At 37.6% G+C, this 72089-nt stretch overlaps 2 protein-coding genes across 2 annotated transcripts; both read right to left on the bottom strand.

Moving 5' to 3' along the window:
- Positions 1-14375: 14375 nt before the first annotated feature.
- Positions 14376-49945, bottom strand: rfx6.L (regulatory factor X6 L homeolog). The gene is given in 19 exon segments (NM_001202422.2): positions 14376-15264; positions 16442-16666; positions 18074-18574; positions 19039-19248; positions 21291-21413; positions 22383-22500; positions 28300-28394; positions 28916-29060; positions 29146-29305; positions 29551-29600; positions 29688-29801; positions 29877-29954; positions 31782-31889; positions 35511-35538; positions 37039-37116; positions 43724-43785; positions 44185-44308; positions 48607-48763; positions 49488-49945. Coding segments are annotated over 19 exon segments (2781 nt in total). The 5' UTR covers positions 49711-49945; the 3' UTR covers positions 14376-15082.
- A 7920-nt stretch (positions 49946-57865) lies between these two features.
- Positions 57866-68972, bottom strand: LOC108716806 (G-protein coupled receptor family C group 6 member A). The gene is made up of 6 exons (XM_018263270.2): positions 68280-68972; positions 65065-65353; positions 62699-63553; positions 61807-62019; positions 60824-60941; positions 57866-59079 (listed from the first exon to the last, which is right to left on the bottom strand). The coding sequence occupies exons 1-6, from the start codon at positions 68471-68473 to the stop codon at positions 58034-58036; spliced, it is 2715 nt and encodes a 904-aa protein (XP_018118759.1). The 5' UTR covers positions 68474-68972; the 3' UTR covers positions 57866-58033.
- Positions 68973-72089: the final 3117 nt, after the last annotated feature.

Below are 72089 nucleotides of genomic sequence, written 5' to 3' on the forward strand. Positions count from 1 at the left end.
CGGACAGGAATACTCTATTGCATAGTTCAAGCTGTCACCCGCCCACACTGAAACGATCACTACCAGTCTCACAGTTTTGTCGCGTGTTGCGTAATAACTCGGATGGTGAGAGGTGTGAACTTCAGGTTAAAGAAATGTGGGATAGGTTTAAGGCTCGTGGCTATGAGGTGAAAGTTTTACAAAGTGCTCTGGATCGGGCTCGTGAGAGAGTACGAACACCATATAAGAAATCCGGAGAGGGGAGAATGACCTTTGTCACGAGATTTAATACAGCCTCTGGACACATTAGTCGACTAGTTAGAGAGAGATGGCCTATTATCACAGCGGACAAAGGATTAGCTAAATTATGCCCTGAACCCCCCATGATGGCCTATACTAGGGGACAAAATCTGAGGGACAAATTAGTCATTACTGATCCAGTGAAGAGTTACCAACGTCAACAGTCGACGTGGCTACCATCAGGTAAATTAGGATGCTTTAGGTGCCCAAGTTGTATATCTTGTAGACATATGGCACCTAGTGAATTTTTTCATCACCCACAAACTGGCCAAAAAATAAAGATTAAACATCGGATTACTTGTACCACCACACATGTGGTATATATGGTCACCTGTCCCTGTGGGCTATCCTATATAGGTAAGACAGACTTAACTTTGAGAATCCGTATGGATGGTCACAGGTCAGCCATAAGTACGGCATTTAGGGACGGGAAAACTGTAAAACCTGTGGCAAAACATTTTCTAGAGAAGGGCCACAGACTACCCACGTTTAAATTTATAGGTATTGACCATATACCGGAGCCAAGAAGAGGTGGCAACAGATCACAATTGCTTCTCCAAAGAGAAGCATATTGGATCAAAAGGTTGGACACGCTTGTACCTAAGGGCTTGAATGAACAATGTTCTTTGAGCTGTTTTTTGAATCCTAGATAGAAAGTATCCAATCCTTATTCTGTGAAATTTATACATTGTTGCAGATATTTATACATTGTTGCAGATACTAATGTTGGTTTATATCCTTGTAACATATGTATTTTGTATCAACTCGTTGCCTTTATTTACAATTTGCCTATCGTTTTTATACAGGGTTAATCTACTGTGAAGATTAATGGGTGTGGGGTGTTGCACGAGGGGAGGAGTAAATGTGGGTTATTTAACTGTGTGTATTTTTTGGCTTATTTAATCTTGAGAAAGGCTCTAGATAGGAGCCGAAACGTCGATTTTTTATGCCACTAACTTAATAAATATTAATTTTAACTAAAAGAAGACCTTGGAGTGCGCTGCTACTTTCTTGTATGTTTTGCTGAACCCCAGGAGCAGCACCCAGGCAAGGTTGAAAAGTTTGAAGAATTTGAGGAGTGCGGACTGTGGAGAGGTATATATATATATATATATATATATATATATATATATATATATAACACCAGTTTTACCAGTGCAGCATAACACTACATTTCATTCCTTTGAAACACTTTCATTTTTGGTGTTACTGTCACGGGAAAACATGTTTTTTTTTCAAAACGCATCATTTAATAGTGCTGCTACAACCGAATTATGAAATTAAATCCAACAGACTTTTATATTAAATTATGAAATTTGGCATATATATATATATATACATATATATATATAACACCAGTTTTACCAGTGCAGCATAACACTACATTTCATTCCTTTGTAACACTTTCATTTTTGGTGTTACTGTCACGGGAAAACATGTTTTTTTTTCAAAACGCATCATTTAATAGTGCTGCTACAACCGAATTATGAAATTAAATCCAACAGACTTTTATATTAAATTATGAAATTTGGCATGATGCTAAATATGATGTCCATTTCCCAGGTGCCCCATCCATGTGACTTGTGCCCTGATAAACTTCAGTCACTGCTACACTGCAAGTTGGAGTGATATCACCCACCTCCCTTCTCCCCCAGCAGCCCATCAGCAGCCTATCAACCGAACAATGGTCAGTTAACCAGATAGTAGCTACCTGACACCTCTGTTGAAGGAATTGTTCACATTGGTAAAAACCCTGCTTTTTTCCTGCTTGAGTGCTATCCTCATGTCTCATGTTGAGTTTACTATTAAATGGTTATCCATTTCATGAAAAGTGTTACCCATTGTAAGCTAAAATCCTTTTTTAAAATTCTCCTATGTGAGCCCACCATAAAATATTTTTAATAGGTCCCCTTGCCACAAGTTTTGCATGCAACTTCAGATCTACCAGGTGTTATGTTTTGGGTAGCCGAGGATGAGGAGAGTATAACAGTGCTTTATTAGAAGATTCATGCAACCATTACACTTCAACAGTAACTTAAACTCTAACACTCTCAAGCTGTACGGAAAGTCCTGTGTATGCACAGTACAAGTCCTGTGCACAGTGACACCCACAGATCATTTGTATAAACACCACATAGTCCCCCTATAGTAGGAAAGTATTTGGCAAATGTAATATACAACAATGCATCTTAAAGCAATAATATACATTCTTCACATGACATAGTCCTTGGTCAATGCAGGTAGTTTTCTATATCTCTTATAGGTTCACTTTCTTCAGGCCTATTGCAGTTGGCAGCAGGAGTAGGAAATGTCCTTCATCAAATGGAGCTTCTCCAAAGTCATATCTAACAGGAGCAAGACAACTTGCATTCCATGTGTGTCCATCAGACAGTTCATCAGTTCATATGTGTATGGTCCTCGCTGGCGTCTCACTTCAAGTGGTGTAGTAAATTTAGATTGTCCTTATTTCAGTATTCCTGGTTTCTTAATTCTGACTAAAGATCCAGGCTGAAAGTGTACTTCTCTGGCACCATGTTTTATGTCAGTATAAGCCTTACATTTGGCTTGTTGACGTTTCACAATGTCAGCAGTAGGTGATTTTGTAGGCACAGTATTTTGTGGAAGTTTGATGTCTGCAACATGTAACTTAGTACGCATCTGTCTGCCATGTAATAATTCAGCAGGAGATGATTGGGTTGTTGCATGGCGCATTGCTCTGTAGTTATGTAGGAACTCTGTTGTAAATACTTTCCAAGATTTCCCAGTAAGATTTGCTGTCTGTAGTGCTTCTTTCAGACTTCTGTTGAATCGCATATCGTGGGTAATACACTGAAGATTTCCTATGCACAATATTCTCAGAAAGGATTCAAACTCATATGAGACAAACTGTGGTCCATTGTCTGATATTAACTCCTTTGGATTACCTTCTCTGCTGAAGACTGTAGACAGAAATGTTATCATTGTAGCTGATGTTATATGAGAAACAAATGCAATTTCTGTCCATTTACTGTAATAGTCCATCAAGGTTATAGCAAATCTGCAGTCTCTAGGAGCATCTGTAAATGAACCGACAATATCAATAGCAAGTTTTTCCCATGCTGAATCAGGAAATGGTACTGGTTTGACATCTGGTCTCACCTTAACTTTGTGTACGAAGTTCTTTGCACAGCCCAGTGAAGTGATGCTTTGTGGTGAAATTTTTGATACTGGCTGTGTGGCAGGCACTGATGTTATAGTTATGAGACCATCAACTAATTGTAGGTTTAATGCAGCAAAGAGATCCCTTCCAAATATAGCAGTTCCCCTTATTCACAATGTAAAAGTCACATTTTGCAGTATTTGATTCAAATTGTACAGTCACTTGCAAGCAACCAAGCACAGGGATTAGATCCTTTAAGTAACTGACCAGTTTCAAGGCAGGTGCAACAAGCGGATCTTTTGCAAAGTATTTCAAGAAAATATCCTTTCGTAGTATAGAAACAGCTGAACATGCATCAAGCATCAGGTCAATGGAGTGTCCCTTGTCAGCAGAAGCAGTACTGACACTGACAATGCATATAAACTTGTCTGGAATAAATGTACCAGCTTTATCCCCACTTAATACTGTGACATTTGTAGTAGTGACTTCATGAACATCTTTAGCAGAACTACAGCAGATCTTAGCAAAATGTCCTACTTTTGTGCAGTTGCGGCACCATTTAGCTTTTGCAGGACACTTAACATGATTTGCAATGTGTTGTGTTGAACCACAGCGAAAGCAGTATTTTCTATTTGTATTTGCTGGTTTTGCAGTGTAGGTGAATCCCTTTTCTCAGCACTTTATTTTGCCTGTGACTGTGCATTATTAGACCACAGTGTTGAATTCACAATCTGTACATTCCATGCAGTTCCCTGACTGAGAGTTTTAGCCTCTGCCAGTGCTGTTTCAATTTGTCTAGCAACTGTAATAGCCTTTGCAAGGGTTAAATCCTGCTCCAGGAGCAGTCTCTCTCTAATGCGAGGTGAGTTTGTTTTTTCCACTATTTGGTCTCTTAGCATTTCATCTGTTAGATTCCCAAAGTCACAGGTAACAACCAGCTCTCTAAAAGCTGCTACAAATTGTTCTGTGGATTCGCCATTACGCTGTCCACGTTGGCGGAATTTATATCCTTCAGGAACGACAAAGCAGAAATCTCCCCTTGGTCAACAGCAATAATGTAATTTTCAAACATACAGATCCAAGCAGTAAAAGGTATGGTAGGCTCACCAGGGTTTGGAAGAAAAGGTGCAGGCTGCTGCAGACGTAGAAAAGCCATCCTGTCGCCAATTGTTATGTTTTGGGTAGCCGAGGATGAGTAGAGTATAACAGTGCTTTATTAGCAGATTCATGTAGCCATTACACAACAGTAACAAACTCTAACACTCTCAAGCTGCACAGAAAGTCCTGTGTATGCACAGTACAAGTCCTGTGCACAGTGACACCCACAGGCCATTTGTATAAACATCACACCAGGTGGTCCACATCAGTCTCTATTCTACTGGTCCTCAGCAGCTGCTGGGTGTGCTGTTTCTCTTGCTATGTCCCTGTGACATCATTAAAGGAAAACTATACCCCGAACAATATAGATCTCTATAAAAAGATATTGCATAAACAGCTCATATGTAAAACCCTGCTTCATGTAAATAAACCATTTTCATAATAATATACTTTTTTAGTAGTATGTGTCATGGGGTAATCATAAATAGAAAATTGCCATTTTAAAAAATAAGGGTTGCCCCTCTGGATCGTAGGATTCATGGTCCACACAAACGAACCAAACAAACCATACATGTTAGCTGACATGAGCCAATTAACAATTTGTGTCTTTTGCTTCCACACCTCTTCCTGTTACAGGATCTCTGAGGCAGCACACAGACCATCACAAAATGGTGGCTCAAGGCAAGAGATGTAAAAGGGCAATATTTACTTAAATATATATACCAGTTTGGTAAGATTCTTTAATATGCTACTTAATTTGATGTAAACTATCTGTTGCTTAAGTATTTATTTTGGGGCTATAGTTTTCCTTTAAGGCACTCATCCAAGAGTTTGTCATGCAGAGTATACATATATGTTTGATTCAGATTGTAACTACCCAAGACCTTGCTCAAAATCAATACCATCTGATCATACCATCTGACAACAATCTCAGATTATTTTACAGTCCACTCACATCTACTTTGCACTCCTTCACTGCTGCAACACTAGATGAAGTTAGCAAACTTCTAGCCTGCTCAAAACTTATACCCATACCTTCTCACCTCCTTTACCCAATTTCTGGTACACTCTCTCCTGCACTTACCCACCTATGTAACATTTTCCTTTCTACTGGTACTTTATTCATCTTTTACAAACAAGCACTTATCACTCCTATCCTCAAAAAAAACCCTTCCCCTGATCCCTGCTCTCACACCAACTATCACCCAGTTTCCCTTCTTCCATTCACATCCAAATTGCTGGAAAGACTGGTTTACTAAGGCCTGGCTAGCATCTCACTCACAACTCCCTTTTCAAACCCCTGCAATCTGGCTTCAACCCAACACACTCAACTGAAACTGTACTCACCAAAGTGACCAATAATCTTCTCCTGGCAGAAGATCACTAAAGGTCACTATTCTATACTAGATCTCTCTGCAGCATTTGACGCAGTTGACCACCCACTTCTCCTAGACATTCGTAACACTGCTCTTTCTTGGTTTACATCTTATCGTTCTGACCTTTCTTTTAAAGTTGCTACTTCTTCTTCTAGTACATTCCCTCTCTCTGTTGGAGTTCGTCAAGGCTCTGTCTTAGGCCCTTTGACTCTCATCGGTCTTTTTCACCACACATCCAAACACTCTCAAAATCTAATCGTTTTGAGCTGTAACAACATTGCTTGAATGCAACCATATCTCAGTTCAGATACAACCAAAGAACTTATCCAGTCTCTTATTATGTCCTGCCTACTACAACCTACTTCTTGCAGGTATTCCAAAAAGTCACACTTCACAACATCTGTTCTAAATGCTGCTGCTAGACTCATTCATCTATGTCACTGCTTAACATCTGCTGCTCCTCTATGCATATCCCTCACTGACTCCCATTCTCCTCTAGAATAAAAAAATACTATAACTCACATTCAAGGCCCTTAACAATATAGCCCCTCCCTATATTTCATCTCTAGTCTCAAAATACACCCCTTTGCGCAATCTTCTCTCTGCTTCTGATTTCTGTCTCTCTCTCTGATTCTCTTCTCCTATCATCACTTCAGCCTATTTTCATCTCTCGGGCTTCTGCTTTTCTCTGGAACTCTCTGCTGAACCCACCTGTTTACAGAAGCTTATTCAATGTATCTTAATTGATCAGTCATAAAGGTATTCTAAATCACAAACTTGTTTCTAAAATTACTATGTCTCAGTTGTACCATTACCCTTTAGTTTGCAAACTCTTGCATGTAGGGCCCATTAATCCTATCGTACTTTGTAAAACCTTGTTTGTTATTTACTGTTTGCTCCCTATTTGTTATCTAATGTAAAGCACTGTGGCGCTATATAAATAAATAAATGATGATGATAGAAGAATGATGGGAACAGGGGCAACTAGGGTTGCATTTGTTATAGTGCTGCAACAGGTCAATTTCTTTTATATAACCCAAATGACCCAGGGTCCTGCAACATAATTTCTCAAGCCCACAATGGCTGATAATCTGATGCTTTACAACTGGGCTGTAGAGCTGCATGATCCTAGGTAAACTATATCTTGCTTCAATATAAATAGGTGTGAAAAGATTGCATACATTTTTAGTAATTAAGGTTCAGTTAACCTTCCTTTTTTACTTTTACAGGGCAGGGAAAAGCCATTTCCTTACATGGCACTTGGTACTGAACTAGTTAACAACATTAGCCACAGTCCAGATGATCTTTAGGTCTTTAAAGCCTTCATGAGAAAGCTGTATTGTAGGAGCTAATGCAAAGTTCTAGTTAAATATTGTCCTGCAGTGTGCTTTATACCTTCTGTTGTTTTTACACTAAAGCCTCAGCAAAGGTTGGAGGTGGTATTGACTTAGTAATTAAACTATTTTAACTTCAGGATTTTTGTAATCACTGCATTTAAAGCCATCTGTTATGGTGCAAAGGCAATTTCTGCCAGATGGAACAGAAAAAATATATATATCTTGCAATACTTTTATAGCTCAAATCAATTTTATGCCTTCCGTTATTTCCTATTTAAAAATTCTTTTATAATTTATCATGAAAATGGGTTCGATTTAGCACAATCGATACTAGCTATTTGGATATAAGAAACTTACTCTTTAAAATGTAAATAGAATATGGCATTGAAACAGAACATAAGGAAAATATCCAATAGAACTGGGACTTTGTTAATCCTTTTTAAGGGTTCATCCATCCTAAGGGCAATGCTACATGGTAAGATTTGTCCCCCAGCGATTAAATCTGTGCTACCGATGGCAACAAATCTCCAGTCTTGCCATTGTCCAACATTGAGATTGCCGCAAATAAAACATTTTATTCATAGTAATCTGTTTAAGATGGGAAAATTACCTCCCTTTACATTTTCCCACAATTAAGCCAGATTGCTGCAAGTAATATATTTTACTTCTCAATGTTAGGCAATGACGAAGAATTTTCAGGGAGATCGTCTTCTGTAGTGCAAATTTAACTGCTGGTGAAAAATCTTACATCTGCCATTCCCCTAAAACAGTTTTTTTTTAAAAAACAAAATACAATTCTAAATAGTGTTCCAATATATTGTATATTAATTAAAAACAGTCAACAGCTTTATTATTTGTAAATGTAATAGCAACTGTCAGTAGAGTTATATCTACTCTGTTTTCTGGGGCTCACTCTTTAAAACAAAATACAATTCTTAACAGTGTTCCAATATACTGTATATTAATTAAAAACAGTCAACAGCTTTATTATTTGTAAATGTAATAGCAACTGTCAGTAGAGTTATATCTACTCTGTTTTCTGGGGCTCACTCTTTAAAACAAAATACAATTCTAAACAGTTTTCCAATATACTGTATATTAATTAAAAACAGTCAACAGCTTCATTATTTGTAAATGTAATAGCAACTGTCAGTAGAGTTAATTCTACTCTGTTTTCTGGGGCTCACTCTTAAAACAATGTTTCAGGAGTCAGAAGCAGAAGTGCAGAAAATGTAAATAACCTGGCAGATACTGATATTAACAGCAATTACCTATTTTAATAACTTTCAAATAATAATAATAATGCATAATGAATATATTTTGGAAAGTTGTTTAGTTTTACATTTTATTTTGCTGTGCCAACACAGTTTTTTGATGGAGAATTAGCAAAGGATTAATAAACATGAGTCCCTTTGTATTAAATAAACTGTAAAAGGAAAACTATACCCCCAAACTGAATACTTAAGCAATAGATAGTTTATATCAGATTAAGTGACATATTAAACAATGTTATCAAAATGGTATATATATTTAAGTAAATATTGTCCATTAACATCTCTTGCCTTGAACCACCATTTCGTGATGGTCTGTGTGCTGCCTCAGAGATCACCTGAGCAGAATTGCATGAATGACAATGGATAACTCTTGGATGGGTAACATACCTTTAAATCTCAACATGAAGTATTGACTTCTGAAACCCCAAAGAGCATTAATGCCTCCAGTGACAGGGGTTTGTTATTTAAATATTGTTTACATATTCATCAGAGCTTTATAGAGATTGTTTATGATTCCCATCAGTTCATGCCATAGCGGAGCTTACAATTTAAGGTCCCTTTCACATACACTACAGGTTTGTCAGTAGCCAATTAACCTGACTAGACACAGCTCAGAAACCCATCATGTAACATAATTTAACAATAACTCCCTACAGACAGAAGCACAGCCATAAACAGTAGTGATGAGCGAATCTGTCCTGTTTTGCTTTGCCCAAAAATTCGCTAACAATGAAAAATTTGCAAAACACATTGAACTCCCAAACTTGGCTGCCCTTTTATTAGCCACCAGTGGGATCACCTGACTATAGCTGGGAAGGGTGGGAGCTACAACATGGAGCTGGTCACTGCTCCTGTATAAACTATAACAAACAAGGGAAAGTTGTGCTCACCACTTTTTTTTAAAACAATTAGGCGGGGAAATGAGGCTGTGACCACAAAATACATATAGACAAATTCAAGAGTCCTCTGCACTCAACCCATTATCAATATATTTAAGACAGAGACATTTTGTGCATACTGCTACTAAAAAATACCTTACATTGCACCTCCGCCTAATTTGGGAGTTTTACTTTGAAAGCAGCTAGTAAGTTGCAGGTAAAACTTAGTCCCTTTGTAAAATGTATAATGAAGCAATAGAATTCTTAATGAATCAGATAAAATTGAGCGTAGGACTGGCCAGATATGGGATGACTTTGACGTAGTTGGCCATCTTAAATATATTGCAATATATGGACAAACAATCCCTGTGTTGTTTAAAGGGTAAGGCATTTTTTAGTAGCAGTATGCACAAAATGTCTCTGTCTTAAATATATTGATAATGGGTTGAGTGCAGAGGACTCTTGTATTTGTCTATATGTATTTTGTGGTCACAATGGTTTTAAAAAATAGTGGTGAGCACAACTTTCCCTTGTTTGGGTATGCTAAAGGACCACTTAGGTGTCCAAATACAAAGGGGGAACTGCCTGAGTTACTATACCTAAAATTTAGGGTCCCTACATAAGTAAATCACATTTTGAGTAGGATGCTATAGATTGGTGTTAGTGGCAGATAAATTAAAGATTAAACTGAGGAATCCAGAACAATTACAGTGGTTCCATATTTTTCCTATTCAACATTGTCATGACTGTCAGCTGGCTATACAGCTAAAAACTATAATCCTTCACAATAACTATTGTTTGGTAAGCAGCCAGGGTAACATTTGAATAAAGAGCAAATAAGTGTTTTCAACAAAGTGCTACACAGGAATCCCAATTCACTTTTAGTAGTGTCAGGTGCAAACTGTAAAAAACCCTAGCAGGACGTACTAGTTCCAGCCATGGGAGGCCTTGCCTCCCCAAGCCTTCAGTAATTTGATGTAAGCAGGGTCTGACTCAGTTATCAGGACACCAGGAAAAAAACAATGGGCTCTAGCCCTCATAGGCCTCTTGACCAAGAACCACTCCTGGGAACTGTAGGTGCCCCCCAATCACGGAGCAAGAAACTAAAAGGTATTTGCCACATGCAGGAGGAGTAGCATCTGATTCCTATCACTAAAAAAATTATTAGTTGTCTGAGATATACTTCCCTAAATGAAGTAGTTTGTGAATTCAATGAGTGATTTTTAAAAAATGTCATAGAATGGAGGCATTATATTCTTATTAGATAACAGCTACATAATGGATATATTTTTGCTACTACTGCTGCCAAAATTGGCTTGGGCAGGCATATACTCAAGTGCAAAGCAATAGAGCACAGGAATAATAGTTTCCTTGGGCTTCACCCTAGAACAGCACTTTCCCATCAACACCAGTAAATACATCTATAGCAAAATGTACATCACAGGGATGGGGCAAAGATGTATATTTACACGTAGGCTTTGGCTGGAGTACCTATTGCCTCACTCATAGAAATAGAACAAGGGAGCATTGGTGCTATGTGCAAGAAAACAGGTACAACTGTTTTGTGTGTGGCATTTTAACACAGAAATTTGTGCACAGGCCTTAATAGATACTTAAGTCAAAGAGGCCAATAGTGTTTATGTTTGATAAGGTAGGGCATAGAAAATTAGGTGCAGTTATAGAGATACACATACACATATTTCCTGACTAATTATGCAGTGATAAAATGCTCTTCATAGCACTGTATAACAATAACGTGAATACTGGTACAAGCATGCCATGTGTTCCTTGCCTAACACCTAACACTGGAATACCTAGTATACCTAGTGTTACCTGGAATACCTAGTATTCCAGTGGTTTTAGATAACAGAAGTGCCTTTGTCAGATATATTTGACAATCGATTGTGTCACTGCCAGGTTTTGACCCGAGCACTGCGTCTGAATTTATGGCGATTGGTGCAAAATTCAAATATTTAAAGATACTGTGTTCCTATTCACTTTGCCCAATGTAGGTCTATTTTCTAGGGTTCCTGGTTGTGATTACAGGTCTGTTTAACCTGTTTTTGAACCCTGTCTGTCCCTGACCATCCCTTGTTTGCTGCCTGACCTGACCCTAGCCTGTTTCTGACCATTCTCTCGGATCTCAGTATTCTAACACTATAGAGGAACACTATATATGGGTGTCAGAACTCAGTACAGCTCACCCAACTGAAAAGTTAATCCACATGCAAATTCCATGTTGGGAATAATAGCTCAGACAATCGTTTGTTCTAGTGCAGAAAATTAATTTCTTAAAAGAATTTCATTTTTTTTTTCAAACAGTACCGCCTAATTAATTTATAATAAATCGCCCCTTAATTTATAAATGCACCAATGACATGGTGGAATAGTCCAAAAGGAAGGGGTGCTCACTCATCTGTATGATAACTACATTGTGCATTGCCTCTTACACTTGATGAACATGGATGTCTGTAATTGCTGTCTAGACAAAGGGATTAATGATGACCACATCAGTTTGAGGACTCATAGATGAACCTCCACCTGTCAAGCATAAGTTTACTGATTGGGGCACAGGAGGATAAATAGGCAATGTGCTACATTGTGAGCCATATATCTGTCCATCTTTATTTAAAAATTCAAAACAAAATTAGTTTATGTTAACTTACTTTAATAATGCAGGCTTACAATAATGTCAATAACCTTCGCCGGGCCCCAGTGTAGGATGTGCAACTGTCCCCAAAACCCTCCCCCCATCAGACGTGCACTTTTTTAACAACAATATACATGCACAAAGAAAACCTCATCCATTTTGCTGCTCCAGTGGACCCACAGGGGTCACTGGAGGACAGTGTAGATGATTTATCATCATGGTATTGTGGCAAAATCAGGACTCCATTAACCACCATTATGGAATGAGAAGCTAGCAAAATAAGCCCAAAAACACAGCACATATGTAACACAAAGAAAGATGGAAAAAATTATTATTCTCCCCTGTATTTACCTTGGGTCCCTTCATGCTGAGGAGCTACAGCTTTCAAAATGCTTTGCTAAAAATGCTAATAATAATATTTTGTAGGATACTGGGGCTTGTAGTCAGGGGTGCTTCTCCAATGAGACGAGTTGAGGCTGTCGCCTCAGACATCAGCACCCCACTAGGTACCAGGGGCAGCAAATGCAAATGCTGCTCCTGGTACTTTAAAAGCGAACTTCCAGGGGTGGGGGGGGCAGCAGCAACTGAGGATCGCCCCTGCTTATAGTCCAGAAACCAAAGATTAAGGGGCCAGTGCTTTAGTATGGCACCAAATAATTTCTTGAGAAACTCACACCATTGTGTGATATACAGAGCAGGTATTTACTTCCATACAGCTCAGTGAACACATTATTCCCCCTGTTTCTCCTCTACAACTGGTCTCATAATAAACACATTACACTCACATTTTTTTTTTGTTTCAATAAAAGTCTCCATAAAGACAACTAACTCTATTTACTATTGACATTCATGAGTATTACTTGGACTTCCTGGAACTGATCCAAATACTGCTGGTGTACATACTTACTGTATGTCCCTTATCTGTACACTTCTCCAAATCCACTAAAATATCATGTTTTATTATTTGAAAACCAAGAAATGCAAAACCCTTTTAGATCAATCCTTTCAAATGATGAATTTCTCGTAGTGTCTGTTTTTGCTGTAGCAACCAGAGCATAAGGGCACAATGAACATGTGGTCCATTATTTGTATAAGGATAATAATCAACCAAGCCAACAGGAAGGTGAGTAGGTCTTCCTATTTCATATGCTTGTTATAGTCTTTTATGTGCTCTTTATTTGTATATCCATCTGTGCCATCTTTGTGTTGCAGGAACAAAAATAAAGGAAAGAAAACAAAACATATCACCTATACAAAACCAGGGAATCTTGAAGTTCATGCTAATCGTATGCATCTATTCTTCCTGCACATATAATTTTATTAAATGAGACCTTCATGTTTATATACACTCAGGATGGCGTACAAGTATATAATGGATCTTGCTTCTAACAAAGAATGTTATAATAGGAATAAAGACTGCCCATGTCTAGTCACCCATAGCAACCAATCAGATCAATTTGTTTTCAGCTGATCAGAAAATGCTACCTGTTGATTGGTTGCTGTAAGACGAGACCTGTAGCACACATTGCAACCGCAAACTTATAAAAATATAGATAGCCCTAGCCTATGCAACATTTTTGTTCTTCATATTTTAATGTTTTTTTTAAATATTAGCCTTCCTATTCTGTATTTTTTTTGGCATTCAAAGGTTTCTGGTTGGCAGGGTTTCTGACCCCATCACAAAAAACGAATTGTTTCTATTGAGGCCATTTACTTGTAATCTTAGATGATAAAAATGAAGAACAAGGTAAAATGTTTTAGAAGAACACTGTTTATCTTGTAAAAGCTCATTTTAAGGTAACCTAATCCTCTAGGAATTAAAACGTATTTATATAATTTGTTAATAACTATGGCATTGACATTTTAAAACATTTAATATTTAATGTTAAGAAGCAAGCAATAGGTAGAAGCAGTTTCACTTCTTTAAAAACATTTCTATGAATGTCCCCTTCCAAATGAGTAAAATTCCAGAATAAATGGGATTACTTTTCAACACAAATGCAAAAAACAAGCATATGTGAAGTAATCCATAACAATTTAGCAATTCCTTTGATTGGATTTGTCCAAGATAATAGGGTATGCAAATAGTTCATTAGTTGTGCTGCTTAACTGTACAATCTGTACTCCTTGATACATAATATGAAGTTATGCGTTTGTTTTGTAATAGAACATAAACAATGACATTATCCAGATTCTCATGCATAAATTATCCACATTATCTTATGCATAAAACTTGGAATCATCTGTGTGGAAAAGACAAAATATTCTGGGAACAAATAGCAGTAGCTTTTTAATGAACAAAAAGTGAAATCAATAGAAAGTTTTCTGTTAAGTTGACTTGTAAACGTTTCCATAGGAGGTAGAAAATATAAACCTGACCAATGTCAAGTACAAGATAGTAAACAGGTACTCTCTAAATACAATAAATAGGAGTTATGATACAGTTGTTTAAATAAACATGTTACAAAGGGTAACATACAGAAACAAGATTAAGAAAGATAACACAAATTGATTTAAATTGGAAACAATGCCGTATAAACATGCCAGTCTTAAGGACATAAGGACATAGTCATATAATGTAGGCAGGCATGACTTAGAGCTATCTAAAAAAAAGTGGATCTGTGATTACGCACCCAATTAAATTCCATGTAGGTATCTTGTGGGAATACCACAACTTCAGATCATAACATACGTTTGCTCAGCCCTGGGTTTGAAACGCGGAACATTTAAATATATTTACAATGGTACAATTTCATAGTTGTTGCCATAGAGCACTAAGCCATTAATTATACTTATAGGAGGCTCTGTTTGGTAGTACACCTGGTTTTTATGCAGCCAAAACTTGTCTCCAAGCCTGGGATTAGAGTGACTTGATAACAATCAGTTTTTTCTTGGATGCAGTTTGTGCTTCACTTCATTAAAGAAACTGGCACAGTTTTTAACTTGGAAATCAAAAAAGTCTTTTCCTGCAAGTACAGCGTCCACATTAGCTGTCCAGTGCCAAGTATTTGCTCTTCAAATAGAAGAATTAAGGGGACTTTAGAATTGCCTTCATGTGCTTCTTGATGCAGCTCCCATAAACACTGTATTGATTGGAGGCAACGATGACACTAATTCTCTGACATCACTGGGCTGCCCATGGGAATCCACAGTTTCTTGAGAGATGTACTGGCCTGAAGCTCCATACATACATTGAGAGGTGGATGCTGATATCACACTTGGCATGTTTGATGCTGCACAATGAAAAATAAATTTTTAGCAAATTCAGCTTACTCATAAGCAACTTAGCAGATCAAGATTAGAAAGGGAAAAACACATTTTAAGCATGCTCCTATTTGAATCAAATAGAAAGAAAACACTGTTGCTGGACATTAAAATAAATGAACAAAACTGTTGAATGAAAATAGACAGAGGGCTTGGATTTCAAACAAAAAAATAAAAAATACTCTGTTTTTAGTGAATGGACTGCATCGAAAAATAGCATTGATTAACATTAATGTTGGCTACATGAGTTGCAGACTTTCTAGGCTGGACATTAACATTTGGTCACCTGGTTGAGTCTAAACATGCACCTAACACTAATGCAGTTATTTTATGCACAGTTGGGCTAGTCATGCCCAGTTTTACTACCCACAATCAAATGGATTGACACTGAATTGCTCAGAACTGATATAACATGGAGTAGGAGTTTGCAGAAAGCAAAGTAATTTGTTGTTTTTATAGTAGTTTCTGTGGGTAGACATGCTATGGATGTCTTAGTGCAGGTACAGAAGGCAAAAAACATTTCGAGAATTGGGTTGAAAATGATTGGTGGCTAATGGAGAGATAGAAAGTAAGTCAAATTATTATTATTATTTGAAAAAAAGAGATTATGGGTATGTAAAAGATGACTGAAATATGTTGTGAAGAAATCCATATAGCATAGATAATGTTTCAGAGAATAATGTACCCCTTACAATAATTTCTAAGCAAAGGTACAGTCAGTGTGCAAAAATCCAAAGAACTCCAAGGTGACATGGAATGTCCTCATGTACTAACACATCATTTGAAAAAACAGTTAGAATTGTAGAAAAACATCTATACCAATCTCAGACATGTACAAGGCAAGAAAATGAGTCATGAGCCCATACTTTTGCCGCTGCCACCACTCAAACTGATATCTATGGGGTTCTCGACTTTCATTATAGTTTTCTGTGTGATCATCATTAACAACAGTATTGGTGAAGACAGAAGTGAAGACAATGATGAAGGATAAAGAACTGTAATATTGGATTAACTTCCTCTATATCCGTAATGACTAATTTCTAATGCATCATTCCTGACAGCACAGTCCAGTCATTTAGGAAGAACCGTACTGCATCTGTGCAGTTTTCATTTAAAATCATTTGAATAAAGAGTTTAAAAACGTACCCATTGAGGATTTACGGCAAATAATAGGAGATGGTGTTTCTGCATAAAAGGATTCAAGTTGTTTCCTTCCACTGTCATCTAAAATGTTAAGTGGATCATGGATGTCATTGAAAGAGTGCAGCGGGCGGATACTGCTGACACTACTGATCACTGACACATGCTGATCAATCATGGATCCAAGCCGGTGGGATGAATCTGGGTAGCTTAAATTATTTCCGTAGTATCCTGTAAAGGTAAAATCTGATAAGTAATTTGATCATTGTTTTTTAAATGTTATCTACTATACATCAGATCAGTAAGCTTGATTTCAAGTCTCTGAAGAATGTTCAGAGAAAGTTACCTTTTTATTGGCCACCGCTGGGATCACCTGGCTGTAGCTGGGAATTAAGGGAGCAACAACATGGAGCTGGCCACTGCTCCTGTATAAATGATAGCACCCCATCCTAAGGGCAGTGGCACACAGGAAGATTTGTCACCCACAAATTTTTATGCATGGCTGTGGGCAACAAATCCCTGAAAATTCCTTTCCATTCCCCAACTTATCGCTAAATTGCCTGAAGTTGCCTCCGGACAAAGCTTTGGGTGATTTAACGATATGTTGGGCATACAGGCAGCAATTTTAATTACTGCCAATGGAAAAACATTTTCGGGAGATTTGTCTCCCACAGCCATGGTAAGGCCACACTGGGCGTTTCGGGGAGATTTGGTTGCCTGGCGACTAATTGCCTCGTCTTTGCAGCTACCAATCTCCCCAAACCCCTTCGCTGACTCTGCGCCAGCTAAAATGAAAAAACGCCGGCGCTAATCACATGCGGCGATTCGTTTTCCGAAGTCGCTCGAAGTTGTCTCACAAGGAAACTTCGGGCGTCTTCGGAAAATGTATCGCTGCATGTGATTATCGCCGAAATTATATAATTTTAGCTGGCGCAGAGTAAGGGAAGCCGTTTGGGGAGATTGGTCACCGCAAACACGAGGCGATTAGTTGCCAGGCAACCAAATCTCCCCAAAATGCCCAATGTGGCCTAACCCTAAGGGTGAAGACACACAGTAGCAGCTACTTATCACGGCTATAAAACAGACAATAGTGATAATTGGCTTTGCCCACGAGCTCTAAACCACAGCAACCAATCAGCAGCTAGAATTTACTGGTCATCTGTATAAAAAGAAACATCTTATTGGTTGATATGGGTTACTGCTCCTGTTTAAACTTAGCACCTTTAATTACATATGGGGGTAAGTGTATTTTAGCATAGGCAATTCTTATTATTGTCTATATCAGGGTTTTTTTTTTGGCATGTTGTAGCCAGTGCCAGAAAAAAAGGTGCTACTAGTAGCAGTTACTTGTGGCTACAAAATATAGACATAGACAATACTGAGAATTGCCTCAGCTAAAACACATGTAGTTTCTTAGCAAAGCCAAGTATCACTATTTTCTATTTTGCAGACATGACAAGTAGCTGCTGCTGTATGACAAGTAGCTGCAGCTGTGTGTCTTCACCCTAATAGTTTAATAATGTACAACTTTCACTTTTTGCTCTGCCAATCATCTTGACCTCTGTCATTTATCCTCTACACATGTTCACTCCACTTTGCAATCCTGTGCTTTGTAAAGGAAATGAAAAGATGAAATACCATTGGAAGAATTGGAAGGATATGTTCCCGTCTGACATCCTCCAGAACTGCCCAAAAAATTGAATCCCCTGGTGTTAATAAATTGCATGTTGTGTATTTCTTGGGGACTTGTTGATGGTCCATAATTTGAAGAGGGATGCCCACTGTAGGGAGATACTGCACAGCTGTTGGCAAAATAGTCCCTGGAAATCTGTTGCTCGTTGAGAGGTGTATATCGGCTTTGGTCCACCCGATGGATGAAAACTCCAGAAGGGGGCTGAGCTTGAAACATTGCTTGATAGTTTGAACCAGTTGCAAAATAGTTCTGGTTTGATGATGGATGGTTTTGGTAAGGAGTGTCTGAAAATGAGGAGATATGTGTGTGACTTGGCAAGACTGAGCCAACACTGGAAGGTCTTATTGCCATTGGTCCTTGGTTTATAACACTTCCCCTATTTAACATTGCAGGTGACATAGGTGGAGTTATCAGATGTCCTGTACTTTGGGAAATGTCCACTGGATCTAAAAATAATATACACCAATACTGTTATTATAATGCAAATAATCTGTAATACATGATTTCATAAAAACTTTCAAGGGCAACTACAATTTTTAAGTGTACCATTAGTGGAAAAATAGGCAAGCACACAAAAATGAAGTCAATATTTTTTCCCTTTTTTACATGCTACATTTTTTCACATTGTCTACTACCACATTAACATTACCTATACCTTATATAATTAAGTCAATGGCAGATTTTGGGCATTTTACCAGTGTGTTTTAGTAGTCCAAATACATAAAAATTGGTCTACATAGCTGGCTTTTTTCAGACCTAGATCCCCTTTTACGCTTTATTAAGCACTTGGAATGACCTTAAACAGGCCATGGTACTACCCAATTTTGTAATATGATTTAAAAATCTCTTGCACCTCTTACAAAGAACAGAGTGTAGTGTTTACAAAGAACAGAGTGTAGTACATGTTTACCTGTGAGTTGAATATTTACATTCTCTCCATTTGAAAAGGAGTGCATGCCACTGACAAGCCCAGAATGCTGTTCAGACGATAAAGTTGTGAAAGTCTGTTTTTGAAGACATTCATTTTTTACAGCAGGATCTGTTGGAAGATTACCAGACTTGTTGCGACTTGCAAGAAAGCAGGAGCTTGGGGATGCCATAAAAGTAGCTTTGCTTGCATCTGTCAAGAAAAAAATAACACAACTATTGCAACTGATCATGGCAGGGATTCTGGCACAATGGGGCATGGTGAAGGCATGCAGTGAATCAGGGAAGAGCACTCATGTGTGGGGTATGTTTTTCTCATTATTATTTGAGTCCCCTGGGGGGAGGACCCTGCTAAGGTATTATTATGAAGCTCCATGATTACTGTTGCATTCCTAACTGCAAAGCAACAACTCTGCAATACCAGGCTGCCAGGGGCGCAATACCAATGATGAGAGTTGAGAAACTCACCTCACGTGGCAGCACTCCACTGGTTGCCAGGGTTTTTAAACCAGAAACCGGCTCTTCTAGCATAAAGAGTGCCAGTGAGCTTCTCTGTGCTTGTGAAATGGAGCACCCAGACCCCCCTGGGCCCCCAAAAAGGCGAGTGCGGGAGGGGCAATAGTAGCAAGCCACTTCAGGCGGCAAAGGGCCAGGATCACCCCTGTATGCTGCCTTATAACAATATCAAATTGTGAGTACACATCTTTATTAGTAAAAGTATATTAAACTATATTAAATAACAGAATATCAATGCTGTAAAAGCCAGGAATTCTTGCCAAAGAACACATCTTGTTATGGCTTAACTACCGTGGCAGGTTAGAAACTACAATACCAGAATATCAGATATATAAGATATGCATAAAGTACTGAATATGATGATAGTGTTCCTTTTTCCTGTCTGGCAGTAATTAGTTATTGAAATTAGAAATACTTATGCTCCGCATTTCCAGCTCCACAACTTCAGTCTTATGACTATTGAGCAGAAAGCCATGTATTTCTTTAACCAGTTAGGAAAATTGCTAATATTTTTTAAAAGCTAAAACAAATAAATTTCCAACACATCTAAAAAATGAAACATTTGGGGGCCGATTCATTAACTTCGATTGAAGGATTCGAAAAACTTTGAATTTCGAAGTGTTTTTTGGGCTACTTCGAAGGTCCCCATAGGCGTTCCTAAGTTTTTTTGATCGAAGGATATTCTTTCGATCGTTGGATTTAAATCCTTCATTCGATTGCAGTTTTTGCGCAAAATCCTTCGACTTCGATTTTAATTCCCAGTCGAATATCGAGGGTTAATTAACCCTCGATATTCGACCCTTGGTGAATCGGCCCCTATAGGAGAAGAAAAGTCACACTGGGGTGCCCCCCCCCAGTGATTGTATTCACTTACCTGATAACCGAGGAGCATTGCCCTGGGGTATCTGGTAAGTGAGTAAAATCCGTGGAGGAAGGTTAATTTTGGCCCCCCCCAGTAAATATGATTTTTCTTCTACATTAAGCATACATTTAAAATTTTAATTAAACATTGGGTTTTAGATTCATATGAGCACTGCATGTTATGCATTGTTACTTTAAGGGACAGATTCATCAAGTTCAAATTTAAGTTTCTTTTGTGCTAAAACAAAGAATTCGATTTTCTTTGAATGTTCACGATTTATTAAGTGCAAAAAAAACTCAAATGTAAAAATTCGGTTTCTAAAAGCTGACATGTCATGTAGAAGTCAAAACAAGTAAAAGTTTAGCAATTTTTTAAAAATCAGGTTTTTTTGATTTTTGTCAAAAGTTAGTAGACACATTAAGAATGATGAGTAGAATGTGATTTTGCTGTGTTCAAGGTTTTTTTGTTTTTAATCAGATGAGTTTTTGAAATTCAAGTTTTTTAAATAATTCGAAAATTTGTGTACAGGTATGGGACCTGTGATCTAGAATGCTCGGGACCTTCAGTAATTGAGAACTTTTTGGATAATGGGTTTGAGATAATGGATCCCATACCTGTACCACATATTGCCAAATACTTATGTGTGCTAATATTTCCAATATTTGTGTATCATTACAATAGGGCTGTCTTCCTGGAGATCATTTTAATCACATAATTTCAAATGGAAAGGGGCAGGAATATTATAGCTCAGCAGTGACATTTACAGACATAAAGCCTCGTGTTCCTATCTTGCTTTGTTTTGGGACATGTTGTAGTGACTGACATATTCCAATAGCAGGCAAGACTTGTCCACATACCTGCATTTTTCATGTACCTATCCAGTAAATTCTGAAGCTCTTGTTCTTTATCATTGTTAAACTGTGTCTCTACTGCCAGAAGAATATACTCATCAAGCAACATTCTAATCAGATGAAAGGAACCTAAAGAAGGGAGAAGAACAAATTGAGATAGTCACTCCTGTTATCTCCATGACCATCTCTCTACACTCTTGAAGGCAAACAAATGATTGCTGTACTTTAAATGACCTACCAAGACTAACATGAGATAGCCAAAGGGTTCTTAGTCTAATCTTTTCATTAAACACCCACTTGGTTAATACACTTTCTGCCTCATGGTACACAAATTACATCAAAGACTAAACTGAAGTCAGAGAGTTGATTCTAAGGGAAAGCAGATAAAACACAATGATTTAGATTTCACTATTACTGTTTACTTATGCATCTTGGGGAAGATACATGAGTTTTAAGAACTGTATTTCTAGATTAATCACATAATGACACTAAAACAAAAGGCTGGCGTTCATCAGTATCACAACTGCATGAGTAATAGCATAGAGTCAAGTGCCTTATTTGCTCATCTTGTGTTCTTAACTACATTAGGGGGCACATTTACTAAGCTCGAGTGAAGGATTTGAATGAAAACAACTTCGAATTTCGAAGTATTTTTTTGTGTACTTCAAACATCGAATAGGCTACTACGACCTTCGACTTCGAACGATTCGAACTAAAAATCGTTCGACTATTTTGACCATTTGATAATCGAAGTACTGTCTCTTTAAAAAATACTTTAACTTCATACTTCGCCACTTTAAACTTCAAAGCTTTTTTTGATCAAATAAAAATCCTTCGATCGATTGATTAAAATCGTTTGAATCGTTCGATTCGAACGATTTTATCGATCAAAGTATTTGCACTAAAATCCTTCGAATACGATATTCGAATTCGAAGGATTTTACTTCGAGGGTCGAATTTGAGGGTTTATTAACCCTCGAAATTCGACACTTGATAAATGTGCCTCTAGGTATAGTATAGCTTTACAAAGGTAATTTCACATATTCTGAAATTATTGGATGATCCAAAGCATAGTATTATAGTAATAGATAAAAATACCAAAACTAGATGCATTGTTGAGAGTCAAATTGTGCATAACACGGGCCCCAAAGAAACTCCACTTCAACAGGAAATCCTGTGCTCGCTTCTTCAGTGACTTTCCATTTTGTTTACTAGCCTAAAATCAAAAGATTGAAAAAATGAGGTTTTAATTTGTTTCCCCTTAATTCATTTAATTTGTTATACAAGACGAGTAATTGACTTGTGATAGTATGGAGATATATTATGTTTAACTATATATGAAATTTAAGCCCTCTATAAGATAACAATATATGTAAGTTGTATGAAATTCTGCAATACATAGTAAAAACTAACTTTCTGCATATTCTCACTCATGGTGTTACAAAATAATAATGATTTTCTTTCCTTGAGAGTGCCAATCTATGAATAGAACTCGCAACCCACTCTTGGCTTTTTAGGGCCATGTCTTAAAAGTTTTAAACTCATGATTAGGGATGTAGCGAACGGCGGAAAAAATGTTCGCGAACATATTCGCGAACTTGCGTCCAAAAATGCGAACGGTTCGCGAACGTCGCGAACCCCATAGACTTCAATGGGAAGGCGAATTTTAAAAGCTAGAAAAGACATTTCTGGCCAGAAAAATGATTTTAAAGTTGTTTAAAGGGTGCAACGACCTGGACAGTGGCATGCCAGAGGGGGATCAAGGGCAAAAATGTATCTGAAAAATACATTGTTGACACAGCGCTGCGTTTTATGCTGTAAAGGGCAGAAATCACACTACGTCACTCAGGTGATGTTTCTGGACACGGAATGTGAAAAAGCTCACACAGCTAGGTGGCACTTGGTTAAAGACTGGGCAAACAATGCCTGCAAGGGCAACGTATACAGTAGTGGATACGGAATATATTATTGCTGCTGTAAAAACATCACTCAGGTGATGTTTACAGACACAGAATTATTATTGTTATTTAGACAGAATGTGAAAAAGCTCACACAGCTAGGTGGCACTTGCATACCTCCCAACTGTCCCTCTTTTGACCACTCAACCCCCTGTCCCTCTTTTGTACTGGAAAGTCCCTCTTTTCTCTGCACTGAACAGCCAGAAAAAAAACAGTTTCTAACTTAATTGGCTTTTGGCAGAGAGCTCAGAACAGCTAACAGGTGCAAATAAGATACTTTGTAACAATTTTGACTCTGGTTGGTGCTGGTAGTGGTGAACTACTAGGAGGAGCAGCACACCAGTCCCTCTTTTCTCTGCACTGAACAGCCAGAAAAAAACAGTTTCTAACTTAATTAGCTTTTGGCAGAGAGCTCAGAACAGCTAACAGGTGCAAATAAGATACTTTGTAACAATTTTGACTCTGGTTGGTGCTGGTGGTGGTGAACTACTAGGAGGAGCAGCACACCAGTCCCTCTTTTCTCTGCACTGAACAGCCAGAAAAAAAAACAGTTTCTAACTTAATTAGCTTTTGGCAGAGAGCCCAGAACAGCTAACAGGTGCAAATAAGATACTTTGTAACAATTTTGACTCTGGTTGGTGCTGGTGGTGGTGAACTACTAGGAGGAGCAGCACACCAGCCCCTCTTTTCTCTGCACTGAACAGCCAGAAAAAAAAACAGTTTCTAACTTAATTAGCTTTTGGCAGAGAGCTCAGAACAGCTAACAGGTGCAAATAAGATACTTTGTAACAATTTTGACTCTGGTTGGTGCTGGTGGTGGTGAACTACTAGGAGGAGCAGCACACCAGTCCCTCTTTTCTCTGCACTGAACAGCCAGAAAAAAAAACCAGTTTCTAACTTAATTAGCTTTTGGCAGAGAGCTCAGAACAGCTAACAGGTGCAAATAAGATACTTTGCAACAATTTTGACTCTGGTTGGTGCTGGTGGTGGTGAACTACTAGGAGGAGCAGCACACCAGTCCCTCTTTTCTCTGCACTGAACAGCCAGAAAAAAAAACAGTTTCTAACTTAATTAGCTTTTGGCAGAGAGCTCAGAACAGCTAACAGGTGCAAATAAGATACTTTGTAACAATTTTGACTCTGGTTGGTGCTGGTGGTGGTGAACTACTAGGAGGAGCAGCACACCAGCCCCTCTTTTCTCTGCACTGAACAGCCAGAAAAAAAAACAGTTTCTAACTTAATTAGCTTTTGGCAGAGAGCTCAGAACAGCTAACAGGTGCAAATAAGATACTTTGTAACAATTTTGACTCTGGTTGGTGCTGGTGGTGGTGAACTACTAGGAGGAGCAGCACACCAGTCCCTCTTTTCTCTGCACTGAACAGCCAGAAAAAAAACCAGTTTCTAACTTAATTAGCTTTTGGCAGAGAGCTCAGAACAGCTAACAGGTGCAAATAAGATACTTTGCAACAATTTTGACTCTGGTTGGTGCTGGTGGTGGTGAACTACTAGGAGGAGCAGCACACCAGTCCCTCTTTTCTCTGCACTGAACAGCCAGAAAAAAAAAACAGTTTCTAACTTAATTAGCTTTTGGCAGAGAGCTCAGAACAGCTAACAGGTGCAAATAAGATACTTTGTAACAATTTTGACTCTGGTTGGTGCTGGTGGTGGTGAACTACTAGGAGGAGCAGCACACCAGTCCCTCTTTTCTCTGAACTGAACAGCCAGAAAAAAAACAGTTTCTAACTTAATTAGCTTTTGGCAGAGAGCTCAGAACAGCTAACAGGTGCAAATAAGATACTTTGTAACAATTTTGACTCTGGTTGGTGCTGGTAGTGGTGAACTACTAGGAGGAGCAGCACACCAGTCCCTCTTTTCTCTGCACTGAACAGCCAGAAAAAAAACAGTTTCTAACTTAATTAGCTTTTGGCAGAGAGCTCAGAACAGCTAACAGGTGCAAATAAGATACTTTGTAACAATTTTGACTCTGGTTGGTGCTGGTGGTGGTGAACTACTAGGAGGAGCAGCACACCAGTCCCTCTTTTCTCTGCACTGAACAGCCAGAAAAAAAACAGTTTCTAACTTAATTAGCTTTTGGCAGAGAGCTCAGAACAGCTAACAGGTGCAAATAAGATACTTTGTAACAATTTTGACTCTGGTTGGTGCTGGTAGTGGTGAACTACTAGGAGGAGCAGCACACCAGTCCCACTCCCCAACACAGCTAGACTAATAGCACTGGGCTCTTACAGTAGCAAAGTAAAAAAAACAAAAAAGAAAATAAAAGCAGTCCTTACAAGGACTATTGGGTTATTACAGCAGTCAGCAGATGAGATCAGAAGCAGTGCCCACAGCAGCTACATACAGAGCACTGCAGTAGAAGGTAGATTACTAGTCAGCAAAGCTAACTAACCTAAACTCACTGTCCCTCAAATCCCTGCAGAGTTCTGTCCCTACAATACAGAGCAGTATCAAGTAGATTACTAGCCAGCAAAGTTACTATCAACTGTCCCTCAAATCACTTAACAGCTCTCTCCCTACACTAGCTCTTCCAAGCACAAACAGGCAGAATGAAAAAACGCTGCAGGGCTTCAGTTTATATATGGAAGGGGAGTGGTCCAGGGGGTGTGGGGTGGTCCAGGAGGGAGAGCTTCCTGATTGGCTGCCATGTATCTGCTGGTCTGGGGTGAGAGGTCAAAAATAAGCGCCAGCTAAGGCGAACCCAAATTGGCGAACGTCGCGCGACGTTCGCGAACATTCGGCGGACGCGAACAGCCGATGTTCGCGCGAATTAGTTCGCGGGCGAACAGTCCGCGACATCCCTACTCATGATCTAAATTATTACAGGCGGAGAAGTATTTTCAGGAGATTTGTCACCCGCAGTAGCGCAAACTTATTTTTGCTGGTAATCTCCAAAAAAGCAAACTATATATATATATATACACACACACACACAGTGGGTGGAACGCACAACCATAAAATGTAGAAGCCTGGGTGCCAGTACAATATCAGGAACAATTCTATATACATACAGGTGACGGCACTCCCAGAGAAAACAAAATTGAAAAAAGGCAATGTTGCTGATTAAGTCAGGTTTATTTTATCCGACGTTTCGGTTCCTATACTAGAACCTTCCTCAGGGTTCTAGTATAGGAACCGAAACGTCGGATAAAATAAACCTTACTTAATCAGCAACATTGCCTTTTTTCAACTTTGTTTTCTCTGGGAGTGCCGTCACCTGTATGTGTGTATATATATATATATATATATATATATATATATAATACACAAAAGCCATGAATATCCTGTAAATTATATCCTTATAAACGGTGAGTTCTGATGTCATCAGTTATAAACAGTGAGTTCCGATGTCATTTCTGTCACATGACTCACTGAAATTTGTGTATTATAATAAATAAAGTACCCCCAGTTGTAAAATATGAGGATATTAGAAGTTACCTCGGAGTTCCATGACCTGTATTAAAACACTCGGCCTTCGGCCTCGTGTATGGTCATGAAACTCCTCTGTAACTTATAATATCCTTAAATTTTACAAGAGGGGGTACTTTATTCACTATATATATATATATATATATATATATATATATATATATATATATATATAGTCAAATACAAGAGTCCTCTGCACTCAACCCATTATCAATATATTTAAGACAGAGACATTTTGTGCATACTACTACTGAAAAATGCCTTACCCTTTAAACAAAACAGGGATTGTTTGTCCATATATTGCAATATATTTAAGCTGGCCAACTGCGTCAAGGTCATCCCATATGACAATGGGTTGAGTGCAGAGGACTCTTGTATTTGACTACATGTATTTTGTGGTCACAGCCTCATTGCACCCCCGCTTAATGGTTTTAAAAATTAGTGATGAGCACTACTTTCCCTTGTTTGTTATATATATATATATATATATATATATATATATAAATCCTTTCGTTATTTGGATAATTTTGCCAGTAAAGATAGCACCCAGGTATCGACCTAGTTAGACGTATTACGGTGTGCGTTAAGGACTTCTGGACTGTATATATATATATATATATATATATATATATATATATATATATGAAACTGCGCTTACAGGTCTTTGCAAGGTGAAAAAATATAGATATTTAACCAACCTTTCCGAGCCCTTCTGACCTGTATATATATATATATATATATATATATATATATATATATATATATATATATATATATATATATGAAACTGCGCTTACAGGACTTTGCAAGGTGAAAAAATATAGATATTTAACCAACCTTTCCGTCTTGGCAGAGCCCTTCTGACCTGTATATATATATATATATATATATATATATATATATATATATATATATATATATATATATATATATATGTATATATATAGTTTGCTTTTTTGGAGATTTACCCGCCAAAATAAATTTGCGCCACTGAGAGCGACAAATCTCTGAAAATACTTCTCCGCCTCCAAAGGAGATTTCTGGGAGGTTAATTTATGACATTTCCTGTATGGATTCACTTATAGGGGCAAATTCACCAATTTACTAACAGGCGTAGAGGACAATTCGCTATCGAAAGAGCACATTAATAACAAAGTTTTGCGCGCCTTTTGCCAGGCAAATTTTTGCTCAGTAGAATAATCGTTACTCCGCAAATTAGCTAAAGTGAGAATTTTCCATCACGTTACCCCTTTCACCAGCGTTTGGTTGCCGAGACCTAACTTCACATTTTGATAAATTAGCTTATGCACTGTGAATTAATGTCTGACAAAGTCGTGCAAAGTGTGACAAAGCCTTCCCCGATGAATGTGCCCCATAGTATCACATGAATAATACTCAAGAACACATTACTTCCCCTAATACATATGGCAGGAAAACTGGTGCATATTGTATTCATAACCCTATAATACATTGTAATACAGAGCAGTGCCAATTTTCCATCCTATAGCACATGGCAGGAAGTGCTAGTTTATATAACATGTCACATGCCTAGTCACTTCTTCATTTTATATTGCAGTAAATAACTATAAATATTGCGTGAGCGAAAACGAATACCTTGATAACCTTTTGTTCTACAACATTGTCCAACCATTCTATAAAGGATTCAACTGTAGCATTTTTCTTCAACAGATCTCTCAGTTCTTGAAATACTAAAAATAGGAGTACAGAACCAGAGTTAAGAGAATAGAAGTTAGAATGTATAATCAGATGAACTTGTCCTTTATAAAAAAAACAAAAACTGGAAATTACCTGCTTTTGAGTATTACTAATATTACTATTTACCGATTTAGTTAAAGGGGAAGATTTCACTGTAATTCAAGTATTCTCAGGTTATTAAAGCAGTGTTTGTCAGACTTTTCCAGTTTAAATACCCTTTAGGGCCCCCTGAACTAATTACAAAGTTACAAAATATTAACATTGGTGTATCAGAATATCCCTAACTGACCTCCAAGCTGAACTCTCAAGCATAGGTTGTTTTTCAACTTTTAGGTCCCACTTTGGCACACGTGGTAATTTGTAGGCTCCTTATTTACAAATATAACTAACAAGAACCACTGAGTATATTGCACTTATAAGAAGCTATCTACTAACAAGGATTGATCTTATTTGTTTATTCAGAGAAATCCACCCCTTGAAAGTCAAAATATGTAAATAATGAATATAACCTTACACTCAGTGTAGACATCGCAATCTGAATCAGCACCACTGCAACTGCTGAGAAGCGCCTGAGATCCAATGCTGTACAAATCCACCTTCTCGATGTCAGATGTCATGGAGTTAATCACATTCTGATCAAAAAGGGCAGGGCGTGCAATCTAAGAAAATGTACAGAATCCTACAACAATCTGTGAAGTTATCACATATTACACACATTTTTTTTTTCTGTATACTAAAACTTACCTGGGCTAAATGTAGGAATGATGTCTGCCGTTTTAAAGATGATACAAATCTTCTGGCTATTGGAAGTTTCTTTTCAGAAAGGGACTCGGGAAGGTTTTCCAGAGATGAAATGACCCACTGCTCCCAGTGTTTAGCAAAGTTCCTTATGTCTGCTAACAAACTAAAATACATGCAAGAGTATTGAAAATGCAATAGATACAGTATAATGTACATCATTTCTATTATATCCTAAAGTAAAGGACTTTGGTATGAGATAAGGAAGGTTGTTTCCAACATCTGTAACACTGCACTGTGAATGCTATAATGCACAATGAAGCAAGAAATTATTTTACGCCTAGTTCTTTCAGCTTAATTATGTATTTGGAAGAAACAATAAACTGCACCACAAGACTGGAAACCTTTTACCTTTCTGGCATTTCTTGCATTGTGGAAGGGATGAGCACTTCTGTGAGAACCTGAAATTACAAATAAATATTAATTAGAACTGTTGAAGACTGTTCAAGATCATATATTCAAATATGCATATACTAAAGGTAACTCACCTTGTAAAGTATAGAATCACAAACACAGAATATGTCTGTGATTATAGGGTTGTCAAGCAGTGGAAGTAGATGGTCTGGCATTCCTTGCCAAAAATGTAATAGAAAGTGCTGGATCTACAACAGTAAATTGTATTAGTGATTGTTTGTGCCACAAATTAGAAAATAAAGGCAATATATTTATAGGCTTACCTCCTCAAAATTTCCATTAATTGCATTGTCGAGCACACACTGACAGTGGGTTTTATACATCATGATGAGAGTATCTACCTATCGAAATAAAGAGGTCACAAAAAGAAAGTGACAAAAGAAATTAATCTAATTTGTACAAAAAAAATCAAAACCCTATCCAGAGACATTTTAACACTTTAACACTTAACATTTAACATAATTACTCTGACTACTGCAAAGATTAAAGTGATACTGACACTAAAAAACAACTTTTTACAATATGAATGTACATTAAAAGTTACCAGTAGGTCATGTTGACTGTTTTTTGCTGAGAGGTCTGTTTTTGTACATAATTGTTAGTTGAAGTTTCTAAACCTGACTATATTGCCAACCTGACTGTCCCATCTCAGTCGTCAGTTAAAGTTTCTAATGCTAAGGTAATGGAAAAGCATCAGGCCAATACTTTATAGCAAAATTTTAAGTAGCATGCAAAGCCAATATTATGATAGATGCAAAAAAAGGTTTAATTTCTGGTGTCAGTCTCTCTTTAAGAACAACTATTGCCATAAGACAAAGAAAAACCCAGAATTGTAGAATTTACAGAACTGCCAGTCAGGTACTTGAGTGTCAGTGCAGTAGATTCTATTAAACTGTTTGTCATTTGCACTTTTGCAAGTGCAATATTATCTTTTTAAATATACTTAAATAGAAAAATGGCAAAACCTGCTGTTTGTTTCCTCTTTTTCTACTGCACTAGCCTATATCTCAGTGCAATGTCTAATCTTTAATCTCTACCAGTGGTGGGGGGGCCCAGGACGCAGGACCTGCTTCCTCTAAATTACGGAAATCTCCCATCTGCAGCTGCTTTCCTAACTGAGAGCTGGCAGGGAGCATTGGGAAGCAACGAAAGGGGGGCGGGCAGGCAGGTTGGAGGGTATTGGGGGTGGAGCAAGAGTGCTTGTGTGCGCCAGGCCCCTTTTAAGATTTTTTTGGCATGAGGGCCTGGTGGCATGTTGTTATGCTGCTGATCTCTACCCCAGTGAAGCTTGCTGTTTTCCTACTACAAACACACACTATGGACAATTTGCCACAGCATCAGCAGTTTATTAAAAGAAGAGTATGACAAGTTTTGGCAAAATGATTTATCATTGGCTATAACCTTTTACATCTTTTCACCAGGTGAGATTACTCCAGTGCAATTTTTTTTCAATAGAGCAAGAATACATTTTTGGCAAGAGGCTGTGAACGGCCATTATAATGACAGAGCAGACATTTTTGCATCTTATTATCTCTGTCATATCCTCCATGCTAATATTTCACATATGTGATTTCTTTATGACTTACATTTTCCAACAAATTTCCCCCACTTCCAATTTGTCTAAGCAGGTGAAGAAAAGCCAATGCGCTCCCATCTGCTCCTTCTTATAAGTGCACAGACACAGTGTCAGCCTGTGAGCACATTTTGGCACAAAAAAAGCAATTCATGCCTGTCAGAGAAAAGCGATGAACATCCCTGTGTGAAACTCGTCTTTATTCTATAGCTTTGTAATTATTTGCAAAATCTTTTTTAATGAGTAACTGAGTAACATGATAATGAATCCTTAGGGAAAAGATCAGGATTAGGAAACCAAATAGGAGGTTATAAATTAATCACTTGAATTTGGTGGGCCATGTTTGCTTTTAAAACAGTGTGGGAAATACTCTAAGAAACGTTTCTCTAAGTTAAAGGAAAACATACAGTACATGGACAAATAATGTTCCTTTTCACTTATGCCTGCTGATTACGGTATTTGTCTTATGTGATCAGAAAATATGCTATACAGAGACACTATTTTAATAAACTAAGTGCCTAATCCCACTGTGTTGCAATTGGGCAATACAACACAGTATTCAGTCTCTCACTTCAGAAATATCCCTACACCCTACCTTTTCTTTGGATATGCCCCCTTGTAAGACGAGATGCTGAGCACTTGGGAATTCCGGCAGCAATGTTCCAGTCTTTGAACTAAGAGAGTATTTTCTTGTAAAGCCACCCTGAACAAATTTCAGATAACAAATGATTTGTATATAAAACAGGATGTTGTACGAAAATAAAGACATTACATCATATCGATTATTCAGAACAATCTATTAGCTTTTTTTGTACAGAGGCAAATTTTGCAAGTGTTTTTATATAATATAACTGCTTATTGAAGATTAAAAGTTAGAGGAACAGTAATATGTTATCTCAACACAATATGAAATGTGCTCTGCAAGAACAAGTGTGTATGGAAAGTATTTTTGTCAGAGGGGGACTCTCCAGAAATTTTCGAGCAATAATGCTCTTCTCTTTTATACCCAATCTTTGGTTTGAAGATAAGGGAAGCATATCTTTTAAAAATGCAACATTTGGAGCAATTTAAGGAAAATATATTGAAAGTAAATAATAGTCAAAAAATGATTCCACTGTGCAATCAGTTTTTCCTACACACTAATTTAAAATAGCCGTCACAAACCTCTACCCCATCTGCCAATGAATGAAAGATTACTCATTTTATAATCTGCACCAGTATGTAGATGTATGTACAGTAAATATACCTCATTACTAAAAGAGCAAAATACAGAAAAATTACAGAAAAATATGTCACCTTTAAAGGAACAGTTCAGTGTGAAAATAAAAACTGGGTAAATAGATAGGCTGTGCAAAATAAAAAATGTTTCTAATATAGTTAGTTAGCCAAAAATGTAATATATAAAGGCTGGAGTGAACAGATGTCTAATAAAACAGCCAGAATCCAACTTCCTGCTTTTCAGCTCTATAACTCTGAGTTAGTCAGCGACTTGAAGGGGGGGCAACATGGTACATTTCTGTTCAGTGAGTTTGTAATTGATCCTCAGCATTCAGCTCAGATTCAAAAGCAACAGATATGACCCATGTGGCCCCCCCTAAAGTCTCTGATTGATTACTGCCTGGTAACCAGGGTAACCAGTCAGTGTAAACCAAGAGAGCTGAAAAGCATGAAGTAGTGTTCTGACTGACATGTTGTACATCAAATCACTCCAGCCTTTATATATTGCATTTTTGGCTAGGGATGTAGCGAACTGTTCGCCGGCGAACTAGTTCGCGCGAACTTCGACTGTTCGCGTCCGCCGAATGTTCGCGAACGTCGCGCGACGTTCGCCAATAGGCGTTCGCGTCAAAAATCGTTCGACCATTCGACCATTCGATTCCTTCGACCGCTAAAATCGAAGGATTTTCGTTCGAATCGAACGATCGAAGCCATTGGATTGAATGAAATCATTCGATCGAATGGCTTCGATCGTTCGATTCGAACGAAAATCCTTCGATCGAACGATTAAAATCCTTCGATTGTTCGAATCGAACGATTTTCGGATGTTCGAAGTTCGCGAACTGTTCGCATTTTTTGCCGGTGTTCGCGAACACATAAACGGCAGTTCGCTACATCCCTATTTTTGGCTAACTAACTACAGTATATTAGAAACATGTTTTATTTTGCACAGCCTATCTATTTACCCAGTTTTTATTTTTACACTGAACAATTCCTTTAAGAAGGCTTTAAAAAATGATCTAACCATAATTATGATTTGCAATGTAATAACTGTATAATAAAGTATATTACATTGCAAAATGTGATATAATTGTGTTCTTATTTATAAAAGTAAACAGATTTTATTGCACCTTAATGGCTTGTGGAGCACATGCTTTGAATTTTAGGGCGATGCCAAACTTACAAGTACACCTTGGGGGCATTGTCAAATCAGCTTAAATGGTCTTGACTTGCACTACCTGCTATGTTATCTGCCTTTCCAAGTTTCAAGTGCCTTAAAATCCTTTCAAGGAGCAATTTTAGGCAATTTGGTTAATATGGCATTGCCTACCAAGCTATAAAAATTGCAGACACCCAAAAGTGTGCCATTGGTTTCATAGGCTCAAGGTTTCATTTATAAATGGAAGCACAAGGGCAAATCACTATAAAGGATCCAAAATTTAGCATCAAAGATCATATATTGTACTGTTGAATATGTTTACATTTTATTAATACTGTATTGATAATTATAATAATAGTAGTAATAAGCATCATTTCCAAAGTTACTTGCCCCTAGAAATGTTTATTTGCAGCATGTGCCAATGTGACTGCTCAGTTGCAATGAATTTTAGCAAACATGAAAGCAAGGAAACCCTGGTATTATTTGCAGCATTGACGTGCTGGTAATTCCTTGGTTCACTTAGCAGTTTGTATCCATAGCCCTTAATTGACATGTGCCAATTAAGTTGAAAGTTAATATTGTATTAGACACCATCCACATTGTTGCATGGGAAGTGATGCTGTTGCCACTACTTGGGTATGATTTGCCAAACCATTTGCACTGGTTCTAGGGTGCCTCCAGGACTGTGAAACCTAAACAAAATGATATGGAGTAGGTTCACCCATTTACTTTTTCTACCAACCCTTTACATCATCCATCCCAGCTCCTGATCTCACTACTTGGATTTATGAATGGAGAAATGTTGCCTCATAAACACGTTTTAACATACAGTATCAATCCAAAATGAGGCTAACATACTTGCAAAATACTCAACATTGTATGTCAAAAAAATTGCGCTTTGTCTCCAAATTGCAATTTGCACATTGTCTTGCATTTGTAAATGAGCCCTTCAATTTTTATGACTAGGAAAGGATTTAGAAATAGTCAGCGGAAGTTTGATAACAAAGCTTTGCCTTCCAGGACTGAATTTAGATTACATTCAGTATAAGTGATTTTGCTATGTGGAGCAAAAAAGCAGATACTATGTATTGAGATTCTATATTGACACAAAATTTGGGTAAGCAGAAATAATTTATAAATCAATATTTTATAGTTGATCAATTAGCTGTGAGCATTAGAAGTTCTCTGTCTGATGTTAAAACATGCAATCTAGCTCCTTTTATTGCACAAATAACCCATTAGCTGTATTAAAAGATAAGCATAAAATAGCTCACTTGTAATCATCTTCCTAATGAGAAAGGCAAGCCTACATTGTTCAGTAAACTAATGGATTTACATTATGTTCCTAAGATGTTTATCTGGCATACATTTACTGCACTTACACTTACTGCCTAAATCAAACCCATACCTGTTTGTAATTGTTAATTAACACTTAGTCAGTGAAGATTATATTACCATTCATAATATTTCAGCGGAATAAACTAATAGCCAATGACCTTTAAAGAGGTTACAGGTAAATGCTTTTTATGTATGTGTTTTTTTTACATTACATTAAATTAGAGTTGTAGTGTTTTTGGGGTACCTTCCTTAATACTGATCTCCACACAAACCTTTTAAACGTTAAATGCTTAGTTACAATCAAGTCCAAGGATTTTTAATTAGAATTATTTCTTTAAAATGGAGTCTATGGGAGATGGCCTTCCCATCCATATGGAGCTTTACAGATAACAGGTTTCTGTATATATGGTTTCCAAACCTGTATTACCTTGAGTTCTCCTTAGTTCCAGATGGGAACAGTTATTTATGCTCCACTGATCTAAATTTATCACAGTATATTAACGCATTCTGAATATGAAGTTGAGCAGTAACTTATCCAGTGGTATAATGTATATATACACTGCTTTTTAGGATTCAATAGTAAGTACAATACATATTGCAGTAACTTACCTCACTCTTCAACTTGCTACCAGAAAACCTATTTTGGCAAAAAGAAGAAATTTATTTTTGTTGTATTAAAAAGATTCCGGAATACATTTAGTTTAATAATATTAAAAACACAGCTTATTCAATACCTCCATCCAAGGGTCTCTCTGCTTCTCTCCCCCCCCCCACCTTCTTATACCCAGGGGCTCATTTTGTTCTGATTGTATCTTTGGACAATTTATATTTTGTTTATGAATATGTACAGATAAAATGTTGCTCACTGTATCCCCTTTCTTTTTTCTGTACCCCTTATACTATTTTTGGAAATAATAAACAGCTATTTGAAAAAAAAAAAAAAAAACACAGCTTATTTACTGACTGTGCAAAGTGCAGTTTGCTCTTAAATACTAAAATAAAACTTTTTGTCTCCAAAATTAAACAACACATCATTTTGAGTATGGCACAAGCTATGTAGCAATGTTGGCACAAACTTGCATGAGTTGCATCTGTTTTTAAATAGCACCCAGGTGAATCTCATATGTTGAGGGAGCAGTGATCTATTGGGATTTTTCCAAAGCGTTTGATACCGTGCCCCACAAACGACTGCTTTCTTAACTAAGGTCTGTTGGGCTTAATGAAGTCGTTTGCACATGGATAGGAAACTGGCTACAGGATCGGGTACAGAGGGTGGTTGTTAATGTTACATTCTCTACTTGGAGTAAGGTTCTTAGTGGGGTCCCTCAGGGCTCAGTATTGGGCCACTTTTATTTAACTTGTTTATTAATGACTTAGGGGAAGGTATTAAAGTAATGCAGATGACACAAAACTATGCAGCCAAATTAATTCTATCCAGAATGCGGCATCCTTGCACCAGGACAAACTGGCAATTGAGGCGGCTAAGTGGCAGAGGAGATTCAAAGGTATATATATATATAAACATATAAAGTCATGTAAAATATGTAAAAATATGAAAGCCACTTATACCCTTAATAGGACTGCACTAAGCTAATCCATAATTAAAGGGCATTGGAGTCCTTGTAGATAATAAACAAGACTAAACTACATCACTGAAAATATTTTGAGCTTTATTTCATATACGTGTATATGTTGCTATCTGTGTCACCATAGACATTTCGATGTAGTTCACACTTGCTGTAGAAGAGAGGGAATGCAGATATTAGCAATATTCTTCATAGCCACCATCTTGGCTGTGCAGTTAAGGGGGAAATAGGCCACTAAATTCAAAAAATATAAATATATTTATATAAATATAAAATACGTCTAGAGACTCATAGCCTGATAGCAACAGTGCAGACTCCTAGCTGTTTGCATTTTATTTCTTGACCCTCTACCATTTTTATAACTAAATAACTCCTAATTTTCACTTAAATGGCTCAAATCCACTCAGCTGCCATGTGGGGACAAGAAAGGGATGTTTAGAATGAAAGAGTTAGAGTTAGTGAAAAAGCTCCCAATATACAATGTACTTGCATGCAATATCCAGATATAGACATACTGTAAGTGCCATTGATGTAATTTCTATTTCTCTTACCTTGTCAACCCCTTTCCAGAATAAACTGAATGGTAGTAAGCACTGCTCTCCTTAATTCCTATTCCATAATAGTGGTACCTAAAAGGCCAAAAGAGCATATTTGGTGTCAGTTTGCAAATACAGTATGTTAAAATAGTTTTACATAGTTACATAGTTAAATCAGGTTGAAAAAAGAAAAAGTCCATCAACCCCTCCGAATGAAAACCCAGCATTCATACATACACACACCCCTCCATACTTTTTACACGTAAATTATATATACCCATATCTATACTAACTATAGAGTTTAGTATCACAATAGCCTTTCATATTATGTCTGTCCAAGAAATCATCCAAGCCATTCTTAAAGGCATTAACTGAATCAGCCATCACAACATCACCCGGCAGTGCATTCCACAACCTCACTGTCCTGACTATGAAGAACCACCTCCGTTGCTTCAAATTAAAGTTCTTTTCTTCTAGTCTGAAGGGGTGGCCTCTGGTACGTGATCCACTTTATAGGTAAAAAGGTCCCCTGCTATTTGTCTATAATGTCCTCTAATGTACTTGTAAAGTGTAATCATGTCCCCTCGCAAGCGCCTTTTTTCCAGAGAAAACAACCCCAACCTTGACAGTCTACCCTCATAATTTAAGTCCCTCTAAGCCCCCTAGTTTATTTGCACATCTCTGCACTCTCTCCAGCTCATTTATATCCCTCTTAAGGACTGGAGTCCAAAACTGCACTACATACTCCAGATGAGGCCTTACCAAGGACCTAGAAAGAGGTATGTTTTCATCCCTTGAGTTAACGCCCTTTTTTATGCAAGACAGAACTTTATTTGCTTTAGTAGCCACAGAATGACACTGCCCAGAATTATACAACATGTTATCTACAAAAACCCCTAGAAAACTCACAACACACTGCCATTTAGTGTATAACTTGCATTTATATTATTTTTACCAAAGTGCATAACCTTGCATTTATCAACATTGAACCTCATTTTCCAGTTTGCTGCCCAGTTTTCCAACTAGGACAAATCACTCTGCTAAGTGGCAACATCCTGCATGGAACCTATAGTTCTGCACAATTTAGTATCATCTGCAAAAATAGAAACAGTACTTTCAAAGCCCACCTCCAGGTTATTAATAAACAAATTGAAAAGCAAAGGACCTAGTACAGAGACATGCAGTATTCCACTAACAACGCTGGTCCAATTAGAAAATGTTCCATTTACCACCACTGTTGGTAGTCTATCTTTTAGCCAGTGACCTATTCAGTGCCATCCTAGAATCGAGGTCCTTGCTCACCTTCTCATAAAAAGAAATTAAGTTAGTCTGGCAAGACCAGACAAACTCATAGTATTATGATTTGCTATGAAGTCCAGTATCGTATCCTTTATTAATGCTTCGAAAAGCTTTCCTACCATGGACATCAGACTAACTGGCCTATAGTTCTGAGGCTGAGCACGGGATCCATTTTTGAATAGCGGCACCACAAGTAAATAGGTTTGGCAATCACAGAACTAAACTTGCTAAGTACCCTGGAATGAATTCCGTCTGGCCCCAGACTTTTGTTTATCTTAACATGTTCTTAAACAATGTTTATCTTAAACATTACTAATTGTTGAACAGTGGTTTAGTATTTATTATTACAAGTATTACTATTTAAAACTGGGACAGCTATAATTTGACAAGGGAATGAGCATAAGAGCATAGCTGTATTTAGGTTTTGTACACCCTAGGTACTCAACCTCACTTCTTCCCCTTCTCTCAATGGCTGGCCATAGTACTGAGTTAGTGGGATGTTGGGATTTTTGTGTGCTTTTTTATTTATCATATAGGCTTCTGGGGCTCAACCCCTTAAAGCTGCCACTATAGGCATTGGCTGTCAGGTACATAGCTCTGTGGTACATTTGGTCCCTGCATTTATAAAATAAAAGTGCAGTCCTGAACACAGTTCACTCTGAGGGCTCTAGACTCAAAATTGTAGGGCAATACATACTAGTGTTTCCGGAAGTGCTATATTAAACTTGGCATTTTGTTTTCATCCAGAATGCTCTGGTATTGTCAGTGGTAGGTCTGGACTGGGAGTCAAAATAGGCCCTGGCATTACAAATACAAAGAGGCCCAATCAGCTCCCCACCAGCCCACTAAATAGTGACTTTCTATGGCATCTTATGGCAGCCCATCTGGCATTTGGCAGAACCCACAGATTGCCAGTCCAGGCCTGTCAATGGCAGAATGCAAGGTGGAACTGGGTATGCGATATGTCTCAATAAGTACTGTGATCATACAATATGGAGTAAACAAGCTTTGTATAAGTGAATGTAAACAGCATGTTCTTTCAAAGTACTTTAATGTTTACCATACATGCTTTTTAATAAACCGTGCAACTTAATTTGCAAAGGTTTATTCTGAAAAGAATATAATGTAGTACATAAGTGCCTAGAAATACAAGGACTCAGTGTCAAGCAGTAACTGCAAAACGAATTCATAAAAGGAAGAATAGATACAAGAGCAATGGGAAATAAAGTACTTCAAGCACGCAGAATGAATATTCCACTTCAAATTCATGAGCTCTTCATGTATTCAGCCTCAACACTTATAATGCATGTTTTAGCTGGCTGGTTTTTGTCAATAAAAAAATATCAAGTGCAAACTAGCAGTGTTAGAATCTTTCAGTAAAATAGGTCTAACTAACTGTGAATATGTATATGCTCCTGCCAAAGCATTACATTTTTTATAAGATGCCCCTCTCATCATCTGTATAACAAGCAAAAGGAACTCCGTGAAGGAACTCCAATGTTATTGGTATCATGGAATACCCTATAAGTGTTAAATCATATCCATTGGGGTTAAATGCACAGCTCTGACAGTTAATGATCAGATTTCAACTACAAGCTGTTTTTCTCTCTCTGAAATAAGCAGTTTTTTTAATTGAAAACATGAGGTTTCTTTTTACTGAAAGCTAAAAGGTCTGTCCCCAGATCCAAAAACATGCTATAAAAGAAACACACAAGCAAAAAGCTTAATTTCTCCCAAAAAAAGAGGCTCTGCAGGGGCAAGGGTCTTCAGATCATCCTTTGCTTCATAACGCTGGCCATAGATGCAAAGATCCGATCATTCGAATCCTCAAACGATCGGACTTATTGGACTTCAACCATCTCCCGACCTGCTACTAACCTTTCAGATCAAATAAAGTAGAAAAAGAACAGATCAGCCGATGTTCTGCCCCTGACAGCAATCGTACGGAAGTTATGTCCAACACAGCCGGTGACAGTCTTCCACTGAAGATTGTCAGATCGGCAATACATGCAGAGAAATTATTGGCAGCCGACAGACATTTTCTAACCTGTCCGATCAACTGAACGACCAATCAGCATGGCACGACAGATGTCGGGACACTCCACACACGATCTGAAAATTGTATGAAGCGAGGTTTCTCATGATCTGATCTTTGCGTCTATGGCCAGCTTTAGGAGGGTTATTTCCCAAAGCTCAACAAAAGCTTTTCAGAGAGCAGCATTAAAGCAGAGAGTAACGAGCATGATGGCCAATCAACCCCCTCCATGTCTAGGGGGCTGAGACCAGTTGGGTCAAAATATAAAATAAATAAAAAATGATAATAAGTGCCTTGAGTAAACGCCGCAACATTCAGCAAGAATTGTGCCTTTTTTTTTTTTATTAAGGAAATATTTATGATTTTTGCCATTTCTTGAACTAAACAAGGCAAAGCTTAAATTCTAACTAACGACACATTCTACTTCCTGTTCTGCCAAGAAAGTAATACACAAATCAGCAGTCCTCTGTATAATGAGCTGCTCTTTATCTAAAAATATAACAGGCTGCAGCTGGGGGAAGGGAAAAGGGTTAATTCTCAGTGGGCTGTTCATTTGTTTGTCCCTTGGTTGCCAGGACAGGAAGTTGAATGTGAGTTTAATTTCAGCTTCAGGTTTTGACCTGTTTAGTGCAAGAAATAAGAATAACTGTACATTTTCTTAATTAAAACAACTGGCAAAAATTATATTACATATAAGCATGTGGCCTTTTTAATTCTGATGTTTAGAACCCTGGAATGAGTGATAATTGTTCTGCAGGGCTATGATAGGCATGTAGGTATGCCCCATAGTGCCCCCACCCAACCCTTAAGCTGTACTTCCATTAGATACACAGCTTAGGGAGCAGAGTGCAGGGTGCTAAGGAGTCATGGTGAGCAATTGGCCAACATTGCATCTCACACAAGATTTTCCATCTGCCCCACGATGCAGAGCTCAGCAAGGCCCTTGACACAAGTGATTAGTAAATGAGCACTAAGTGCCACAATTTTACACCTCTTAATGCTCTAACATTTGCATCTAGGGCTTTTTTAAATGATTCTGCATTACTTAAAACAGATGTGGAGGTATGGGGAGGGGAGGCAGCCTTGAACATGAATTAAAGAATTAAAGGCACTAGATACACTGCTTTCCATTGACAAATATAAGAAGTGTTTAAATGCACAAATATTGTAGAACTTAAAACAATAATCATAGGTACCGAGGAATCTATGATTCTTCCCATGTCAACAGGAGGAAAATAAAGTTTAGTTTCGAGTTTTGGGGGCAATCAAAATTCAAGAGGCTTGTCTTGTCTTACATAAGCAATGTCTAGAACATTACATTCTTACTCATTTAGTGTCTGGTATGGGAAATAATAAAACTGTCAGATTATTTTGTATAGTGCTGTGCTTTCCTATTTTTGTAATGAATATTATTGTTAATAATACAAAGACTGATATGTAAATAGCCATGTATTTATGGCTTTTCATTAAAAAATATACTACAGATTTCCTGTACCATATGGCCACATTTTGTCCATATTCCATAGACCTCTTGTTATCACACCCTGCCACAAACAATGACTGATAAGCTGAATGATATGAGTAAGCTATACACAAACTTGCAATAATGTGTTATGATAAGGCCAGCTGTCATTTTGGTTTTTTTTCAACATGGTAAATCAGTCATAATAAATAAGCTGCTAGCTTTTTCCCATCATCTGAAAAACCAAATCTGTAGGAGACTCAGTTACTAAGGCTTTCTATAGGTTCCCTAGCATCAACATGGAATAATAGACAAGTGGTTTTGTTTTAAAATGCAAGTTACCTCAAATAGACACTAAAAAACAATGAGCACAATTAATAGTAAACCATTTCTTTGAGCCACACATGCTTTTATAAAGAGCATCCAACATATTTTTTTTTAAATGAAGTTAAATAATGACATGAAGTTCTCTTAGGCCAAAGAGCTGCTCTGAAACCAAAATGGTGTGTCTTATTATATTTCTTTTATCTTATTATGTCTTTTTATATTTCACAGTAAAAGTTTAGATGCTTTAGGTTTTTGCTGCACAATGCATATTAATTACAGTGAAGGGAGAAGTTGCAGCACAAAACACCAGGAATTCCCAGTGTTTCCTATGAACATTAATAGGAATAACTGTAAGTATGGTACTTTGTTATGCATATTGCCTCATGATTTTTTTTAGGATGTAGATGTGTACATTTGCTTCTAATAGCGATTGTAATTTGTTCTCCATGTTTACGTGCCACAACTCTTCCCTGAAAATATTTTGGAATTTAAAACTCATATTTGATAATCTTAAAAGTGTACCTTTTAAGCCTACAGTACACATAGAAACCCTGGGCATTTTGCATTCAGATATAGTTTGCCAACTAAAATAAAAAATATAATTATAAAAAATAATAACAATATATTTGTAACAATCACTGTTTTGACATATGTAACATAAGGTACTGTAAATCACATTGTGATCCAAACATTTTCCCTTTTGGAATTTTTAAATCTCCTGTGATCTGTTAATATATCTGTTAAAAACAATACAATCTATTTACTGCATTCTTTCCAAACCAAAATATGATAGATTGTGTTCCCTACAACAGAGCATAAGAACAAGTTTGAACCTAGCTTAATGGATCTTCTTAGTGAGGTCAACCAGATATTACAAAACACAGCAGGTGAGTTGCTGCCTACAATAAAGTTACAGCCAATAAAAAACAAGCTACATTTAACATGGGAAGTGGCTTGCATAATAGACCACAGTCTTACCATACACATTACTAAGCAGCATCCATGTTATCCTCATTGGAGCAGTCATCTGATGCGTTGTGACTGCAAGCAAGATAGAGCTAAGAAGCTATTGCTGTTGCATTTCTTTAAAATTTGACATTGGTTTATAACAGAAAACCCTTAATATCCCCTGAAGGCATAACATTTGATAATATTTCAATCAGGAAAACATGGTATTGCTTAGTATCAATATGTTATTATTATAACAGCTAGTTAATGAAACCAGGCCTAATCCCGGAGACTGCATACAATAAATGACTTTTGTATTTATAACTAGGGTTGCCACCTGTCCGGTTTTCACCTGGACAGCCTGGTTTTCGGAGGTCTGTCTGGGTAAAAACTGGCAGGTCTTTTAAATGAATGGTGCAGCGATTGGCCAATCCGCGATTGCTGCAACATAACCCTGCCTTAACGTTGTCGGATAGGCAAATGACGTGCACCTGACGTTATACACCCACCCCCCATGTCACAATGCCCGCCCCCTGCCCAGTCTCGCTGACGGCAGAAAGTGGCAACCCAAAAAAAATAAGATGGCAACCCAATTTATAACATGTGCCATGCATTCTTTTATCACTTACTTTGAATGTCCTCGTGTCCCAAGTCTTCTTGTCGTCAGAAGTGGAAACTTCTGTCGAATTGTCTAAAAAAATAAATACAAACATGAAAATGTTAATTAGGGAGTTTTTCAAGACTTTTTTATTGAATAATTTAATAGAAGAAAGAGAAATTTAAATGTGTGAAATGTATTGAAACCCTGCAAATTACTTTTGTGGCCCAATTTACAGCCAAAAAATCAGGGAAATATTTTGGCTTTTGTCAGTAGACAGGTTTAATTCGGAAATGCTGATTTAGGTTTTTCTAACATAACTAGCACCCACCTAGCATTACCTGCTATATATAATAACTTGCTATTGCAAAATGACTGTCTGATGCATTTTTAAGACACAGAGATTAAATACTGTAACTATTTAAATAGCATAGGTACAAAATATTAATAGTAATTTAAAGCAAAAGTGACCATTTAAAGAGAGCATTATACCTTTCCAAATGTGGCTGCACAGGCCGGCTCTAGTTTTTCCTTTCTGCAGAAGTCCAAATAGTGAGCATAGAGTATGCATCGAGGCAGGCAAACTCCCTCACATACAATATAGTTCTCCTCAAGCCTGTAATTAAAAAAATTATAGGGGATGGGAAATTACATTTTCTTGTTTCTGTGTTAATGTCAAGTCAATAAGTCAAGCATTGAATAACTCTTTCAGCTATAAATATGTATACAGGTATGGAACGTGTTATCCAGAATGCTTGGGACCTCAGGTTTTCTGGATAAGGGATCTTTCCACTATTTGGATCTCCATACCTTAAGGGGCAGATTTACTAAGCTCGACTGAATAGTTCGAATAAAAAAATATATGAATTTCGAAGTAATTTTTTGGGTACTTCGACCATCGGATTAGTCGAATTCGATCGAATTCGAACGATTCGAAGTAAAAATCGTTCAAATATTCGACCATTCGATAATCGAAGTACTGTCTCTTTAAAAAAAACTACGACTTCATACTTCGCTACTTTAAACCTACCGAAGCCCAATGTTAGCCTATCTGCTATCTGCTGTGTAACTTGAGACTTTTCTCCTTTGAATAGCTGCCCCCATGGCTACACAGTAGCTTATTTATATAAACAATAGTAGTGTTTCTGAAGCAAACACAACAGTTTTACTAGTGCAGGGCCACACTGCATTATATTTTTATTACTTTAAAACAATTTAATTTTTTGATGTTACTGGTACTTTAATATGTGCACGGGGTTAGGCACAAAAGTGCTGTGTGGTATGCTATGAATTTGTAGGCAATGTAAATGATAGTTACCTGTGCCATACATTTTGTGTAAGTAGAAATAAGGACTGATATGTAGAAACCCCTTATCTAGAATGCTCCAAACAACAGCAATGTTATTCCCCATTGTTCAGCTGTGTCTCTGTAGATTTTGGTCATAATCAATGACAGGCAGCAAAACCAAGTCTTGTCTGTGTTTATTTGTTTCTGGCTTTTTGAATTATCTGTCTTTCTGTTCGAGACTGATTCGAGACTGGTATATCAATTGTTATCATGCTGTTAAGGTCACTAACAAAGGCAACCTGGAAGAAGGCTAGATTTTATGATTATTTGTATCACTCTCCAATCCACTTCTTCCATTTTTTTATTCATACCATTTCCTGGCTGCTAACCTAACAAACTGACAACATTTTATGTTTTGAAGTGGAAAGCTGCAAAATCACCAAGAAAGCTGCAAAACCACCAAGAAAAAATAAAAAGTTAAAGACTAAAGGGTTAATTTATGTATACACCTGGTAGTGATAAGGGGCACAAGAGTGTGTATTAAATATCAGTTTAATATTAAATATTAGTACCTGGGAAATGCTGCAGAGCATAGAGACCTGCAGCAATGCAAGAAGACCAGTGTGCAAAAATGTGTGGGTAAATGACCCCTTAAAGGAGAAGGAAAGGTGAGTAAATACAATCACGGGGGGGGGGGGACCTCCTTCTCCTTTAAATGTAAACTGTCTGTGTTATACATAGGGGGTTGTTTACTAAAACTCGAATTAAGCTCGAATTTTTTCTTTTTAAACAAAGTCGACCAAGCTCCCTTCCACAAATTGAACTTATCATTAATTTTTCTTGAAAAAGTCAGAGCTAAAAAACATTTTGACAAAATCGAGCACAATTTTACAATTGACGTTTTGGAAACTCGATTTTATCATATTATCCCTTGAAACTTGACTTTATCGGATTATCTACAGCAGATCACGATGTCAAGAAACAACATCAGGGACATCTGCCATTGACTTCTACATGACTTAGACAGGTTTTATCTGGAGTATTTTCGGATTCGGGTTTTTAGCAGCTTTGGGGTATAATAAAACTCTAAAAATTAAAGTTGTTTTTTCCTTGACCAGATAAATCTGAGGTTTAATAAATGGGCCCCTAAAAGTTAATCTCAGAGTGAACTGCCACATTAACCAACCTAGCGGATATTAAAGAATATTAAAACAGGTATAGGACCTGTGATCCAGAATGACAATAATGATAATTGTTACTTTAAAAACATTTGAAAGTTATTAACTAACATGCAATATTGAGCACCAGTATGCAAATAAAAAGAAATCGACACTAAAATGCTACACATTTAAAATAATTGTATGCATTTTGCTGCTAACTAATTATATCTAAAGAAATAGCAGAATGGGAAATAATTTATTTATGTCTGTGTTAAATTAAAAAGTACAGAAAGGATTAACTGGAAATGTTGTGGCTTATAATTAGAAATATAAAGTTATGAGCCAGTGTTGTAAATGACATTATATAATGAAAATGTCATGGATGTGTAATCACTTTTACTGCTAAGTAACACCTAATTGCTGTATCAATTGTTTACTAATCTGAAAAGTATTTATCTCCTCCTGTATGTCAAAATGATATTATCGTTAACATGTGATTTACAATACATGGTCATAAAACATAGCTACTGTATATATTGCTCTATAGAGATCATATTGTCCCACAGTCCTGTTTTAAGGTAAGGCAGATAACCAATAGGAAGATAGTATCAAAGTATAAACAGACATTATTTGTTTAATATAATATAATGGTTCTAAATAAACCTATAGTAATAAACTTACTGCAAGTGCAGTGTGCAAAGTAATTTTTTGGACACAATAGTCATGATTTTATCCACAATTTAGCATTTTTTTTTGCATTTAATGCAAAATAATTGTATCCACAAGGAGGGGGGGGGGTTGATGTGCCTGACACAATTGAATCATGCATTAAAATATGAAAATGTGATTATTTTGGAGCAAGTATTGACAGAGACTGCTGTGGGCATGTAAGGCTACCAGGGTTCCCCTATACCTACTGATGCACTTGCACAAGATTTCCATAAACAATCTCTGGGTTTAAACTCTGTTTCTCCATTGCTGAAAATGTCTCTGTTTTTACAATTGATCAAACTGACCAACTGCACAGAAGTATTGATACTGTGATACAGCCACCCTGGACCTGGCAGTAGTTCCAGAGTTCCACCAGCAATTTGCATAAATAGACAGATCACATTTATACCTTGTGAATCAGTGTCTTAAATGCACCCTCGAGAAATTATGCAAACTAGCACAATTGTGTCTGCTTTCTTCCATAGGTTGAAATTGTTGCTAATGCAACTCTTAGCATTATGGTTAACAAAAATGGTGATTTGGGTCCAAAGTTGCACTTTGCACACTGCACTTGTGTTCCCCTTAGACTGAACAATGTTTAGCTATCCTAACTTTTCTTGGAACTATGGCTGAATGTCTGATATATCAATGTTTAAGATAAGAGGGAGATAAAGTCCAATAACTATGTCACAAAGGGGAAAAATCAGGTTACAATTACATTTCAAAGGCAGAGAAAAAATGATCTATCATATTCCCAAATATTTTAGATAGGACGCTTCAGGCTTGTTATGTTGACAATTACTTTTCTAAAAAGCCCACAATTGTTTCATAAATAACATAGATAAAATGTTATTAATGATAGTTTGACTTTAAACAGAAAGTAAACCCAAAACTGCAACTTGGCAAGAGGTTTTCTTTGTCTTTTTTCTCATTTTGTTGTACTTTATTTTATTTTAATAATTTATCAGTTACCTCCAACCTATTTGATTGCTGGACGACACATTTAAATCTGGCTGCCCAGATTCAGAAGCTTTTTTTTTTTTATTTACTCATCTCTCATGTGCTTGCTATGGTGTGCCATAGGCAACTATTTTATATTCAACAGAAGGGACAGGATAACAGAAATAGATATACAGAACAGCCCTTGCACTTTAAGGCATGGAATTCTGTAATTAATGCCACTATTTAGCAATATAAAAGTAACACAATTATAAAAGGATGAGTTGTTAACCCACTTATTCTGCCAAACATAAATCTAGCAGCTGTATTTCAAAAATCTGTTTTTTTGGTAGACAGTTAGCAATTTAATCATTTGCTGAACTCCCATAACAACTCTGGTGGAGAATTTCACTATCCCTAGCCTAGAGCCAATTGACATTCTGTGTTGCATAGCCTGCCCTGACTGTTTCTTAGACACTTTTCATTTAATATTTTAGACGTTCCTGTTTTGAGTCTTTCCCATCTGCAGTTTAAAAAATTAACTAAATGATCTGTGAAGCTACATTTGTGTTTATATCCTTACTTTATTTATTGCCCTCTATTATTTATCTTCTATTCTGCCTTCCAAACCACTGCCTTGTTTTTAGGGTATACCATATAGCTGCATATATTCAATTCAAGAACAATTATCACCTTATAATAACACTGCCTACATCATACCAGCTAATTGTAGTGTGAATTTCACCTTAACCTTTCACCGTAACTTTCTCTACGTGTTGCCTGTTTTTGGAGTTTTTTTTAGAACCATATACTTACCATTGCAAGGTCAGTTGAGTCTGCTTCTTTTTATCTTTAATGATCTGAGTGATAGATTTCCTTTGTAATATCTTATTGGTTAGTGGTGCATTTTTGTTATATATAATATCCAGATCTTCATCTTCTGATGAAAATATCTCATTGGAAAGGTCCATTTCTTGTTGCCAGCAGCAAGAAATCATCATATTAAAAAAACAAAAACAGAAAAAAGAATAATAAATAAAGAGCCTCAGATGGAGTCCTGTTATTGCTTATTCTGTATTGTTGCTGGGTACTGGTAAAATACATGCATAAATGCAAAGGCTATCACAATCTTATGTCTTTCTTAAAAGACTAAATATTTTTAATGATCAGTACTGGAGACAGACATGCAAATGCAATGCAATGTCGATTTAGCAGAAATCTCCGCCACACTACACCTTTTATAGTTGATACAGGGCTTAGAACTCTCTAGCTGTTCCACACCTACGTCACTACATACTCCAAAAAATTGGAAAAGCACACACTTAATTTGTGGACCATACTGAATCTATTGCAAGAAGGCACAAGGTTTTGGGATAATGCCTTTTCTTCAGATTGTACCAGCTATGACAAAAATATATTGTTCTCCCCCATGTTGTAAATTATCAGGATATTAGAAGTTCCATGGCATTTACATGTGACAATATGGGGTACATTACTACCTATAAATACAACACTATCAAAGCTTTGTTTACACCCAACATGAGGCTCATTTATCATAAGGTGGGAGAAAGGGGCAGTATGTTTTCACCAGAAACAATAATCTGTTATAATCTTTGATATAGTGCTTTACATTATATATTCTGCATGAGAAATCTGGGATGTTAATGTATCAGGTAGAAATTTAAATGTGTTCTTACCTGTTTTTATGCTCAGGCCCACAGAAGAATCTTCCTCCTCTGGTGTTAGCATAATGCCTTCCTGTCCTTGTTCACACAGATCCTCTTGGGGATATGAAAGTAAATCCTTTCCTACCATAGTTCCATAGCAATCGTCCATCCCTGAGGCTACTTTTGGTAAGGGCTCTCCATTTTGGAAGGGACAGTCACCTTCTTGAGTCTCTGAAAACCTTTCAATTGGCATTTCACCGGGTTCAGGCAATGCCCATGCAACCATCCAAAACGCAAACAAGATGCTTTGGAAAAAGTTTCAGTCAAAAACACATTACCAGACAAGCAAAATTTGATATCTGATGCTTTTGTATTAAATTAAAAACATTCCAAATTAGGTAAGATGAAAGATGTAACATCTAGTGTGTATGACTGCGATGAAGGGAACTCCACAGATTTCAAGGACTCTGTACCACCGGTCCAGGTGCAAAGTGGTCTGATATCACTTGAGTTATTTTAAGGCAAGTCCTTTATCACACCCATTTGCTGGCACCAATCTGCTGTCAAATTAAGGGCAGTTTATCATCAGCTAGATGGTTCTTGCACATTTATCTGCTCTTATTTTGACAAAGCAAAAGGAGTGACTAAGAGGCCGTGTTATTTAATGTGGAAGTGACGTAGCAGTAATGAAATGGGTTATCTGTGCTCTTGCGGGGATAAAAATGGTGGTGTGTACATCCAACCCATTAATGATTAACAGTCCCAACAATTGTGTCTGATTGTGGGAGTCAAAGTGATGTTTGTTTATTATGTGCTTCCATATCTAAAGCTGCACGCGTGAAGCAATGATTAAACCTTTACTTCTTGACAGAATCAATAATGAAAATGATCATGCGGAGTATTTACCTTACAATTGTCTGCTTCGACAAACAAGAAGGGATGGCAGCTAAATCATAAAACACATGTCCTAAATGGAAATCCAGTTCAGAATCAGGTAACACCAGGAGATACAGTATACTTAGTCTTACAATAAACAACAGAATAAATCACTGTTACATTATATATAGAGAGAGATAGAGAGAGAGAGAGAGAGAGAGAGAGAGAGCGTTCAATTTTCTATCTCATTATTCCCGCCTAATCAACACTCTCACCAGATCAGACAGTCTCACCCTTTTTGCACTTGGTCACTGTAAGATTTCTTAGGAAACAGCAATTTTTTTTTATGGTAACATGATACTGATTATTGGCTAACTGATTTAAGCCATAAAAGATATACAGACTTTTAGTTATATTGATATTCTTTATCTTTTCATCAGGCATCATGGTACAGGTATGGGATCTGTTATCAGGAAACCCATTATCCAGGAAGCTCCGAATTACAGAAAGGCCATCATCCTTAGACTGTGTTTTATCTGAATAATCCAAACTCTTAAAAATGATTTCCGTTTTCTCTGTAATAATAAAACAGTACCTTGTACTTGATCCAAACTAAGATATAATTAATCCTCATTGGAAGCAAAATCAGCCTATTCTATAATGTTTACATGCTTTTCTAGTAGACTAAAAGGACCAGTAACATCAAAAAGTATACTGTAAAATCGCAAAGTCTTTATTAAGAAATAACTTATGAAAACTCTGCTTCTGATCCTCTTCAGAAAAGGCGACAGGGCAACGATCCATCGAGCGGCGCTCGATTTCTCCTCCCTGGCTATCTGCTGCAGGATCTTTTAGCTCCCACTTTGCATGCTACTATCAGCGCACCAACCCCTGTATAAAATGTTTCCTATACACAACATTATTCCATTATAAGGAAGAAGGATTATGCGTCTCTGCGCCCTTGGCTGTATTTCTTGGGAAACATGCTGTTCCAGTACACGGCTGCAAAGTGCAGCATCGCTTCAATCAGCGCTTCAAGCATTAGCTTTCTGTGGTTCGGGGCAGGCTTGCTGCTTCGCCTTAGCTGCTGGCGCAGAGCAGGACCGTGGCCTGTGGCAGTGTCTCCTCACTGTGGGGAGCAGGAAAGGGGTTCGGAGACGTCCCATGCTGTACCCTTGTGTGACCCGTTATGTCTTTATACTGACTCTCTAGTGAATCCCATGAGTCGGGTTGTTGGGTTTACTCAGCGCCCAATATGTGCGTCTTTCTTACGTGGGCAGAGCTCAAAGGGTCCCTTGTATGCGAGTCAGAATGCAGAGAGTCAGAGCGCAAAGAGTCCTTCATGGCAAAGCCAGAGCTCAGGGGATCCTTGGAGGTCTCCTGCCAGTGCAAAGAGTCCTTAGACATGAGCCCACCCTATAACAAATGTGGCATGCCCCTCAAATTATTAACACAAAAATCTTTACTAGTTAGGACTTTTGAAGGCAATCCCTCTTTAAAATATGAAAAAACACCAACTTTTTTTTAGAACTTTTATGACTTTCCAGCATATGGGATATGATTGAGGAGGATGTAGCTTCATTTTATCAGTTCGCCAGGTCTAAGCTGGTGAAGAAAACACCTGGCGAAAGCGGTACATTAACATTATGTAAAATTCACACTTTCACACCACACCAAAATTCATCTGGTGATAGGCTGTGAAACTACGCTAGCGACAGTCTCTTTCGCTAGCAAATTGTCCTCTATGCCTGTTAGTAAATTGGCGATGTGCCTGCGGATGGGGTTTCTGGCAAATTTGCGCTAGTGACGGCCACTTCACCCTTTAGTAAATCTGCCCCAAAATGTATATTCCTTATAAATATACATTAACTTTAGTTTGTAATTATGCATGTAGACACATACATTGTATATACATACAGTAAATACTATAGTTGTATTTTAGTTTGTAATTAGTATTGCTTTAAGGGTCAGGCAACACAAGCAGATTCGGGGAGATTAGTCGCCCCAGCGACAAATCTCCTCTTCTTCAGGGCGACAATATCCCGTGAGACAACTTCGGAAAACGAAGCGCCATGTGTGCATTGCCGCAGGCTCGTGTGGCCAGACCCTTAGTGTCTGTGTGAGTTTTAAGCTAGCAACATAGTAAACACAGAAGAATGATAACTAGTTTGTTTTCACTCCCACTGGATAAAGTGGGCTACATGAGCCTTCTTATCACATGTATTTCCAGTTAGTCAGAAGGTCAGAAGGTAATAAGTTGCATTTGCTACTGTGAATGTAATTATTTTTGACATAATATGCCAGGATGACAATGATTTGTCTGCAAGAAATAAAGGTGCACAGCAGCAGTATTATGTTATTTGCCCACTTAAGTACGTTCTAATCCAGTGATTAAAATCAGATGTTGTATCCCACCACAATGCTTTGTTCAATACACTACACTAAAGGACACTTAAAGCAGATTCAGCCTTTCCCCACACTGAAGCAGAACCATTCCACTCTATGTTCCTCACACATACCATGATGTGACCAGGATGTGGCAAAATCCTGCAATGTTATCAGGAGACAGGTATTTTTAAACGTTATGGAGGCCTGGAACTGCATCGGGGAAATGTTTCAGGGGAGTGCAAGTAACTTTCCCCTTTTAACTTTCTTTGGATTACTATTGGGATACTTATAAGTTTTAGCACACCTTAGCAATGGAGTCATTACCTATATGTTACCCTCATGCCATCAGCCCCTGAGCACAGGGACCATTCAGATTCACTCCTTATGGCCCAATTTTCCTCCTTCTTATGACAAATAAGGCAGTGAGATGTCATCAGTTTAAATCTTCCATCATTACATCTTAAGTTCCAGTGGGGCTCCTGATTTGCAGTGCACAAATTATCCTGTGGCTGAAGGTAAGAAGGAGGACTGGAGCCAACTCCAGCTAAACTTCTCCTCACTGAGCAGAGAATGTTTGCTCTTTTGCACCCTCTGGTGGGCCAGCCAGTCATCTTCATTTTCACTTTACCAAGGCTGCTTATGGGCACTCAATTGCCAAAAACTCCTGGTTGGTGTTTACGTTTAATAAGGAGCTGTTGAAAATATGCAATGTGTCCTTGGTCTGCAGCTACAAAGCACAGAAGTTGGCATCATATATATATATACATATCCTGCTAAGGTTTCTGGGGCAGAAAGCATAAAGTTGGCTCTATATATATATAATAAAAATATATATTTTTCTCTCTCTTCATTTTTTTTTTTTTTTTTAACAATCCCATATGTGGTATACTCAAAGAAAAATAGCACATGCCTGAGTGCTAGAAAAGAATCAAGTAATATAGCAGATAGATGCAAACTGGGACTAGGACATCCCAGTGTACATATGAAGTCTCTTTTTATATACTTATATATTTTTGGTATTCTTTTTTTTAATTTATATTCATCTATATATATATATATATATATATATATATATATATATATATATATATATACTGTATATATATATATATATATATATATATATATATATATATAGTATTCTGCTATATGTGGTTTCATCTAAAAAAAACTTCAGTGGCAGCTTTATTCATATTTATATGCTCTTGTTGCTGTGGCACCCAGGTATAAATGAAGTATACGGTGTGCACTGAGTGGACTGTGTATGAATATATATATATATATATATATATATATATATATATATATATATATATATATATATATATATATACACACACACACATATATATATACATACTGCTATGTGATCTAGGACATTGATTATGGGGAAATCAAATATGACAATGGCATTGCATTGCATATACATGTAGCTACAATGTGTTGTAGGGCATTAAACATAAAGCCAGCGCTGCATAAATATACATTTATTTCAAGGTATTGATACACACACAATTGCTTCATTAAATAACCTCCACCCCCATCATGTGACTGTGCCTGTGACTTCATGTAGCAATTTAACCCTTTGTATGGCTGATAGTTACATAGTTGAAAAAAGAAAAAGTCCATAAAGTTCAACCCCTCCAAATGAAAATTGAGCATCCATACACACACCCCTCCATACTTTCACATGAATTATGTATACCCATATCTAAACTAACTATAGAGTTTAGTATCACAATAGCCTTTGATATTATGTCTGTCCAAGAAATCATCCAAGCCATTCTTAAAGGCATTAACTGAATCAGCCATCACAACATCACCCGGCAGTGCATTCCACAACCTCACTGTCCTGACTGTGAAGAACCCCCTACGTTGCTTCAAATGAAAGTTCTTTTCTTCTAGTCTAAAGGGGTGGCCTCTGGTGCGGTGAACATCTTTATGAGTAAAAAGGTGCCCTGCAAAACTACAACTACTGTAGATACAAAATCACCTCTATAGTTAGGAATACTTAATGGAAAGCTATATTGTTTCATTAACATTTAAGCCAGATACATGTTGATCACAGAATGTCATTTACATCATCAAATGCCCATGTGGGTTACTATACTGTGGCAAGACCACAAGGCAACTGAGAGATAGGATTAGCATGCTTCGGTCAACAATACAGGTGGCAATGGATTCAGACTATGATAACAAAAAGGTAAAACAGGATACCTGTATATCGAAGCAGCCTATTGCACTGGCTAAAAACCTATAACACTGGCTAAAAGCAAAGCACCTGATTTCTCCATTTAAATGCATGCCTATTGACTATGGGAAACATCCACGTAGGTGTGGAGATGTTAATCAGATCTTATTACAAAAAGAAGCATTCTGGATGTATGAATTGGAATGCATATCTCCTAAAGGGCTGAACTCTACCCTCCAGTTCAATGGCTTTTTAAATAAGAGATCATGTATCTGGCTTGAATGTTAGTGAAACAATATAACTTTCCATTAAGAGGTGATTTTGTAACTAGGTGTAGTTTTGCAACATTGTTATATATATGATCATTTTGAATGAATTAGTACTAAGGGACTAGTACATCCGTAAGGCGATACAATATGTATGATGAAGGAATTTTTAAAGTTATCTTAAAATTACCACAGCTATTAACACTCAGCACTTTATGAAACATTGTAATATTTTAATAGTTTTAGAATATTTAAAATGCAATTAGCATGTCAGACAGGTTATAAATTCTGCATGAAAGAAAAATAAGGATTGCACACTCTTTTGAATCAAAAAAAAGGAAATTTATTACATGCCAGTTACACCATGTGGCAACAGCATGGTGTAACTGGCATGTAATAAATTTTCCTTTTTTTAATTCAAAAGAGTGTGCAATCCTTATTTTTCTTTCATGCAGGATTCATTTGGAGACTTCTGATGGGCAGCCTCCTCTATGATTAGCACCTCGAATACATTTGTATTTCTTGCTTTATGATTCTGGAGTGTGCACCTTCTGTTCATTGTAGGTTATAAATCCCATCAGGCCCAAATTCGCTTTTTGATGCGGTTTCCTCCGAGTAGCCTGAATTTGCCTCCATTATGATGCAATCATTGGTGTGAGGTAGGATGAGTTAAGATGGAATATCTGTTCTGATGTTGATTACTTGGCATGTGCAATTATCAGTCAAAGTCAGTGATCCTACCATACAACTGGCTGACAAAAAAATGTAAGATTGTGTGGGCAAAACAGGTAAGATTATTATTGCCAAACATTATTGGCTTTCCCATAAATTACACAATACATTTACACAATTTGAACTCTTTTTTATTGTTAAAAATATCACATTTTTATAAATAGATACGTATACACAAAGCTTTATTCTAATAAAACAAATAAGAAAATAATATGTCTGGACTTTTTTAGACATTAACCTTAAATCTGACTAATTCTGTATATACCATATAGCAAGTCAAATGTACATTCCCAAATCTTGGAAAAGTATAAACAAAATATTTGCAACTCTACTTTCATTCAACTACTTAGGCTGTGAAGCAGGCTGATTAGTATTTACTTAGAGACCACTTTCTTTTATGTGGGATGAAGCTAAAATCAGTCACAGTGTTCCAAAAAAAAATCTTCTGATGTGTAAAATAGATTAATAGAGAACAATGGCTAGATAGGTTGAATATATATACAGGTATTGTGCATGTGTATTATGTATATTTGCCTTTATATAGCACTACAGTACCTAGGTATGCATCACTGTACAGCAGAACAATAAATTAACACAATAAACTGTTACAATGATAAATACAAATAAATACAAGGTACAGTTGCATTACAGATTAAGAGCTAAGTGTCAAAGAGGCAAGAGGTAGGAGGTCTTCTTACAACAGGAATAACCCAAGCTTTCAAATTTGTCCACAGGAGCTCACCATTTTGGATTGCGTTAGGATTGTGTTTAAATCTATACAGTATAGTGTACCTTAAGCTCAGGTAACTGACAGCAGTCCAGAGCATGTGCTTTGAATCAGCAGAAGATGGGAACTGCCAGGGGCATCTTTTGAACTACAGATCTTTACTGCTAACTTGTGCTTTTCTGTTTTTTGTCATTATAAAATGCCCTATAAGTGATACTAACATCAAATTTCGGACTTTTGTAACTAATGCAGTAATATTTTGTCTAAAGTTCTGTATTTTTGGAGCCAGAGCCCCTGAATAAACTGACCCAACTGCTTGTGGAGTACCAGAAGTGAGATTATTGCTAGTTATTCACTATCGGAGTTCACAGCAACCCAGTTGCTTAAAACATTCTATAGGCAGTTAGGTCTCTTTCAAACTCATTCCTGGGGCCAATGAGCATAGAAGCTGCATTTAAAAGGAGGAAAATCAATAGTGAAAGGTGAAATCAATGGGGTGCCAAATTTCAGGCACCCCTTCACAATGATTATAATCAGTTACCTGACACACTGGGTGGGTACTTTTGAGTAAAACAATGGAGCAATCTGCCTGCCACAGAAGAACCCAGAAGCAGACAATCTCTCTATGTGGTCACTCTTGTCAAGCACTGGTTCTGGGTATCTGGGGGGCAGGTGGCAAGCATTCCCCTTTTATACTCCTTCAATTGGCTCTCATGCTATCATACTGATCTTTCTTAACACCCCTAGTAAGGACTACAGCATCGAAGCCAGTGAGTTAGGCACTTTGGACATCATTGTTTGTTAAAAAAAAGTCCAAGTAATTATGATTCTAGGAGCATGTTGTATTGGAGAGTAAGGGGCATATTTATCAAAGGTCGAAGGTCGAAGTTAAAAAAACTTTAACTTTAAATTCAAAAAGACCAATCGAATGGAGGTTGAAGTTCGGCCAACTTCGAGTCGTATGAACCTACTTCGCAAGGTTTTTTTTTTCAAAAGGTTTTTTAACTTCGACCTTCAATCTCCCAAACTCCCCCAGTTGCCTCCATACAGGTTGTAGGAGGTCCCCCATAGGCTAAAACAGCACTTCGGAAGCTTTTCGGTGGCAAATGGTCGAAGACGAGGTTTAAAAGAGAGAGTACTTAAAAAAAATTCAACATTCGAATTTTGACGTTTTTTTCAAATTTGAATCGAAGTATAACTATTCCCTAGTCGAAGTACACAAAAAATAGCTCGAAATTCAACGTTTTTCACTTCGTAACTTCACCTCAACCTTTGATAAATCTGCCCCTAAGTGATATTTTATTTGCTTAGGTAACAAAAATATGTTCTGCTGTGAGTTTAATGAATGATGAAAATAAGGATTCAGAATAAAGAAATAAAGTAAAAGGTGTGGACTTTAATAACTTTTATGTCTCTTCCTTAATTTCAGTGTAGAGCCTGAACTAAATTGTCTTGAGACTGTGTTAATCTTCGTATCAGTCCCACCTGATGTAACGTTCGTGACACTTTTATTTATATACAAAGAAAGTACCCTCTTCGTTGTTCTGTGGAATGCAGAAATACTTTGCAGATACATTTCTCTGCTGTTGGTTTTCCTTTTAAACAATATAATATACAGAGCTGGCAAGAGGTGGCAAAATACCATTCCATAGACTGACGCCAATATGGCCAGGGCTTGTACTGCAGAGAGATACATGTCATCAGATTTGAGATAAATGGGAATGAAAATTATCCATACAAACATGTATATCAGCATGCTGAATGTGATGCGCCTGGCCTCATTGTATCTCTTTGGCAAGTTTCGTCCTTTGTAAGCTAACACAAAGCAGATAAAAGCAAGAATGCCTATATACCCCAGCATGACAGCAAAGGCCACATAGGATCCTTCATTACACTGGATGACAAAGCTATGTACATTGTCAATTTCTTCAACAAAAGGGCTTTTCAGTACATGCCATAATATGCAAAGACATAACTGTCCAACAGTCAACACACAAATTATAACTGCCGGTTGGTAAGTTAATTTCATTATAAGTTTGTTCTTTTTGGCTGACTCAAATGCTAGGAGTATTCGAATTGACTTCATCAGGATGCATGAAACAGAGATGGTGAAGCTGATACCATAGAGAGGTTGTCTAATCTGGCAGATAAACTTATTTGGTTGACCTATAAAAAATCCAATGGTTATCATGCTAAGTAATAAAGATATTTGTAATAGGTACGTATACTTTCCTCCTGCGGCTTTAACTGTTGGTGTATCTGCATACTTAAAAAACACTGCTCCTGTAATAAAAACAAGCAAAAAAATAAATGAATCAAAAATTAACAAGACAATAGCAATTGGGTTGCTCCACTGAAAGTATTCAATAGTTTTGTTTTCACATCGAGAGCTTCCGTTTTTTGACCACTGTCTTGATGGACACTTTAAACATTCATTCATATCTGTAAAATAAAAAAAAATGCAGATGTAAAAGGGGGTTTACCCCTCCTCCAGTGAACCAGATCACTAACCTTGTGGACCAGTATGCATCTTCCATAATAATCGCATCAGCCCTGGCTATTTTCTGAAAGAGTGCCAAACAACTGATTATAACAGAGTATAAGATGCCTTGGTAGCTGCTGGTGCCAATCATAAACACAAAGTTGGGCAAGAACCAACCAGGATTTTTCCAGGTACTCTGGTGGACCAGTCCAATTCTGCTTGGGTAATTAGATCCCATATGATGGCAATGGCATAGCATTCTTTAAGAAAGTATCCCATGTCTGTGCAATTATTATGGAAGACACTCACTGGCCCAGGTGACAAGGTTTGTGATTTAACTCACTTGACGGGTGGGAGTGCCCGGCATATTGGCACCCCAGTATATAAAAGACTGATATGTTCCATAGTGCTGGATAACAGAAGGGTGTATACAGTACATCAAAAATACAACTGAAATACAATTACTGATCGTTACCTAATATCAAAGTGGAGCAAATGAGATTTGTTATTCTGGTGAAAACATGCTGATTACTTTAGTGTAAACAAATGTGTCATTGTGTTCTGTTAGACAAAGCACATCTGCTCTGTCTGTGTTAGCATATGTATGTGTCTGCATTTATACATTGATGTATAAGGCTTCTTATAGATGGTTATTTTTACCTGCATTCCCCTGCAGTAGATCTTTAATGTGTTCCAGTGGAAAGAGACGCAAGAAGAAATGTAGGCTTGTATTTCCTATTGTACTCATTGTGGTTAGGCTTGCCACATTTTCTAGAAAAAAATGCAGGCATTCCTATATATTTATCTTTTTTCCCTATTAATAAGATTGGGCTCAACCATCATTTTTACCATCCAGGCCAGTAAAATACCGGTCAGGTGGCAACCCTAATTGTGGTGCATTTAGGGTTGCTAACTTTTTCCGAAGCATGGTCATGTGGGCGGGTGATCACATCACATGGACAGGGCTATGATGTGGTGATCGGCAATTGGCCGGTCGTCGTGCCAATCTCTAAAAATCCTCCCTGCTTTTCCTTATTTGGAAAACTGGGCAGGCAGTTTTGACCCAGGCAGCCCTTTCAAAAACCAGGCTGTCTGGGTCAAAACTGGACAGGTGGCTACCCTAGGCACATGGAAGTCCCAAGCAGGTTTCTTAGTCAGCACCTGTAGCCTCCCAATTCTTAGAGCCTGGTGCACGTACAACGGTTTCCACCATGTATCCGTTCACTCACAATTTTCAAACATTGACCGCACCAGTCATGGATTTCTTTGCTTAAAATGCCTTTATTGAGACATGGGTTAAGACCCCGATACACTTGGCAACATTTCAGACCGCCATCGGTCTTTTATCAAGGCTTGATAAAAGACTGATGGCGGTCTGAAACGTTGCCAAGTGTATCGGGGTCTGAGCCCATGTCTCAATAAAGGCATTTTAAGCAAAGAAATCCATGGCAATATTTGAAAAACATGGAAGTCCCAGGCAGGGGTAGAATGCAATTTGATGTATTGCTCCTGCTTTCAGCACTTGCCTGCACCTCAATGAGTATAAAGTCATTGGAAAGAAGGGGCTTCTTTTTTTTTACTTTCCCCTGAGGTGGAACACAAAAAAAATTCACCACTGGGAAACACAAGCAGAAATGCTTGTGTGTAAGAACTCTAAGAGACAGACCACCACAAATAAACCATCCCTGGTCTATAAATACTTACCAGCTTCTGGAGAATAATATTGTTCAACACAAAGAAGGCATTGATAGCAGCAGCTAATAAAGGAATGTTTTTTGTAATATCCAGGACTGCATAATGTGGAGCAATTTGAAAAAGGAACCTGTGAAAGTAATATCATAATTGATTTAAATAAAGGATTCATTTCAGCTTCGTAAGAAATTAAATCAGGATAATTTTTTTGCATTCAAGCAGGTTACTGGCTTTTTATGTTAAAAACCTGTGCATGTGTGGGTGGGTGGTATTGAGGGCAATGAGAGGTGATGGGGTCTATCTGTCCTAGGGGTGCCCACTTTGCAAATTCTGGCCTTAGCACTGCCTATGTAGGTCAGAAATGGGGAGGCAAAGAGGTGTCCATCCCTACACAGCCCCTAACTTGTGCATCATGCAGACACATGTTATGAAGCAGCAGAGGATGCTGCACTGTTCATCTGGATTTATTTCTACAGTGCAGCAATTCCCCGGCCAGAATTGCTGCATTAGTGCATGAGCAATAATGAATGCGCTTTTGTGCCCTTTAGTGCGCTTGTACTTCTGTCCAGGGAAATAGTACATTTCCCCCTTTGTCTTCTCATTCCTGTGCTTATGCACTAAAAAAATATGTCTAATGAATATGTTTTCTAGATAAAGATTTCTACATATCTTTATAAACCAGTGCAAATGATATTCTATATTAATCTGTAGTCAAACTATACAATATTTCGGTAACTGCAGAAGTCAATAACCCCTCCTGTAGAAATAGACTACAATTAAATACCTAGGGCGGTATGGCTGCCATGATTTTGTCAGGTCCTTATCAATTGGTAAAAAACAGTTTGATGTAAAAAACAAAACAAAAAAACCTTGGGTCAGGGGTTCAAGAGAAAGATTTATCCATTTTAGGAATTACCAATGCTTTCCTGAGCACTGATTTAAAAAAACTAAAATATGTTTGGGTTTACAAACAAGGATTATTACTTATCACATACCTGATTATTAAGAGTATTCCACTGAAAGAGATCTCTGTTGAGTTTTATAGCACTATCCATAATATCATATTTTCCAACAATTTGAAATTTTTTAGAGTTTTTATCTACTTTCCAGTTAATTATATCATATCCAGTCATAGCATCACCAAAGGAGTCAAAATGAAATGATTCATTATTGTAGGAATAACTGCCTTTCTTGAGCTCATTGAGCAACTACAAAAAGAAAAAAAAATGTTAATTTGGACACTGTTTAATGCACATATTAGCTTCATTTATATATACTGTATATCATTCAGAATGATGAATTAAGAGTACCTTTGACCTTTTAGGGTACTCAAGATGTAGATCCCTTAGCTTTCACCTGACCAGATAATACAGGATAAAATTCATTCAGCTCTCATACTGCTGAAACTTCATTTAATATTCTTTTTTTTTTATAGAATTTTATTTTTTCCGATTCAAAACAAATCTCTGTAGGGAAGTGAAAACAGATTACCGTGGTTATTTTGGCACTTTATCATAATTAATCAATGGGTGCTGCATAATAGTATCCATTTTGTAATTCCCTACAGAAATTTGTTTTGTAAAAAATAATACAAATTTAGTGAATGTTTTTAAACTGTTGCAGGATATATTAGAATTGATTAGAACTAAGAGTATGGGGCAGATTTATCAAAATGGGAGATTAGAGCTCAATGCAGAAATATTCACCCACTTTCCACTCATTTCTATGCGTTGGTTATAAGTGTATTTAGCAAATGGTGAACTCTAATGTTCTTAAAATCCCATAGGAATGAACAGAAAGTGAGTAAGTTATTCTGTGGTGAGCTGTAATCTTCCATTTTGATAAATATGCCCCTATGCCCCTGACCCAAGAGCTCATTAATGTTACCTGAAGTGGTGTCAAATTCTTAAAATCTTCGCAGGTCCCATTCTTGCAAACAATGTTTCTAAGAGCTTGGCCAATAGCTGTAATTGCCAGAGATGTGCTGTATATTTTATTCATTTCAATGTTTTTCACTAAATAATCATCATTTGCAGTATAGACATTCTCAACAGTGCATGCTAGAGGTGATTTTGACAGTACAGAGTCACTGGGAAAACAGTATTTAGAAGATGCCTTGCATTCCAGGTACTTCCTGTATTCTTCTGTGCATCCAAATCGCAGTTCCTTATACTCTTTAATGAAATCATTTCTTAATTCTGGAAGAGGAGGCTGAAGGTTTCTCACATAATCTGAAAATCCGGGAACCTTTCCGGCTTTAAAATTAATTCCAAGTATAGTTCCAACCCTTTCTATATTTTTGATGCTTGAGACTTCATTTGAGTATGACCAGCTGTCACTTGCAATCCACGTTTTAGATATATTCACTTCAATAGCTTTAATAAAAAGTTCTCGGACAATTGGTCCTTTAACAAAGACCACCACCACATTAGAAGTGCTTTTATTAAGTTCATCTAGGACATTTTCTAACTCACTGGGCAAATTAACATGTCCTACATATGATGGCAGAGTTTTGGAGAATCCAATGCATATCCCTTCTTGTTTAAATAAGGTATTCAAAGACTCAAGAGCCGAGCGGCCATAATCATCATCATTTGTAATTATTCCAATCCAGTTCCAAGCAAATGCTTTGATCATTTTGGCAATAGCTTCTGTTTGATATATATCGCTTGGGACAGTACGTAGAAAAGAAGGGAACCTTACTTTGTCACTGAGAGTAGAGGCAGAGGATGCGGGACTTATCTAATAAAAGAAAGGGAGAATAGAATAGTACTTGATTTTGAGATCAGTAAAGACTCAAATAAAATATACATAAAATTTAAAATTTGTGTATTGGTATTCCCAGCAATTTGTCAAAATGCTTTCAAATGTAGCTGTTTTCAAAGCAAAATAAGCAGATTGTTGCCCCTTCTGGCCACCTACATTCATTATTTGGGGCATCAATGCAGCCCCTGAGCAAAAGGGCTTTCAGATCTGATGGTTGATAGATACCTATTAGGGAAGCAGTTGGGGAAGACCAATACACTGGCAGATACTCTGCCAACTTGGTCCGAACGAGCTGAATCTTAAATCTGCCTGTGTTTGGCCAGCTTAAAGGAGAACTAAATCCTAAATTTAAAAAAACCCTAGCCCTGTACCCTACATAGACATCCCTCCCTCCCCCCCCCCAGCTAGCTGCTACCCTGGGCAAATGCCCCTAAGTCTTTACTTACCACTCCATGTAGATTATGTCCAGCGGAGTTCACGGGCGCTATCTTCGGTAATCTTCGGAATGAGACCGGCGCTTTGGCAATTTTCGTGAGTTTCAGTGCATGAGCAGTTGTCGCGAAACAGAAAATTGCTCCAACTGCGCATGCACCACTACACCGGTCTCATTCCAAAGATTACCAAAGAGAATAAAATGGCTGCTGTGAACTCCGCTGAACAGAATCTGCACGAAGGGGTGAGTAAAGATTTAGGGGCATTTGCCCTGGGTAGCAGCTAGGCTGGGGGGAAAGAGGGAGGGGGTCTATGTAGGGTAGGGGGTAGGGTTTTTTAACGTTAGGGTTAGTTCTCCTTTAAAGGAGAAGCAAAGGCAATACAGAAAGTTCTGAAGTACTGGCAAGCAATTTCCCATAGACTCAAATAATTCAAATAATACATCTAAATTGATCCCAACTAAGATATAATTAATTAATCCTTATTGAAGGCAAAACAATCATATTGGGTTTAATTAATGATTAAATGATTTTGGTATGGAGGTCCAAATTATGGAAATATCTCTTATCTGGAAAATCCTAGGCTCCAAGCATTCTGAATAACAGGTCCCATACATGTAGTCACTGAGATTGTATTCACTTATCTGATATCCCGGGCAGGGCAGTTTTCTGCTGACGGGAGCAGCGGCCTGGGGTTTTTCAATCAAGTACCACAGAGTTATCCTCTTCCTGTTTTCTTTGCACAGGTGCGCATGTGCAGTTGAGTGAAAAGCTGAACTTTACCAAAAGAAATGGCTTTTTACTCTGCACATGCATCAGCCCAGGGATAGCAAAGAAAGAAGAAGCAGAAGAAGAGGATCACTCTGTGGTCCTTATCACCCTCCATAGCCATGTCATTGTTCTGTGATTTCCTAGTGGTACATTTAAAAATGTTGTATCATAGCTTAATGTTAATTTATCTTCAGCTTCACCATGGACCCTTAGGGCTGTCCTCCATGGAATTAGATTACTATATTATATACTTTGCTAACAATATTACATTGAACTTAATCATACCTGTGGTACAAAATGAGTGCTTAGGATCCTAGAAATGGCAACAGAGATCTCAGAGTATTTGTCTCCAACAACAGCTTTGATTGTAGGCAATGCATCATTAATACATGTGTCAGAATTATCAGCACTTTCTGGAATTAATTGTAGAGTTGTCTGTACTGCTTTAAGTGCATTAGAGCAGGAATCATAGATCTCATACCCCAGTGTAATCCCAGGCAGAAGAGTGGAATTGTTAATTTGCTCAATTGTATAGATCATGGAGAGGACCTCGTTCATAACGCCAAGCTGCAAACTAGAAAGTAATACAAAAGAATTCATATATATTAAGGATAAGAATAACAGCATGTTTTTACAGACAGAAAATGAATCATGAGCCAGTGGCAATTCTAAAATGTGACAAAATGTTTAATGGCAAATAGTACATGTTGCTTTGGCATACTGCAACTTGAAACACATGCCAAAGCTGGTGGTATAAAGAGGTGATAAAGAAGGTTAAAGGGATACTGTAATTTTTTGGGAAAAAACCTTTTTTTTCAAAATGAATCAGTTAATAGTGCTGCTCCAGCAGAATTTTGCGCTGAAATCCATTTCTCAAAAGAGAAAACAGATTTTTTTATATTCAATTTTGAAATCTGACATGGGGCTAGACATATTGTCAATTTCCCAGCTGCCCCAAGTCATGTGACTTGTGCTCTGATAAACTTCAATCACTCTTTACTGCTGTATTGCAAGTTGGAGTTATATCACCCCCCTTCCTTTCCCCCCCAGCAGCCAAACAAAAGAACAATGGGAAGGTAACCAGATAACAGCTCCCTAACACAAGATAACAGCTGCCTGGTAGATCTAAGAACAACACTCAATAGTAAAAACCCATGTCCCACTGAGACACATTCAGTTACATTGAGAAGGAAAAACAGCAGCCTGCCAAAAAGCATTTCTCTCCTTAAGTGCAGACACAAGTCACATGACCAGGGGCAGCTGGGAAATTGACAAAATGTCTAGTCCCATGTCAGATTTCAAAATTGAATATAAAAAAATCTGTTTGCTCTTTTGAGAAATGGATTTCAGTGCAGAATTCTGCTGGAGTAGCACTATTAACTGATGCGTTTTGAAAAAAACATGTTTTCTGATGACAGTATCCCTTTAATGCAGGCTGTCGGGAGGACCAGTGAGCCAATGTGGTCCTTGCACAGAGGGGAAAGAAAAACCTACCGAGACAGGTTCATCAATGGGGATGGAATTGGCAGCTTTTATCAGGGAGTGTATGGCCAGCTTAACATTTCAGAATCTCAAAAACTGTCAAAAAAGGTCACCAGGTGGGCCATTTCATGGGTTGAGTTTTGGGCATTGCTTGTTATGCTGCTGGCCACCCTGAGCTCTGAAGATATTTTACATGAATTTATGCCTTTTCAATCTGGGGTTTGAAACACAGGCCAAAGCTGGTGGTATAAAGAGGTGATAAAGAAGGTTAATGCAGGCTGTTGGGAAAGGACCAATGAGCCAATGTGATCCTTTCCCCAAGGGGAAACCTACCTTACTGATATCTGGCTGATTTTTGCCCAGATATCACTCAGACAGGTCCATCGATGGGGATAGAGTTGGCAGCTTTTATCAGGCCGTGTATGTCCAGCTTAACATTTCAGAATCTCAAACACTGTCAATAAAGACAACCAGATGGGCTATTTTGTGGGTTGAGTTTTGGGCATTGCGTGTTATGCCACTAGCCATCCCCCCCAGCTCTGAATATTTTTACATGGATTTATGCCATTTCAATCTGGGGTTTAACCAGGGGTGATTCTGCTCCCTGTGAAGTGCAGTTGAGCTCTCTGCTCTACAAAAGCCAAATTGCTGGTTTAATTTGCCTCTTAAAGTTACCAGAATTGGCTTTTTGCCACCCCTAGTAACTTGTGGGGCACTGCTGCCTGAGGATCTCACCTTGCCTAGTGGCAGGAGCACCCCTGGTTTTAACAGTAAATTACATGGAGCGGAAGACTGATATTGTACAGTGTGTACTAGTTAGTACCGTCTCTTACCTACAGCTCCTTCACAGGACAATGAGACTTTTGCTGGGAGTTATAGTTTAACAAAAGCCAGAGGGCTGGTTCTGTATATGCATTTATGCTGATCTGGGGTCCATCTAACTATGTTGTGTACTTTGTTGATTTCAGCAGAGCTTTGCTGGCTGCAACAGTAGTTAATAGATTCTGTAGAACATATTTTACGAGTATAGCAAGTTCTATGGGTTTTCTCTCATCTGTACTATTATTTGTATGTAGTCAGGGCTGTTTTCAGGCCTTGATGGGCCCTGGGCAAGATTCAAGATTATCCTGCTGCAGACAAGCGCTGCAACACTTTTAACCCACTTGACTAGTTCAAAAACTACAACATTTTAAAAATATGGCAATTCAATTTGTGGTTTTTGTGGGCTTTCATGAGCATTAAATTCATGTTAAGCACCTCCAGGGCTTTCATTCCTCTTTAGTCATTTCCTGTGCCATTAAGGTACACAGAATTAGCACTTTCCTACAGGGAGAAACACATTCTGCAAGGATTTATGTAGGATTAAAATTCCATATCTAGGAGTATGTAACCCTCTGCTAAATTTTGCTACCTCTTCAAAAATCCAATCATTTAATATATTAAAAATGATAATGTTGTAGATTGTCATTGCTTAATACACCTGCTTAAAGATGACCTTGTTTGCCACAAAATTGAATTTATTTTTAGAAAGACTTATTTCAGTTTAATTTCATGCACTGCACAAAGTAATAACGGTAACATGGAGTTTTTTTTCTCAATTTAATTGATCTGGTAGTGCCCAAAACCGTCATTGTCACCTTTGACTAAATACATTGGGAACATGCAGATGCCATCAGTATTATTGGTTCTTAGCCCAAAAGCACAAGGTGGAATGTTTTAAGGTTGAGAAAGACCTGTACCAGAGGTGCTGTTCTGTCTCCATTGAAATCAATAGGAGTTAACATGAATGAAACGAATTGGAATCAATGAAATTATACAATTCTTCCCCATATTCAATTAGCATTGCTTGTATCATGATTGTTATTTATAAATACTTTATTACATTTCTTTTTTTGCATTAATATTCTATGCTTATTAAATAAAACAAAACATTTTTCATCCATAGTTTTAAAACCCCCTTATAATTAGCAAGCAAATACCTAATCTCATACCCGAAGGTATATCAGTAAAGCACTTACTTGGTACAATTGAAGTCAGAGACATACTTGCGATCTGATACATTTAATATCCCATTATGAATTGGAAAGATTCCACCTATTACGATGTCTCCAGGTTGCCAGGCTACAGAATTCTTATGGATGTCACAGGAAAGCACAGTTGTGAGAAGGTGACAAAAGTGAAATATCAAAAAACAGTTGACAATATTCATCATGTCTTGCTTGTGCTTTAGTCACAAAATCAAAAGGTGAGCAGTGGAGACTTAAGTGCATTCAGCTCACAAGACGTGAGAAAGACAACCTCTTTTCGTTGGGTGTTATTTATATTTCTGTAAAGAATGAAAGTCACATTCCAGAGAAACTGGGGATTTCCAAAAATGCACTAATAACGTTGTTTTGGAGCCTTATGCATTATCATTTATTTTTGAGCGCAAGGTATGCAGTGCTTTGCAATCATGTTATATCAAACAGGATTTAATAGCTCTGCCGCAGGCTCATATAGTTCTTTAACAAAAAGAAACACTGGCTCATCTTGTTTGATTGGTTTCCTAGCCCAAGTTTAATCTCTATTGCAACATCTGGTTCTGCATACCTTTCTAGAGCCATGAAACTATAGTTCAGCTTGTTCAGCTCCTACTTTAAGTTATGAAGATCCAAATTCTGGAAAAGATGTCTTCAGATATCTCGAGGTTCCAAGCTTTTCAGGAGAACAACCAATCGTGACTAAGTAAGTAAATTAATGTCTTGGACATAGACAGCAGTGGTGTGGGCAGATAGCTGGAAGTTTATTTTTATTCAGTTTTTTTAAAACAATAGGGTAACTACTACGTGCCTGCTTTTGCATCCCGACTACACCATTTTGGTTCTCATGGCAGCTCTTCAACTAATGAAGCAGCCCTCCGCGCATTCAATTTATGATGAATTATCTTTATACCTATGGACACCTGGGAAATCCGGTGCTGTATATTGTCATAAAAAGTGTTTATTTCTCTTGCAGTGGTTTGCAAATGTTGTATTGTACTACTGCAGGTATTTCAAACAAAAGAACCAATTTTTTTTCCACCTTCTGTAGAGGGCTATCTAAAATGTTACTTAGCAATAACACTGCAGATGCATTCATGTCAGACATTATTTTAATATGCATATTGTGAAACCTATTGTCTGGGCCATAAGATCTCTTTTTTAAACATACTGTACTAGGACTACAGCACATAGGGTGTACAGAGAAGCATCCAATCTCACCGCTACTGCCTCCAATTTACTTATATTGGGCATCAATGCCATATTCTGGTGCTTCCTTACAGTGGCTTAACTAGAGTGTGCCGGGCCACCCTGTAAAAGAATCTTCAGAGGGACCCAGGGCACTCCCGATTCCCATCCTCCCCCCCCCCACTTCCCACCTCCGCCAACTACCCACCCTGACCCCGCCCACCCCCACCCGACTCCATCCGGACTCTACCCACTCCCGCCCATATCCGCCCTTTGCCTATTTGCGCTCTGCTCCCCCCCACAGGTAAGAGAGCGGCTGAGGAAGGGGGGGGGGTCTTGTTAGCTATAGAGGAAGCAGTCCATGGGTCCCCCTTTTCCGCGGGCCCCCCTGCGACTGTGGGGTCTGTTTCCTCTATAGTTGCGCCACTGCTTCTTTGCTAGTACACAATGCCCAGAACAGACTACTTATTCTATACAATACAATGGTCTAAAGATACAGTATATATAATTTAAACCTAATATTCCACAGTCAGGAAAGAAAACTTTTTCTTAAATTTCATAAACCTGACTGTTTTGCCAACCTGACTGTCCCATCTCAGTCTGTCAGTTGGAGTTTCTAATGCTAACGGACTCCAGCTAGCAACTAAGCTTTGTAGTACAAATCCATGTCAAAGATAAACCACACAGAACAAGTACAAAGCTGCTGTTATTAACAAAGGTTTGGGATTTGTATCCCTCTACAAACCAGACCCATTTGGGTGGGAGGTTGATTTTTTCAAATTTATCAGAATGTTGAAACTAAAAATGTACTTTAAATATATTTTCCAGAGTGGTAAGCTCTGAAGTGAGTAAAGTCTGGGCTAGTAGGAAAGGCCATGGTAAACCCAACCTAACATAGAAGGAGAGGGAAGCACTTGATGCCCTTAAGAACAATCATAATATTGTAATTAGAGCGGCTGATAAGAGTGGCGCCGTAGTGGTAATGGACAGAATCAAATATGAGGCCGAATTAAAATGACAAATTGATACCCCGGGACATTAGACTTTAATTACACATGACCCAGTCTGGGACATTAAGCAACTGATCAACACCATGTTAATGGATGCATTACATAATGGAACAATTGACAAAAATACTCATGATTTCCTGATCAATGAATATCCCAGGACACCAGTATTATATATTCTACCCAAGATACATAAAACATTAATTGACCCCCCGGGTAGACCAATTGTTTCAGGGGTTGGTTCTATTTTAGAACCACTGGCTAAATTTGTCGATCAGCATTTGCAAAAACTTATCCTTGATATACCCACATGCTTTGAGGACACCACAGACTTCCTTAATCGTCTTAATGACAATGGTACACTCAATGACAATGTTTCTTTGTGTAGCATTGATGTCCAAAGTTTATACACATCCATACCACAGGATGAGGGGGTAATGTATGTTGAAGAAGCTTTGTTAAATACCACCTTACCTAACAGCCTGGTCTACTTTTTGATTGACTGCCTGGAAATTATATTAAAGAAAAACAACTTTAAGGTTAATGAAAGATTGTATTGGCAGACCCAGGGGACATCAATGGGGTCTGCAGTAGCTCCTTCTTTTGCAAATATCTTTATGCACAAAATTGAGACTAACCTTTTCCTGAAACAACCATATAAACAACACATTAAAAAGTATTATCGCTTTGTGGATGACACTTTTGTAATTTGGGATGGGCATGTTGAATTATTCGAATCAATGGTTACAGTAGCAAACACATCCCACAAGACAATTAAGTTCACAACAGAACATTCAAAAAGTGAACTAAATTTTTTGGATGTGAATGTGAAAATTAGTGAAGGTAGTCTCATCACAAATCTGTACCGTAAACCCATGGCCCGCAACAACCTATTACATACTGGGAGTTTCCGACCATAACCCCAGAATCATCAAAGCCATACCCAAAGGCCAGTACTTAAGAGCCAGAAAAATAGCCTCTAACAATTAACTATTTGAACAAGCTGCAAGTGATCTTACAAAACTTTCAGCAAAAGAGGTTATTCTAATAAAAAACTTAATAAGGTACTGGAGGATGTTAGGGCTATCCCACAGGAAGATTTATTAAGTCAGAAACAGAGACATCTTGACTCACAGAGACTAACTTTTGTTAAATAGAGGCTCCACACTGAAGGATTTATTAAGTCCCACCGAGCCGAGACAAGAGGGCCAAAAGACAAACTGTAAGACAGGAACTTTTCCCTGCCACAACTGCAATTGTTGTACAGCTATAATCAAAGGCCCTAACATCCACCATCCCACGAGAGGCACTGAAATTATTCTGAGAACATTTGCAACCTGTACCAGCACTCATGTGGTTTATGTGCTTAAATGCCCATGTTGTACGTTGTATGTGGGCAAAACCATTAGAACTGTAAATACCCGAGTTTAGGAATACAAAAATTCAATCCGTAATTTTGAACCGGATACATATACTGACACTTCAGTATCTAGGCACTTTTTTGAGGCTAAACATAACGTAAGCCAGCTGAAATGGAAGGTACTTGAAGTGGTCAAGAGACCCCCAAGGGGAGGAGACTGGGATAGACTCTTGCTTCAATGTGAAGCACGATGAA

This window comes from Xenopus laevis, chromosome 5L, assembly GCF_017654675.1.
Source record: "Xenopus laevis strain J_2021 chromosome 5L, Xenopus_laevis_v10.1, whole genome shotgun sequence".
Classification (NCBI taxonomy): Eukaryota; Metazoa; Chordata; class Amphibia; order Anura; family Pipidae; genus Xenopus; species Xenopus laevis.

Excerpts from the sequence above, each read along its gene's own strand:
- LOC108716806 (XM_018263270.2), bottom strand. The coding sequence starts at position 68,473 with ATGATGAATATTGTCAACTGTTTTTTGATATTTCACTTTTGTCACCTT. Across the intron at positions 63,554-65,064 it reads GCACTCATTTTGTACCACAG|ATAAGTCCCGCATCCTCTGC; the intron begins GTATGATTAAGT and ends TTCTTTTATTAG. Across the intron at positions 59,080-60,823 it reads ATATTATTCTCCAGAAGCTG|ATATGAATGAATGTTTAAAG; the intron begins GTAAGTATTTAT and ends TTTATTTTACAG.